General features: G+C 54.9%; 1 protein-coding gene across 7 annotated transcripts; it reads left to right on the forward strand.

The window, feature by feature from the left end:
* Positions 1 to 6,611: 6,611 nt before the first annotated feature.
* Positions 6,612 to 51,374, forward strand: KCNJ12 (potassium inwardly rectifying channel subfamily J member 12). Of its 7 annotated transcripts, none has more exons than XM_027047818.2 (4): positions 6,612 to 7,166; positions 39,051 to 39,172; positions 43,698 to 43,982; positions 46,175 to 51,374. In XM_027047818.2, exons 3-4 carry the CDS (start codon positions 43,733 to 43,735, stop codon positions 47,533 to 47,535), a joined length of 1,611 nt encoding a protein of 536 aa, XP_026903619.1. In that variant the 5' UTR covers positions 6,612 to 7,166; positions 39,051 to 39,172; positions 43,698 to 43,732; the 3' UTR covers positions 47,536 to 51,374. The 7 variants fall into 7 exon arrangements, with proteins under 7 accessions (XP_026903619.1, XP_026903622.1, XP_026903621.1 ...); XM_027047819.2 differs by lacking the exon at positions 6,612 to 7,166 and adding an exon at positions 9,295 to 9,628; XM_027047821.2 differs by lacking the exon at positions 43,698 to 43,982 and having other exon boundaries at positions 39,051 to 39,183.
* The last annotated feature ends 18,708 nt before the right edge of the window (positions 51,375 to 70,082 follow it).

The following is a 70,082-nucleotide window of genomic DNA, read 5'->3' on the forward strand; positions in this document are numbered from 1 at the left end:
GCCCAGGAGGCTGTGGATGCCTGGAGGAGGTGTGGGACCTGGTTTAAGAGGGTGGGGCATCCAGGGAGCAGGTCTCTTCATGAGCATCTGCTGTGTGTCTGTTGCTGTGCTGGATGCTTTTGGGGAGCTGTCCCCCTGGAGATCTGCATCGTCCATCACTTATCCAATGAATAACTGGGGGCCTCCTAGGCGCTGGGCACGTGACTAGGCGAGTGTCATGCCCATTGTGCAGCTGAGGACACCAAGGCTTGGAGGGAGAAGCCAAGAGCTGAGGCTCCAGGAATCCAGTCTCCCCACCACTCCCTCCATCCCTGAGAACGGCCCAGGATGTGGGTGCTCTTCAAATAGGAACTTCTGGCCCCGGTTGACTCCTGGGAATGGACCTCAGGATCCTGGGAAGCCTTGTCCATCCTGTTGCTGGGTTGTCAGGCTTTATTACACTGACAAGATAATTTAACTTAAAAAAAAAATCGTTGAAGCAATAAATGCTTTCTATACAAAATTCCAACAAAACAGCCCTGCCGAGGTACCATGAGCCCTTGTGTCCCACACTTGTAAACTACTGTCTTTCCTCAGAACAGAGGCTGAGCTCCTGCTGTGGGGAGGGACCCCCCCCCCCCCACCCAGGTGGGTCTGAGTCCAGAGCACTCAGGAAGCCGGTGTAGACATTTGCCTCCCCACAAAAGTGAATGCGGAAAAAGGCCCCCCTCCTAGGACACACCAGCAGCAGTTTCATTTCCAAGGTTTCAGATTTTTTTTTTTTTTTTGCTTTGCAGATGCAAAAATATCTGTAGTTTTTCTTAACATAAATAGGATCATGTAATAGACCCTATTCTGCCTCTTGGTTCTTTTTGTGGCAGGGTGGGAGGGGACACTTGGCCAATAAACTCTCCATTGTCAGGCCTTACAGATCTCTTTCTGTTTCAGAGTCAGGCCCAATTCAGAGAAGAGGAAACTGAGTCGGAGGCCTCAAGCCGGGCTCCCTTGCTGAGGGCAAGGGGGGCTGGTCATGGGGGCAGGGAGAGATGGCCCCACGTGGTGACCGCAATGGGGGGGGGTGCACAGAGAGGAGGCTGGCAGTGCCCACCAGGGTGGAGGGGGCCTGGGTAATTGGCCGGATTATCCCAGCAGGGAGGCCTCCTTGGGGGAAGCTATTTTTAACTCTGAGAGGCTGAAGCGACTTCCCTCCCTCCCTTTATTGCCCTTTATTCTTGTCATACTGGGGCCTGCAGGCCTTGTCGGCCTTCTGTCCCTTTAGGAGAGAGAGAAAACACCCTGGCCTGCACCTCAGGGTTTATGCCCCATGTGGCAGAGCTGTGGCTCTGAAGGACCCCATGTTAGAGAGGAGGAAAGAGCTTCAGAAAGTTTGAGGGACATTTTGGAGGCCTTGCTGGTCTTTCACCCACCATGTCCACAGTCAGCCCCTCCAGGGCAAGGAGAGGAGTATTAGGTTCCATCTCAAAAATCTCTTAAATCAGAAGAGGGATTATTCAGAACTCAAAAATCCAGGGGTGGATCTAAGAGCCTCAAAGAAGCCTGTCTGGAATCTTTTTTCCCTCAATAGATCAGCTCTGGTTTCCTCCGGGTGGGTCCCCTCTTAGGTGGCTCAGCCACATAGGGGCAAAGGGGTCGGTCCCCAGGGGCCCCAGGGAGCTAGAGCTCCTTTTCCAGATTATCCAGCCAAAGTCCTAGGGTCAGTTCTCATTGGCTGACTTCAATCACATGTCTCTCCTCAACCAATCACAGTAAAGCTCACAGCCAGGCCCTGGGTGGCTTGCTCACCTCGGGCCCTGGGGATGGTCCCAGCCTCCGAGAAGAAGCACGTGGCAGAGAGGTGGGGGTTTGGGTGGGCGGGTCCCCCAAGAGAAAGGTCCCCAGAAGAGGGGCCCCAACCACGGGAGGACGTGGACCACCGATGCCTCTAAAGTCTGGTAGCCGGGACAGAAACGGCCCGATGCCCAGAAGACGCCGGAGGAGCGTGGCCCAGAGTCACGGGCTCTACCTCCCTGGCCTCCATTAGCGCGTTCTCCTGCCGGCTGCAGCTCCATGGAAGGCAGAGAGGAGGGGCCGGGGTGACCAGGGCGAGTGTCAGAGCCTGTGCAAGAGGGGAATAAGTCAGCCAGGCTGAGCGGATCAATGCCTGCTTCCTGACGGGTGGGAGGGACTCAGTGTCCTGTTTGCAGGGCCGCCGCCCGTTGCTGAAGTTCTGCTTTCCTCAAATCAATGCTGCAGGGTCAGCCGGGGGCCTGACCGGCGTGTGGCTGCGAGGGCGCAGGGTAGTCACTTCCTTGACCTCCCTGGCAGGCATCACCACCCCTCCCTAGCGCCCCAGAGGAAGGGCCACCTGTCTTGGCTTGCACACCTCTGCACACGAGCAGCTCACAACCACCCCAGGCGATCCCTTCCTTTGACCTGTCTGGGCATCATGTCTTCCTCTGCCAACGGGAGTGGCATCTATCTGTTTAGAAACTGGAGTAATAACACCATGGTCCTTCGTAATAAGTTCACGCAGGTGGGCATTTAACCCAAAGCATAGCACAGGCCAAATGTATAGTCAGTGGCAGCCATTGTTACCATCATTGTTATTGTCATTTTGTCTTGGGGACTAAAGGCACTGAGGGAGGAGACTGAGCTGAAGGTAGGACTCCCAGGTCCAGGCTCTGCTCTGCTGCTCACTGCCCAGGTGGTCGGGGCTCTCTCCTCCCTTGGCCCCAGCAGAATGCCATCCTGTGCCTCTTGACTTCCAGTCAAGGGCTTTATGCATCCCACAAGAAATGCATATCCTGGATCAGCTAGGCACAGGTCTCTCTCCCTTCGCAGGGGTTGCAGTGAGAGGCAGGGTGAGCCCTGGACCCTGGCCACCTGCCTGGAGGAGGAGGCAAGGCTTCTGCTGAGAGCCAACCTGTGATTGTCTGGGTCTTTCCATCCTGTGTCCATTCATTCTCATTTTGCAGGCACTTACTGCACACCCACCGTGTGCCAGGCCCTGGGCCGTGAACGCTCCGGGCAGACATAGTCCCTGCCCTCGTGAACTGACAAGCCTCGGAGGAGACCAGTGGTAAACAAGAAGTCTCAGAGAGCGGCCAGACACGAGGAAGGTAAAACGGGGGATGGTGGTAAACAGGAGATGGGAGACTCTGGTGGGCCTCCCCCGAGCTGCCTCTGAAGGAAGAGCGGCTTGGGGAAGGGAGCCTAGGGACAGAATCAAGCTGGTGGGTGGCATCCAAGAGCCCGGCTGGCTGGCTGGTGTGTCTGGAACCGGGAAGCCGTGGAGCGTAGGTGAGGTGCGGGTGGCAGGTCGTGGGCCTCTGGGGCTTTGGTTCTCACACCTGCCCTGGGCAGGGTTAAACGAGGCAGGCTGTGAGCCCATTTTATGTTTCAAGAGTCTCCTGACGTGGGGCTTGGGGCTGGGCCGAGGTCTAGGTGTGGCAGGAGAAAGCTGGGCAGGCTCCTGGGAGGAGGCAGCCCCCAGGAGGATTCTGGGGAGCCCTGGTGCAGCTGTACTGGTGAGGGACAGTCTGTTTTTCACATCTCAACCAATGATCAATTTATGCCTGACGCAAATGCATCGGCGTTGGTATATGAAGACGTGAATATTAAAAGAAATGGCAGTTCTGCGCCTGCTGCCCACCCCGACCAGCAAACCCCAGCCTGGGGGGGTGCCTCCCGCTCTCGTCACCCCCTTCCATGGCTTTGTGGCCTTGGAATCGACCTCACCTCTCTGGGTCTCACTTTCCTTAAATGAAGGAGTGATTCCAGATGGGCCGGGAGGCTCTTTGGCCTCCTGGCTGTGGCTCTGAGGATGCTGAGATGAGCAAATATTAGTTGAACAGCTATTACGTGCCACGCCCCAGGTGGGGAGGGACTGCCCCACTCCTCAGAAAGAAAACACTTCAGATTGAGGGAAAGCCGGGAACACTCAAAGCGTGTTACCTATGTTGCTAAAACTCCTACTGTGTGCAGGGCACTGAACTCCCGTTCATCTCGTTGGCTTCTCTCACGGCCGTGTGACAGGGGCTTATTTTACAGAGACCTCAGCAAGGGCTGTGTCCACATCTCTATGCAGCCCTGCTTGGCCCCCTTCAACCCTAGAGGGAGGCATGATCCCCACCCCCTACGGGCAGTGCCCTTGTAGGGCCCCGGGACGCTCTGCCTACAGACCAGGAAGCCTTGGAGCCAGGTATGTGAGCTGGTTAGAGCAAGACCCCCACATGTCCCTGTCCCTCTGTGCCTTGGTCCCTGCATCTGGAACATGGTTGTGTTCACCAAAGGGAGGCTGGTGCCCCAAACTGCCCAGCAAATGCCTGGGTGTCAGGGTGCTAACAGCCGCTTCTAGGATATGATTAAGAACTGAATTCCATTCCAGCAGGTAGGGGGGTGGGATAGGGGAGCCTAAAAGCGGTGGCCTGGGGAGTCGGGCTTTCACCTTTGCTGGATATTCTTTGCCTTGCCGGAAGTCCTGGGGCAAAAGACACCTGCTGTCTCTGTGAAATGGGTCTGATAATGGCTCTGGGGGAGGCCTGGGGCCCAGGGATAAGACCTGGCTTGGTGAGGATCTAGGCGGGGACTCTGTGTAGGGAACATTCTAGGGTTGCAGATACCTTGGGAGTTACCCTTGTCCCAGGAACTGTCAGAATCCTAGGCACAGAGGTGCCCCAAGGTGTTCCTGTCCATTCCCCAGCTATGACCTTTGGATGGAACTATCTCCCAGCTGAGGGGCATCCGGGGTCCTCTGGGGACCCGCGGCGGAGCCTGGGAGGAGTGCCTTGGGGCCGGTTCCTCCTGGGGCGGGACTGTGGCCTCTCTGTCTTCCGGGAAACTGGGCGGGGGACGGTGGGGAGCTGAATCAATTCCCTCCTGGGTCGCTTGGAGGGAGAAGGAGGAAAAGTTTCCTGAGAGCTTTTGGTCCTCTGGGAGGCTGGTCTCCGAGGAGGAGGAGAAAACCAGGACACGGTGTACCAGTTAGGGGCAGAGTGGGGCATGGGGCTGGACTCTCTTGGGGTGGCCCTTCTCTCCACTGCAGCCCTTAGCAGCTGTCAAGGCAAGGGGGCAGGGGCTCTTGTTCTGGGGACATATCGGGCCCTGAGTCCTGGTACTACCTTCAACAGCCCCGTGACAGACAATGGGCCTCCCTGTGCCTCGACTCCTTTACTTGTAAAATAGGGCCAGTGAGTATATTTACCCTGTTGCAGTGACAGCAAAATAATTCCAGCCAGGTCTTTAGCACAGAGCCTCACACGTCTTGAGTGCTCACTCAGTGTTAGCTGTTTCACCCAGCCAGGAGCCGTATCGACTGTTGAGGTATATTTTACACGCATTTAATCCTCACTGCGGCTCCATGAGGCAGGAATGGTTACTCTCCCCACTTGATGACAGGGATAGTGAGGCACGGAGAGATGAAATGACTTGCCTCCACAGCTGGTCAATAGAGTTGGCGGAATCCAAACCCTGGACAGCCTGAGGTCGGTGAGTTCTCTGGGTGGGTTGGGCCTGGTGGTACCTACCAGCTGCCAGCGGCCTGGAGCCTGGGGCTGGTGGGGCCTGCAGACCGCTCTGTCTCAGCCGCCAGCAATCTGGGCGGTGGCCAGAGAGCCATCCTCCTTGGTTAGAATCCTGCAGCCAGTCTCCCTGCTGTGCAGACACATAATTATATTTCACATTAAAGGGGAAGCTGGAAGCCAAGGGGGCCAGGAAGCCCTTTGAGGCTTGTGCTCCGGGCACAGACCTGCCTCCTTGGCCCAATTCTGTGGCCCCAAGGCTGAACAAGGGGTCAGACTGGTGATAAAATGGGGTCTTCCTGGGCCAAGGCCCAGTCGGGCAGGTCTGTCTGCCAGGATGAAAGGCCTGGGCCCGGCGGGAGGCTGAGAGATCTGAGGCCCAGACAATAGGCCCCAGGAGGCTGGGAGGGTAGGGCGAGTGGGGACAGGCTGGGAAGAGAGCCTGAGCCTTGCTGGGGTGGCAAGAGAAGAGGGTCACATGGGGGTCAAGTCAGCAGAGAGAGAGAGAGAGAGAGAGAGAGAGAGGGAGTAGGGGGGAGGAGCACGGAGGAGAAAGGAGATGGGAGAAGCCAAACAGAGCACAAGATGGGGAGGAGAGAGATGCTATTAAAGAGGGGGAAATGATGTATGTATATGAGTGTGCATAGAGTGTATGCCTGGTGTGCAAAAAGAAAGGATTCCATGGGAATGATGTACAAGCTAGGATCTGTGTGCACGTATGCACACGTGCAGATACCCCCCTGCATGCACACGTGTGAGTGTGTATGCACCTGTGCACTTGGAACCATCACGCATGTCAGGACATGCATTTTGCATGCTTGTATGCTGGCACCTGAGCTGTGTACCAGGCTGTGTGGACGCGTGTGTGCAAGATTCCCTTGCCTGTCTGTGCGCTGGCCATGCACCTGTGTGTGCGCGTGTCCCTGGAGGACATGCCTCTGTGTGTGTGTGTGTGTGTCTGTGTGTGCGCGCGCGCGCCCCATTGCGCAAGTGGCTGGCGGTGTGTGTGTGGGGGGCGGCCCGGGGCTGGGGGCGCTCTGGGCCAGGCTAGGGCCCGGGTGGGCGGGGGCAGCGGCGGCGCGGCGCGGGGCGGGCGTGCTCTCGGCGGAGAGTTAGAGGAGTTGCCGAGCCCGGTTCTGGTGGCAGCGGGGCGCGGAGCTGGGTGCGCGCCGAGCCTCTGCCTCCCGCCGCCTCCTCGCCCTCCATTCCGCTCTCCCCGCCTTCCCCGGGCCTTGCCGCTGCCATCGCCTCCCTGGGAACGGTAGCCGGGGGCGAGGGGCTGGCGCGGCCGGAGCGGGCGGGGAGGCGCGGGGCGCCGGGGCGTAGAGGCGAGCGCGCCCGGCCCTGCCCGGGATCAGATAACAGCCGGCGGGGGAGGGGGTGGGCCGGCCGCGCTCCCAGCCGGACGGAGGGACGGACGCCAGCCGCGCCGGCCAGAGCGAGCGCCCCGCGGCCGGGGGCGCCGTCCAGGCGCGCGCCCCCGACCCGTGGCTGAACCGGGGAGATCGGCGCCCCTCACTGACGCGCCCCTTGGCATGGAGCGCCCCCGGGGGCTGCCCTGAGGCGGCGGCGGCGGCGATGCAGCCAGCGCGGCGGCTGCCGGGGCCAGGAACGGCCGCCCGGAGCTCGGAGGACGCGGAGCGCGCCGCGCCCGGGGCACTGACCGAGGTAAGTGCGCGGCCGCCCGGCGCCCGGCCCCCTGGGGGCCCGACTCCGGCATCCCGAAGGCCCCCTCCCCGGCCCGGAGCGAGCACGAGGTGGTGCTGCAACAGGGAAGGTGGGGCGGGAGGTTTTTTTCTTCCTCTCGTTTCTGTTTTTTTTCCTCCCTTGGTGAGCCATAGGAGGAAATGCTGACTGCGAGCTTTTCTTCCCCTGCCATGTCTCCGGCTACTGCCACCAGGGAACTTTGCTCCTTGCTAACCTTCGTCCTGGGGGCGCTCCGGGAAACTTTGAGGCGCCCTCGGCCCCCCTCTGGCCAACTCGCACATGGGGGCTCGGGAGGGAGCGTGGGGAGGCACTTTCGCGCGTGGCATCAATCCTATGCGTGACCTTCCCGGAGACCCCGGGATTAAAGTGGGGGTGCAGAGGGGGCGCAGTCTACCAGCGGCCCGAAAATGCCTCCTGGCCCTAGATCTGCGGGTCCTCGGAGTCCTTTCTCTCTCCCACCTCCCGTGCTTTAATGGAGTAAAAATATTCTGGAAATGGTGTTTTCCGCTAGCCAGCCGCCAACTCCAGCCGCACCTTTTTGCTTTTAGAAGTCGGCCTTGATCGCAGAGGCGATGACCCCTCAGCTGAGAAGCCCCCAGGGTTTCATGGCAGGAGTGGCTCCTAGGTGCTCACCTCTGCTCCTGATGCCCTGTGGGGAAGCGGCGTGGGGAACCAGGGGGCTCACTGGAGTGGCACCTGGGGTGGGGAGCTCCTGTGTGTGTGTGTGGGGGGGTGCTTCACATGGGAGTTGAGGCCCCAGCGCATGTCTCTGCTGCCGGTCCTGATTGAGTGTGCACTGGTCATGTGAATATTTTAAAACCTGTGTTTAGAATGGGAGGTCACAGGAAAGTGTTTCTTTAGAGGTGGTCTTCTGTTTTGGGAGGTTCTCCTGGCCCCTCACCCTGCTGCCCATTTCGTAGGGGGCGTACCCATCTGGGAGTGCTGCACTGCCTGTGATCTGTTCTACTTTATTCTTGGCTCCCTGTGCCCAGGTTGGAGCCCTGGGGTAAAGTGCTGGGGACCTCCTGCCCCTGCCCCCATACCCACCTCCCGGAACCCAGGTTCACAGGCTCTGTCTTCCAGGAGCACGGAGGTGCCCATATGCCGCTGAAATCAGTAGCCACCTCTGGAAGGTAGAACCTACAAGGCGTTAGCCTCGGGCTTTATCCCTGACCCCGTCCCTTAGGGGCCGAGTAAGGCCAGTCCAGCTGCCTCGCCGTGACCCCAGGCTCACTTTCTGCTAGGTTGTTCCTTTGTGGCCCCTCACCGGGGACTTCCTCCCTAAGGCCGCTGCCATATGGCCGGAGGGTTAGGGAGGAGGTCCCAGTCTTGGGCCCACTGGAGGCTTATGGTCTTTTTTTTTTGTGAAGTCCCCGCTCCTCTGTTCTCAGAAAATCACCCCACTCCTCGTGCTCAGAGCCCAAAGAGAATCTTCAGTAAAGTCTGCCATCAGCTTTCTGGGGGTCCCTTCTCTCCGGCCAGGGGACTGGAGGTTGGCAGCTCTAAGAAGGAGATGTTGGACTGGATCCCTTCAGGTGGGGTCAAGACTCCTTAGGGGCAATAGGGTGCAAGGAGGAGGGACTTGCTTGAGCATTCCCGGGGACAAGAACGGGCGCTCCAGTGTGCCAGATGACAGGGGTCCCCTCTTCTCCACTGGTGCGCTGCTGAATGCATATAGGTAGGGGGTGCTCTGTAAATGCTGGGTGTTGGCGCAGCTCTGGGTTTATTGGCCCGCCCCTGGACCTCTGTCCCCATCATGGCCACCTGCCCCGTTAGGCCCCCGTAGGGCTTCCAGGCTGCTCAGGAAGGGATGTGGTGGAGGCTGCTGCCCGATCCAGGGATGTTCAGTGAGCTGTGCTGTGCTGCGAGAAAGATATGCCCAGAGAGGGGCAAGGTCTTGCCCAAAGCCACACAGCGAGTCAGGGGGTTGAGCAGAATCATCTAGCTCTTCCCAGGCCAGGGGGCTGCCCCTGTCAAGCTTCTTGTCCCAGGGCCACAGTGTCCCTCCCCTCAAGTCTTCCTGAAGCAGAGCGAGGTCACATTGGTGGCCCTGCAGCAGTGAAATAATAGTGACAACAATGAAGATAGTAATAACAGTAACAATGACAGCAGTTCCCTGCAGTTATGCGGTACTGGGACGGGTTCTGCTTGTGAACAGTTCCCTCTGGTGCCCTGGGCCACAGTTGGCAGCACCGGGCATGGCACCCGGCGGCTTTGGCACACGTCTGGGGCAGAAGCAACTGCGTCGTCACTCCCGGCAACCCCTGCGGCCCTCGCCCAGCCCCAGGCTGAAGGCTGCTGGTGCTCCCTCAGAGCCCACCCGATGGCCACTCTTGGTCTCGCTGCCTCTTGGCTCTGGGCTGGGCCCTCCTTCCGACAGGTGCACCTGGTGTGCGGTGCTGGGCCCCCGCCAGGGCTTTGCTGTGAGTGACACATGGGCACACCTGCCCCTCCCCTGGGGCCTGCAGCTGGAGCCCTGCCATAGGCTGGCACAGAGAAGAGGCTGAGAGGGAGGCAGCTCGTGGGCAGCGGGAGGGTGGAGGCTGGGCCGGCCACTCCAAGGTGTGGTGGGTGTGGGCTCGGGCCCACAGGCTGGCTGTACCAGGGGAATTGGCTGCGTGATAGGAAGACAGCAAAGGCCGAAGATAAAAGAAAGAAAGCCGGCTTGAAACTGGGCCGCAGGCAGGGCAGGGAGGTTGGAGGCTTCAGAGGAGCCTTGGGGGTGGGGTGGGGGCGGGGCTGGACTGAGGCAGGCGGATTTTCCAGAGGAGCCGGGGCGCAGGCGGGACTGGAGCCCTCGCCGGGCACTGGCCGAGGGCCCAGCACTCTGCCACCTGATTTAATTTCCTAATGGTCTGCCAGTACCTAGGGTGGCATTAGCTCCATTGTACAGACAGGAGATCTGAGGCCCAAGGAGGCACCGGGAGGGACTGGAACCTGTGTCCCTCTGGTCCAGAGCCCTGGCGCTCTCCCGTGGACGGAGTTGCACCCTCCTCTATTCCCCAGACACCCGGCCCGGCTGCGTTTGTGTGCCAGGCTGGCTGCAGAGTGCCTGCTCGCCATCCCAGTGCCCAGGTGGCGGTATCCCTGGGACCTAGGGAAGGCCTGGCGTGCCCTGTAAATGTTTGGTGGGTCTGTGTCTAGGCTGCTTTCTCTGGCCGCAGAGGCCTCGCTGTGATGATGGGAGCTGTGGCAGGCCGTGAGCTCTAGTGGTGGAGACCCTGGCACCCTCAGCCGTGGTCCCGGTGTAGTGCCCGGCACACAGGAGATGCTTAATAAACTGGTGGTGAATGAACGGAGACCCAGCCCCTTCCCTCGAGAATCTCACTGTTTGGGAGGAGGCTTCAGGGCACACAGCCAAGGTGAGCGGGGCTGAGTCACTTCTCCTCGTGGTCTTCAGTTTATCATCTGTGAAGTGGGATCAAAGTCGCAGCTGGGGGGACCCCTGAGAACACCTGGGAGTGGGGGAGGAGAAATGTGAGCTTCTGTGTGTGCTTCTGGGCAGGGGGGATCTGAGCAGAAGTGGGGGTGTGGACAGGGAGCTGCACGAAGGAGGGGAACGTGGCACCAGAGCCTTGAGAATCTGTCATTCCAGTGCAGCCTGTCCTTGGACATGTGGGGAAACTGAGGCCCAGAGAGGCTAAGTGGTTTGCTGCAGCGGGAGAGGGCCTCAGACACAGGCCTCCTGCTCCTGCTGTGTGTCTTGTACCCCCTCCCCTTCTCCACCCCTTCTCTCCACCCACCCCCCCGACGTTCCATAGCGCAGGTCTTCCTGCCCAGCTGCTGAAGTGGCAGCTGCAGAGGCAGCGTGAGGCTGAGGGGACCTTGGGGACCCCTGGTCCAGCCCCCTAATTGGCCTTCGGCCCTGTAACATCAGACAGAGTTCCATTTGCACGGCCAGATAGGAGCGGGGGCCCCTTTCTCAGTGATCCCGGGGAGCAGGTCTACCCCGGCTGTGCATTGGTGCTGCCCCAGAGTCAGTGGGAGCAGCCTCCTGGATCCTGCCAGGGACCCGTCCCCCTTCAGCCAGCCTGGACTGAGCACTCCCACCACTTGGGCAACTGAAGCCTCCCCCTCCTTCCATCATCTGTGGTCTGGGTCTCTTTGGGGGACTCAGGCTTGGGGAAGGGCCAGGGAACAAAGATAAAGCCTTCAGAGTGGCCATGCTTGCTTGAGTACCTACTGTGTACTTGACACACTCTGGGTGCTGTCGTCTTGGTCTTGGGCTCAGGATCCTCCCGTGTCCCCCCGCCCCCCCATTTGCCCTCAACTCAGAATAAAAGCCACACTCCTCACTGTGGTCCACAGGGCCCTGCACAGTCTGGTACTACCCTCTCTGCCCCCCGCTGTCTCCCTCTCCTCAGGCCGCCCTGCCTTTCTCCTTGCTGTGCCTCCAACACCTGAGGCCTGCTCCTGCCCCAGGCCATTTGCACTTGCTGCTCCCTCTGCTTGAAACACTCTTCCCCAGATCCCCACAAAGCCTCCTCCTTCACCACCTTCAGGTCTTGTCCAAAGACCACCTCCTCCATGACGCCTCTCCTGGATGACACCATGGGCTCCCTTTGCCCACATTCCCTCTCTTGCTTTTTTCGACACGTCAAATTTAATGCCATCCACCATGTTATGTTTTATTTGCTTATCTTGTTTATTGTCTGTCTCCCCCACTGGGATATAAGTGCCTTAAGTGCAGAGGTTTGGGTCTTATTTGTTCCCAGCTACGTCCCCAGCACCTACAGCACTACCCTGTGTGTAGTAGATGCTCGATAAACATGTGGTGAATGAATGGGTTGGTTCCTCCATGTGCGGTGCTTGATAGATAGTGAGTGTGCTCAGTAGCAGTGGTAGCCACAATTATCATCCCATTCTGCAGATCAGAAAACCGAGCTTTGGAGAAGTGACATCACTGTCCCCAAACTGAGGAGCTTGTCGGGGGCAGAGCCAGCTTTCAGACCTCTCCTCTGAGCCCCTTGGCCTGCCATCTGTCTGTGAGGGGGAGAGAAGTGGCATTTATTTCAGGCCCCAACTCTGCGTTGAGCTCTTTCTGTCTGTGACCTTATCTGCTTCAAGCTCTGAACCTTGCCGTGTTCCTGGCCTTTGGCTTGCTTGCAGCTTAAGGCGTCCCCCATCCCCACCCTGTGAGGGGCAGAAACCACATTCCCGTTGCAGATCTAAGCAAACTGAGGTGCAGAGGGTCAGGGCCGCTCGGTCCTCAGCGCTTCTCTTCACGTTTATAAATCTTTGGGCCTTCAGTAGAATGTGTGGAGGCCGGCTGCAGGGGCTGGGGGTGGCAGAGGGGACAGTGTCTCCATTTCTTGCCCAATTAAGCACTTTCACATGCCCATCGGCCTTTTGTTTTGTGTCGGTGTGTTTTACCTCCTCTGCACAGTCTCTGTTTTTGAGCACCACACCCAGGTTGAAACATTTTATGTTTCAAGATTGGCCATTACCAACTTTAGCAGCTTTCCAGCTGTAAAAAGAACCTATAAGCCTTCTAGCTGGCAAAGCACAGCCCCTTGGCTCCCCCAGATCACCCCATCGCCTCTGCCAACCTAAGGCTTAACACTCCTTCTGTGGATGTGCAGACAGGTTCCCGAGGGGCCGGGCCTCGGCCAGGGCTGCTCAGCAACCCCAGGTGCCAAGCGGCCGTTTAGCCAGATGTGCCCCAGGGCAGGGCACTGTCTCCTGAGGCCCACCCTCCGGGCAGAAAAGGGATCAGGTCATAATGAAAACCAGAGCTATCTCCAGATTGCCTGTGACTGTCATCAGCCTCTGACCTGTGAGTGGGTGTCCTGGGGGAAGGGTGAATATGACATCCCAAGGTGGGAGTGGGCCGGCTGAGGCCAGAGAGGGACAGCCCCAGCCAGAGGTGGTGAAATGTCTCAGAAGCAAGGTGGGGGGTCGTGGTCGAGACTCTCTGCCCCCTAGAGCCTCCTTGCAGCTGTTCTGAGACTTACTTAGGAGAGCTGGGGCGGGGAAGAGGGAGCGTGTAGAGATAGGGAGGTCCTGAGCTCTGTGTGTGCGTGCGTGTGTGTGTGTGTGTGTGTGTGTGTGAGTGTGTGTGTGAGTGTGTGTGTGTGAGTGTGTGTGTGTGAGTGTGTGTGTGTGAGTGTGTGTGTGTGAGTGTGTGTGTGAGTGTGTGTGTGTGTGTGTGTGTGTGTGTGTGTGATGGAGACTCTGAGAGGCTGAGGGCAAGAGAGGTCAGGGAGGGGCTGTGCGGCCCCCACCTCCTGCCCACCTCCCTCTCCTTCCAGCTGCAGCCTGAGCCCCCTGAGCTGGCGGCTGCAGCCCTGCAATTCTCCAGCACTTAAAGCAAAAATAAATCACTGCCAGCAGCTGGCGTTCTGGGTGGTAGCAGCCGCCTGCCTCCTGCCCCCGACCCTATGCCTCTGGGCTCTTGGTTCCGGGCCAAGGCCAGGCCAGGCTTCTACTCGGGCCTGTGGGGGCCTGAGGAGGACTGGGGATGGCCGGGGGGAGCTGGCCCCATCCCTTCACGCCCCATTCCTTCACGGGACTAGAGCTTGGTAAGGCCCAGAGAGTGTGAGGCCTGTCTGGGTCACGTGGAGGGCAGAGGTGGATGCAGGGCGTGGGGATCTGGGGGCAGGTAGGGAGCTCAAAAGTGGGGTTTCCTAGCGGCCTTGACTGTGGCCTCGTGGAAGCAGGGTGTGACAGGACCTGGGAACCGGTGCCACCCCATCCTCAGGACCAGCCCCTGGCATCTCTTTTCTCCCAGGCCCCTCCCTTCCCTTCTCGGAGAGGTCTCACCGGTCAAGTATTAGTGTGCAGGCTCTGGGGATGTCAGGATTTCGGCGCCATTCATGCTTTCCACGATTAGCTCTTGAGCGAGGACGGTGAGCTGTGCCCTGTGCCTTGGGATCGCGGCTGATGTCTTGGTGAGTGGAAGAGGATAAAAGAAACAAGCGAACAAACACATAAGGAAGCATAGACTTTGTCATGCCTTTTTTTTTTTCCATGAATCATTATCGTTTTTAATTATTAGAGTGTTACATGCTCATGGTAAAGTATTAAACAAGTGTAGGGATAGAAAGTGAATCTCTCCTTCTCAGACTCTGTCTTCCGCCTCACCCCAGCCCAAAGCTTTATGTTCTTGAGGTGACCATTATTAGAGAACTTTCTGGATTGTCTGAGTGCTTACGCAAACATGTGAATGTAGTTATATAAACATGCCAACATCTATAGTTCCCTTTCCCCTTTCTTCCTTTCTTGCTTTCTGTTTTTTTTTTTCCCCCCGTGGGATCATTCCATACGCACTGTCCCTGCTGATGCCCCAGGGCTCCAGACCCAGGGACTTCATCCTTTCTCCTTTGATGGGCATTGGCTTGAGGGCTGAGTCACAGAGTCCAGATCATAGAGTCTTAGCTGTGGAGTCTTTGAATATCCAGAGCCACCCAAGCGTACAGGTCATGGATTCTTTGAGTTGGGAAGTTGTAACCTCTTTGAGACCGAGATTACAGAGTTGCAGAATTGGCGCATCTTAGCCGTGGGAGAGGTGCCGAATCCTGGACAGGGTACCTCCTTCCTCAGACCTCTCTGGGAGCATGCTCCATCCCCAGAGATTCTGGTTCGGAGGGTCTGGGGTAGAGCCTGGGAACCTGCACTTTTCAATCTTCCGAACCTCGGAGCCCCCAGCCCAGCCCCCTTCGGTCCCCATGCCACTGCGAAGCTCCCTGCTCCGGGGCGGATCCCACCCCCTCTGGGCCTTAGTGACCCACAGCTCATGCACCACGGGGAAGGTGCTCGCTGCCGTCGTTTACTTCTTCATGGTCTTCAGAGCTGCGGTGGGGGGAAGGGCCTCTGGGGAATCGGTCACCCCTGATTCATCTCTGAGCTTCTCCATCTCAGGTGTCTGCCACCTGCTTGGCGAGCCTATCATTCCCATAACCTGGTTTGAGCCTGAATCTGAAAGACACTGCCCGCCTCGGTCCACTGAGGGCCCCTGGTGGAGAGGATCTGCTAGCCTAAGTCCGAGAGGGGTGTGAATCACCCCCACTGCTCCTGTACCCCAAGTCTCAGTTTCCTCATTTACAAAATGGGTGTGGACACCAGGCCCACATCTGGGCACCCACTTTTTCATCCCTCTTGGCTTTGGCTCTGCGGTCAAGGCAGGGCAGGGCAGGGCAGGTCAGTTTCCTCTCTCTCTCTGCTCCCCCACCCTCTGCCATTCGGGCCGGAGGCTCAACCGTGCCCAAATTCTTGGCCTGCTGAGCTTCAAGCTGTCGGCAGCACCTGCCTGGCTGGGGCGGCCAGGCCCCCTCCTGGGCCCTGGGGAGCCTTCAGGACCACTGGAAGAGGTGCCCCCAGCAGACCCTGGGGCAGCTACAGAATGGTCCAGCCCCTCCCTGGGGGCTGCATAATGAGGAGCCCCTGGCTGCCTTCCTCCTTTCCTCTGTGGACCCTGCCAGCCGCAGCCTCACAGGCACCCCTAGGGCCTGGCCCTCATCCTGAAGCAGATGCCCTAGTTCTGAAGCTCCAGGGCCAGGTGACCAGGCTTTGGGCCCTGTCCCGACCCAGCTACCTTCCTGGTGGTTGCAGGACCAGCCGTGGCTCGGCAGGCTCCAGGGGTCCTCTGGACCAGCGATCCGAGCCAGTAGTATCAGTTTATTCATCTGTGAAATGGGAACACTAGGGAAAATGGGTTGAATGAACACATACACTTGAAATTGTGTCCGGGTGGTGGAAGGAGCACGGAGGCAGCAGTCCAGGGGGGACAATCAGCCAGGTCCCAGAAAGGAAAACAGACGCAGGGACAGTGGGGAGCAAACTGCACCCTGTATTAGTTTCCCGTGGCTGCCATAACAAATTACCACAAACAGAGTGGCTTAGAACGACACAGATTTATTATATCCCAATTCTGGGGGCCAGAAGTCTGAAATCAAGAGGTCGGCAGACTTGCTTCCTGCTGAGGCTCTGAGGGAGAATCATTCCATGCCTCTCTCCCAGCTTCTGTAGCTGACACCAATACTTGGTGTTCCTTGCCGTATAGACACATCCCTCCAATCTCTGCCCGTTTCTTCACCCAGCCTTCTTCTGTCTGTGTCTTGTTGTGTCCTGTCTGGTCTTCTCTTTTCTTCTCTTCTAAAGACACTTGTCATTGGATGGAGGGCCCATCCTAATCTAGAATGATCTCATCTCCAGATCCTTGGGTTAATTTTATTTGCAAATACCTTTTATCTAAATAATGTCACTTTCACAGGTTCTGGGTGGACATATCTTTTGCGGTGGCGGGGGGCTTTCATTCAACCCACTACACATGGTCAACCTGGATACGCTGTCCTTTCTTTTTTAAGAAACGTATTCTATTTTAGCGATGTATTTTGGAGACATACAGCATTGGGGTTACATGCCTGATCTTTGCTACTGTGCCAGCTGTGTGTCCTTGGACAAATTATTCAGCTGTTCTGTGTCTCAGTTTGCTCATTGGCAAAATGGGGCTATTAGGGTCCTTTGTCCATTAGGCTGTTGGGAGCAGTCAGATGAAACACGTAGCCCTGGGATGGGGTGTGTGTGACACCTTTTGTTAGTATACCAACCAGTGAAATGGTTTTAAAATCTAGCTGGCGTTTCCCATGCGAGGCTGAGTTTCCATTTAGTCAGCCCGCCTCATTCTGATACGCTTCTGTGTCTCCGCCCACCCCTGGGCTGTTCCTGCCCGGACTTAGGTCCCCATGCCTGGGTTGCCCAAGCCAAACGTTCCAGAAATGGCCCTGTGGGGTCAGAGGGCCTGTGCCTCTGTGACGTCGAGAGCCGTCACTGCCGTGCCCTCCTCCGGGTCATCCCGGCGACCTCACCTCTCGGCAGAGCCGAGCGAGCCTGCGCCCTCGCACCCACGGCCGCCAGTGTCGCTGGCCACCCAGCCCTTGCCAGTCCTGGCTGTGACGGTGGCCCTTGCACTTCCGGTGCTTGTTCTGGAGTCAGGTGGGGCAGCTCTTTACATCCAGACACCTTCCCATAGCTTTTCTGGCCGCAGCCAGCTCCTGCAAGGACCTTGTTTTCCTGACCTTCATCCTTCCCCCAGGCTCAGGTCACTGGGAGTCAGGTGGCATGCCCCTGCCCTTTCTCATTGCAGTGGGTCTTCGTGACTAACGCCAGGGACAGGAAGCGGCTGCCTCGTCTTGCGGCTGCCTCGTCTTGCGGATGCCCAAACGGAGTCTCAGAGAGGCCGCGCGCAGCCCATCGTGTCTCTCAACAGCCCAGTCTGCGCCCGGAGCCCAAGGGGTGGGCTCCTCAGGGGTCTGGGTTTCCCTGAGAGCTCGAAGTTGCCAGAGGGAGGGGGCTGGGTTTTATTCCCGCTGTCGCCCCCGCTTTGGACCACCACGGATGAGCCGCTGTGATGCCCTGGCCTGATGCCACGTGGCCAGGAGAGCCTGGGTGTCCTCAGCCCCTCCCTTGGCTTCCGGTGGCCGTCAGGACATTTTGGGGGCTTTAGCAAAATGCATGCCCTGGTGGTGAAATCAGCAGCCCGTGGTGGTACTGGGTGCCTTTATTTCTCAGGAAGTGACGTGACGTTTCGCTGAGACTTGGCACCCAAAAATAATAATGAAAATGACTGTTTACCCAGTGTCTTCTGGTGCCAGGTGCTGTACTCAGTGCTTTCCCGAACATTATCTCATTTAATTCTCAAAACGTCCTGGCCAGGCGGGGCGTAGGGCTTGAGAGAGGAGCCACTGAGGGACACAGGTGGCCAAAACAGCGTGTGAACCCAGATTGACAGGCCCTATGAGCGGGCCTCAGTTTCTCTCCAAAGGCATGAAAGCCACAGGCCCTGCCGTGTTCTCCCCCGAGGGGGCAGAGATGCCCTGGCCAAGGATCCGGGAAATGCGATGTTAGGCAGGAGCCAGGTCGGCCTGGATTACAATGGGGCTGTTGCCCTCTGCTAGCTGTGTGTCTTGAGGCAAGCAGCTTCACCTCTCTGAGCCTCACTCCCTTACTCTGAGAAATGGGGCTAAGTCTACACCCCGTTTAAACTGCGATCGTGTGTGCCAAGTGTTAGCACTATTACAGAGCTCTAGACGATGGAGGGCTCCCAGAGTTCCGTCCATTTTGCAGGGGGAGAAATTGAAGCCCCAAGAGGGAGGGACCGGCAGAGCTGATGCCCACATTGAATGACCTGCTGTCCTCTGTCCCCTGAGACCTCGGCCACCGAACACGGCGTCCGTCCAATCTCCCTCATTCTTACCGCCACAGGACTAGAGCAGAAAGGTCATCGCTTGAGCACCTACTGTGTGTTGGGAGGCTCATGCAGGGGAAAGATTTAGGTCGAGGTCTTGCTAAAGCTCTCAGGGTCGGGGTTCCTCCCCTTCATCCATTTCTCACGTCTGTTTATTGGTCCCACGTCCCTGGAGCCCCAACCCCACCCACAGCTGAGTTCTGTGGGTCTGTGGATATGGCGTGGGGGCACAGCACACTGCCTGTAGACCTGGCCACGAATGTTATTTGATGCCCCGGGACGTGATGGCAGCCGCTCTGGTGCCTGGGCAGACAGAGGAGCCGTTGATCACTTCTTCCTTCACTCACTGATTCCTTTAATTATGGACTTAAATTAACCCAATGCCTGAGGAGAAGTTTCTGCAGAGGACGGGGGGATGGCAGAGCAGAGAAGGCACCCTAAGGAGGTGTCTCTACACCAGTGCCTCCCAGGGTGAGTTTCCAGCCAGTGGAGACCTTAGAGAGTCCTTCAGACTCTCCTTCAGAGAGGCCATCCCTGGGGCCCTGGGAAGGGCCTGGGGCAGAGAGGCTTCTTGCCACCTGCCTCTTGGGCACACCCTGACCCTCCTAGACACCAGGGAGAAAGATGTAAGGGACACGAACCCCTGAGTCTGTTGCTTGGGGTGGCCAGTTAGCCCCACCTCACTCCAGGTGCTGCTTCTCGGCTTACACTGCTGATCCCAGGCCTGTCCCCTTCCTGCCTGCTCCAGAACCTTTTCCCTCAGTTCTGGGGTCCTGCCCTTCACTTCAAGGTCCTGGACCCTTAGCTGACAGTGTGGCCTCCTCTTTCACTGAGAAAATCAAAGAAGAGAACTTCTACTTGCTCCCACCACAGCCACCCATGTCCTGGCACCTGTGCCCCTCAGCGTGCCTTCTTCTCTTTCCTGCGGATGGAATGATCTCCTGCCTTGCCCACTGGGCCCCCATCCTTCGCACCTACCCAAGATCATCACTGTGGTGAGTCTCCCTGTCTCTGCTAGACACTTCTCTACACTCTGCACCTGTTTCTTCCAAAGGTGGGCATTAAGGGTTCACCGTAGGCCAGCACTTTCTGCAAGTACCAGGACTCTCCGGGGAACAAAACAAAGCCCTGACAACACCCATTCATTGTCAAAACTCCCAGCAAACTAGGACTAGAGGGGAACTTTCCTGCCTTGATAAAGACTATCTACAAAAAACCCTATAGCTAACATCATATTTAATGACGGGAGACTTTAAGCTTTCCCACTTAGATCAGGTACAAGGCAAGGATGTCCCCTCTCACCACTCCTTCTTAGCATTATACTGGAAGTCCTTGCTAATGCAATTAGGTGAGAAAAGGAAATAAAAGACATACAAACTGGGAAGAAAGTTAAAAGTGTCTTTGTTCACAGATGACATGATTGTCTATGTAGGAACGTCTGAAAGAATTGACAAAAAACAAATAAGCCCTGGAGCAAATAAGCAATTTTAGCAATGTTGCAGGATACAAGGTTAATATACAAAAGTCAATTGCTTTCTTATATACCAGCAACGAACAAATGGAATTTGAGATTAAAAACAATACCGTTGATATTAGCACTCCCTGGAATGAAGTGCTTAGGTTCAAGTCTAACAAGATATATGCAAGATCTTTAAGAGGGAAACTCCAACACTCTGATGAAGGAAATCAAAGAAGAACTAAATAAATGGAGAGATATTCCATGTTTATGGATAGGAAGACTCAATATTGCCGAGATGTTAGTTCTTCCCTGTCTGATCTATAGACTCAATGGAATCCCGATCAAAATACGAGTTAATTTATGAATATCAACAAACTGATTAAAGTCATATGGAGAGACAAAAGACTCAGATGAGCCCAACATACTATTGAAGAAGAACAAAGTCAGAGGACTGACACCACGTGACTTCAAGACTTGCTATAAAGCTACAGGTATCAAGACAGTGTGGTATTGACACAGGAATAGACAAATGGATCAAAGGAACAGAGTGGAGAACCCAGAAATGGACCCCTATAAGTATTGTCAACCAGCTCTGACAATGGAGCAAAGATAGTCTTTTCAACAAAAGGGGCTGGAAAAGCTGGACATTCATAAGAAAAAAAAAAAAAACCTAGACATAGACGTTGCACCCTTCATAAAAGTTAACTCATATTGGATCATAGATCTAAATGTAGAATGCAGAAGTATTAAACTCCTGGCAGATAACATAGAAGAAACCCTGGATGGCCTTGGATCTGGTGATGCCTTTTTAGCCACACCAAAGACACGATCCGTGAATGAAATGATTGACAAGCCGGACTTCATTAAAATTAAGAACTTCTGCTCTGGGAAAGGCAGTATTAAGACAATTAGAAGACAAGCCATGGACTTGGGGAAAATATTTGCAAAAGACACATTTGATAAAAGGCTGTTATCCAAAATATACAAAGAAGTCTTACAACTCAACAATAGGAAGCAAGCAAGCTAATTGGAAAATGGGTCGAAGACCTGAATGGACGCGTCAGCAAAGAAGATACACGGATGGCAGGCAACATAGGAAAAGACACTCCACGTTATATGTCATCGGGGAAATGCAAATTAAAACAACGAGATGCCACTGCACACCTATTAGAATGGCCCGAAGCCAGGATACTGTTGACACCAAATGTAGGCGAGGACACAGAGCAAGAGGAATTGTAATTGCTGGCGGGAATGCAAAATGGTGCAGCCTCTTTGGAAGACGTTTGGTTCTTAAAAACTGAACATCCTATTACCGTATGATCCAGGAGTCATACTTCTTGGTATTTACCTAACAAAGTCGAGAACTTACATCCACACAGAAACTGCACGCAGATGTTTATAGCAGCTTTAGTCACGATTGCCCAAACTTGGAAGCAACCAAGATGTTCTTCAATAGGTGAATGGATAAATGGTGCATCCAGACAATGGAACCTTATTCAGCAAAAAAAAAAAAAAAAAAAAAAAAAAAAAAAAGAGAGAGAGAGAGAGAGAGAGATCAAGCCATGAAAAGATACGGAGGACTTTAAGTGCAGATTTACTAAGTGAAAGAAGCCAGTCTGGAAAAGCTATATGCTGTAGGATTCCAACTATGTAACATTCTGGAAAAGGCAAAACCACGGAGACAATAAAAAGGTCAGTGGTTGTCGGGCGTGGAGAAGGAGAGATGAATAGGTAGAGCACAGAGGGTTTTTAGACAGTGAGACTATTCTGTATGATGCCGTAATGATGGATACAAGTCATTACACATTTGTCCAAAACCATAGAAAGTACAATGCCAGAGGTTAGCCTTAAGGTAAACTGTGGACTTTGGGTGATTATGATGTGTCAGTTTAAGTTCACCAATTGTAACAAATGTACCACTTTAGTGAGTGATGTTGACAGTGGGGGAGGCTGTGCATGTGTAGACTCAGGGGGTATATGAGAAATCTCTGTACCTTCCCCTCAGTTTTGGTGTAAACCTAGAACACCTCTACAAAATAGTCTTGGAAAACGAGTAGTCTTGGATGCCAACCCCCTGCCCTCACATGTCAAGGGGCAACTGAGCATAGATTTCTGAATAAGTGACCGTAGAATACACAGGAGGGAAGGGGACATCTGATCGGAGACCTTCATGGAGTCAGGGAGGAGCCAGGAGCATATCGGAGGGAAGCGGGCCCGGGGAGAGGCCAAAGGTAGGTGGTGTTCCCCCATCGGGGTCAGGGACTGGTGTGGAGAACAGACATCATGGCTGGAGCAGCGTGAGTAAGGAGGGGGCCTTGCAGGTGGCCCGGAGGCCATGCAGTGCTCTGCTATTGTTTCCTTCTTTCTTGCAACAGCAAGCGTTTCTTTCCCACTCTCTGGGCGGAGGCCGTGGCCCCGCTGAGTGGGTGTGAGGAGTTAGCCTTGCATCTGTCAGGCTTTAGTTGGGTTCAAATCCCTTTCATGTGACTCCTCAAAAAAAAATATTTTTTGAGGCGAAATTCACATGACATAAAATTAACCATTGAGAGCGAGCCATTCGGTGGCATCTAATACATTCACAATGGTGTGCAAATGTACCTCTCATCCTGTTCCAAAACGTTTTCATCACAAGACAAAACCCTGTACGCATTAAATAATCACCCCCCCCCCCTCAAACCCACACTCTCCATGCCCCCATCCCCTGGCAGCCACTGCTTTCTGCGTCTGTGTATTTACCGATTCTGGACATTCACATACGTGGAATCATCCAACTTGTGGCCTTTTGTGTCTGGCTGCTTTCGCTTGGCAGAGTGTTTCTGAGGCTCATCCAGACTTCAGTGTGGCTCAGTACTTGATGGTTTTTAGGGCTGAATGATAGTCCATGGGTGAATGTACCACATTTTGGTCGTCCTTGGGCAGTTGATGGGTGTCGGGGCAGTTTCCGCCTTTGGCTCTTGTGAGTCGTGCTGCTGGGAACAGTCATGTACATGGTCATGTGTGAACATTGGTTTTCAGTTCTCTTGGGTCCATACTTAGGAGTGAACTGCTGGGTCATATGGCAACCCTGTGTTTAAGTTTCTGAGGATATATTATCTTCCGCCACTAAAAGCACGCTCTCTTGACCGCCCCCTCCCCTTTGGCTTCTGCTCATTTCTCTGCTCCCTGTAACTACAGAACTCCTCACTGCGTGTGTCCCCAGTCGCTTTCCCCAATTTCTCCTCTTGGCCTTTGCCCCTGATCTTTGTACCTATGGTGGCAGTACAAACTGCTCAGGTCCAGGTCACCTGGGTCCCCCTTGGTCACCTCCAGAGTTCATCTGGCTCACCGTCAGCACCGTCTGGGCCCGGGACCCTGGCTCCCCCTGGGAAGGTCTGCGTGGCTCGACATCCGCCCCAGCGCCTTGAGGTGCACTCACTGGGGTGCCCTCTCCTCCCCGCCAACCCCGGGCCTCAGCCAGCTCTCGGTCTCATCTCTCATCCAGGCCTGCCCTCCACTTCCAGGCTCAGCCCCCTCCCTGCCCAGCAGCATCTCCCCTGCGAGCTCTTACCTTCCCCTGATCCTCTGCCCCCTCCCCGGGTGGCAGGCGACCTCCCACGACTCCCAGCAGGGCTTCAGGTGGCCAGCGGGTTGGGGGAACTGAGCCACGGCTTGGCCTTCTGGCAGGACTTCTTCCTGGCTCCGCCGCTGTGGCCTGGACTCCTCATCTGAACGGTGGATGCAGGCATCCAGCTGTCCACCTCCTAGGACTGTCCTTACGGTGAAGCAAGACAATCAGTGGAGGGTGCCCGGTGTGTGGCCTGCATGGGGGTGGGGTGGGCTTTCTGAAGCGGCTTCCTATCCTGTCTTTCTTCCTGAGCTGCAGCAACTTCTACAGGAAGCGGTCCAGGCATGCCACAGAGCTTTGTTGACCCTCAGTTTCCCCATGTGTAAAGTGGGAATAATAAGCTACCCACTAGAGGTCCTAGCAGGGCTCTGTGTCTAGGAGTTCCCACAAGTTCGGCACACAGTGGGCGCTCAACCTGTGCCTGCTTGGGGGTCACGGACGAGTGTGCTCAGCAGTGCCCAGCCTGGCAGGCAGGGCTCCTCAGGGAAGGGGGGCCCTGCCTGCTACAGTGGGGATGGAAAGGCAGGAAGGGGACAGATGCCACCTCCTGATAGGACCCCCCTCTACCCCTCCCTCCCGAGACTGCAGCTGCTTGAGGCGGAGGCACAGACCCAGCTGATCCCCCACCCCCTCATCAGCCTGTCAGCACCGAGGATCCGGCAGGAGTCCCCCACCGGGGCTGTGCCTGGCGGTTGGATTTGGAGGGTGTCCAAGCCACCTGGCTCCCCTTGGCCTGGGGATGCTGGTGCTGTTGCGAGTGGAGGGTTTCATGGTCCCCTGCCCTCCTCTCTGTTTCCCGTCCTCACAACCCAGGAGTCCAGGCACATGGGGTCAATGTGAACTAGCCGTGTTCACAGGGCCAGGCCCGTGGTGATGAGTCCCATTTGGGGACAGTGTAGACGGATGTGGACTGTAGAGACAGGTGGAAAGCCATTGGAGATGGGGGTGCGTGGCTCCGTGTGTGTGGTTGTCGTGCAGGGGCCCTGACCGTGGAGAGGGCGTGCGCCTGAGTTCTGTGAGCGGGTGGGAGAGATGTGTGTGTCAGGGCCAGTGAAGTGGATGTGGCCCGACGGCACAGGTGGGGAGGGCGGCACGGGCAGGCGTGGGGAGTATACATGGGTTGGTCCCCCCGCCTCCCCTTTCCCTGACCCTCGGTACCTTCTGCCCCTCTTGCCCAGCCCACCGCTCTCTGGGGAGGGGCTGAGGCTGCTTCTAGGCCGGGGCTGGATTTGTAAGTCATTATTGTGTCCCTTGACATCACTCTAACACCCCGTTCCCTGCACCAAGGTGCCTGTGTCTCCCCAGTTCCCAGGTTCTCCGGCTCACCTGTCACCTGCCCTCCACCCGCAGCCGGAGGGAAAGTGCAGGCTCCTGGGTCTCTGGAAAGGACGTTTACTGGAGGCTTCTGCTGCTTCAGAGTTTTATGGGTGCTTTCACAAGATAACCGTGGAAATGCTGTCCTCTTGGTATCCCCAGTTACAAAGGAGGACGTGAGGCACAGAGAGGTTTGAGGGATTTTCTGGGCCCCCAGGTGCTCCTCTGAGCCCGGGTCCAGGGGTCTGGCTCTGGCTGATGGAGCAGCCCTCCGAAGCCCAGCTTCAGGGTCCCACACAGTCTGTCCTTATGTCACTGGCTGTTCCCGGGGCTGGCCCCGCCCCCTGCTGCCCTTCCCTGTGCACACAGAGCCCGTGCAGCATCTTGCCCTCGTGCAAGGCCTCGGGTGTTTTTGCTTTCTTGCTCACAGGGCCAGCACTCTCTGCAGGCCATCGATCTGGTGTTGGGGGCCTCTAATGTCCTTCTGGGGGCCTGGGGCCCCTGTCTGGGCTGAGCTGCCGCCACCACTAGGCAGAGGGAGGCCAGGGGATCCCAGGCTATGAGGGCCCCTCCACACTTTTCTTCAACAACTGATTGCCAAGTGCCCGGTCTGTGTCAGGCGCCAGGCTTGTCTCAGTGTCCCCACTTTACAGATGAGGCCCCAGAGGCCTGGAATGCACAGTTCAGCCCCCCAAGTGTGAAGCCAGCCCCTGTGCCCCTTCTGTCCTGCCCCCACACCGAGGGCCCTTCTTTGGCAGAAGGATCCTTCTTCAAGCTGGGGCTGGGGCACTGAGGGCGCTAATGGTCACCAGTGCGGGCCTGTCTTGCGGCCCCATGGGCTGGAGCAGAGAGAGGAGTCCAGATCTGGGCTGTGACTCACACGAAGTCTCCAGTGTTCTCAGGCCACCTCCCCAAGCCTCAGTTTCTCCCCTGTAAAATTACAATATCTACCTCGTAGGACTCTCGTATAGCTTAAACAAGGAAATCTTTGTCCTTGGGGACAAGGTGTGGTATATAGTGCATGCTTAGTAAACATAAAAGCTTAAATTGTAGATTGTTGTTGTTCTGAATGCAGACACGGAGCCCTTGTACTGTGCCCGGCCCCGTGCTGGGTGACCAGAAGGTCGGCTTGAGGCAGGGGTGGTAGGGGTGCCTGGTGTGGTCAGGGCTGTGACAGAGAAAAACCCAGGGGGCTGCAGAGGGTTAGGGGCGGCTCCAAACCCAGCCTGGGAGCCTGAAGAAGAAGCCACAGGTCAGCCAGGAGGTGGACACCCTGCGGGTTAGGGGGACAGCCTGGGCCAAGGCATGTAGGGGTACGGCCTGCTGGGAGTTCAGTGTGGCCAGAGATAAACTGTCAGATAAACTGTCAATTCATTTTCTTTCCAAAAACTCTTTCCTGGCCCTGCTGGGGTCATAGAAAAGGGGTGCCTGAAAGTGCTTGAGGACCCCCGGAGCTGGCAGGCCTGGACAGAGACCACGAACACACAGTGTGGTCAGCGCTGGGATCCGCGGGCCTCTTCCCTCCGTATCCCCGGGGCCTGGCACACAAATGCACCTGCTGCTGATCACGCTGACGTGTTAATAATATTTCTCTATGCCAGGCATGGTTCTTTTTTTTATGAACTCATTCATCATCACAGCAATCACGTCGTCTCACCCCTATGTTACAGATGGGGAAACCGAACACGGTTGAACACGGTTGAACAGTGCTCAGTTCAACAGTGCTTGAACACGGTTGGTGCTCAGGCAAGGATTTTGGACTGGTCCAGGGAGAGGAGAAGGGTGTTTTGGTTTTGGCTTAGGCAGGGTGAATCGGGGAGGGGGGCTCTCCTGGCTGGGTCCCCCCAACCCCCCACCCTGTCCCGTTGTGTGGTCCAGGTACAGCCTGCCCTTCTCTGGGCCCTGAGCCCCTGCAGCCAGTCTGGGACACCTTCTGCTCCCCAGCTGGGCCACAGTCCTCTTGTCCCTGGGTCCCTGCCAGGCCTGGCATGGCGGCCTCTCAGGGTCTCTAGAAGGCAGATACTGGCCGGGGGTTGCTCAGAGGTGCCTGCCACCCTGACCTTGGCGTTGAAATGCGAGTGGGGGGCTGGTTGGCTCTCAAGTGCTTGCTGAGGTCGGAGATCAGTGCTGTACATGCCTGGACGTAGTTTGTTCCCACAGTCTCACAGGGAAGGAGTGACATCCTCAGCTGACAGGCAGGGAAACGGAGGCTCAGAGTGGGGAAGCCAGGTGCCCGAGGTACACAACCAGGGAGTCACAGAGTCAGAATTTGAACCCAGAGCTGGCCCACTGCAAAGCTCGTGCAGTCTGTATTCAGGCAGGTGTGGTACCTCGGGCTTTGCAAATAACGTGAATGCACAGTGGCCACTTGCTGGGTGACCACTGCCTACCGGCCTCATGCTGGCTACCAAGTTCTCACATGTCCACCCCAGCCCTCGGAGGCACTGTCAGTTCCCATCTTATAGATGAAGACACTGAGGCTCAAAGAGGGGGCAGTCTGTCTGGCAGGATTTGGGATTCTAGCCAACTCCGCTCCCAGGGGTCTCAGGAAAATCCAGGGGTTATGGGAGCTCTGGGTTATCCAGAGCTCCCCAGCCCGATGTTGGTGAGGCCTGACCCGTCCGACTGTGTGAGGGTCCCTTCTCTGTGAGGGCGATGACAAGAGGGTAGCGCTGTGATTTGAGTGCCCTTCACGCTTGTCATTGTGTTGACAGCTGGAGCTATACCAGAGCCACCCACCCTGCGCCTCCACTTGGCTTCTGGGAGGCGGGGCTGGGCACTGAGGTAGGGCCACCCCCTGGCAGGTGAGGGGACCCTGCATGGCTGTGGCTTCAGGTAGCAGTGGAGACTGGCTGCCCCGAGCCATTCTCCTTCTCCTGGGGCTGCTCCCTGGGCACATCAGTGGGGTCTCCCGGGGCAAGGATTAGAGCACATTATCAGTCAAGGTCACCTGCCTGGCTTCCATTCCTGGCTATGTGGCCCTGAGCAAGTCATTGTACTTCTCTGAGCCTTGGTGTCCTTATCTGTAAGACAGGATACCTACGACCTCATAGCGCTGCCCTGGGGCTCCAGGAGGCCAGATGCTGGGATGTAAAGGTACAGGCTCTGGGGCTGCCTGCGGTTTACCTCCCAGCTCTGCCTCTTACAGGCAGTGTGGTTCAGGTTAGTGACTTCACCTCTCTGAACCTTCGTTCTTCGTCTGTTAAATGAGGATAATGGCAGAGTCTTTCCAGTGGGGCCTTCTCAGGACACAGTGAGGCAGTCAAGGTAAAGCCCCTGTCAATGTGAGCCGAGGTCCTGTGCCACAGGCTCTCAGCATGGGCCCACCGTGAAAGAGTGAAAGAAATCTGGACTTCTCCTGTCTGAGAGCCAGAGTTCCCTTCCCAGAGGCCACCCATGTGGGGCTTTCAGCTCCCGGCTGCCTGCGGGAGCAGATCACCAGCGGTTTCATCCCGTGCATTCGTCTGATGAAATATAAATAGCATGCAATGTTTTCGAGCGAGGCCAGGAAAGCGTCTGTGGGTCGTCCCTCCCGGCCTAGGCAGTGAGGCCGATGAGCTGGCCGTGGGGATGAGAAGGAGATAGGAGCTCGTGAATAAATCATCGCAGGATCTGGGCTAATGGCCCGGCTGTGGGGCGGTGCACGCAGTTTGTGCGTTAATTGTCCAGAGAGGGTGACTTCTGGGTGGGCACGGCCCAGGGTCCCCTGGTTTGCAAAGTGCCTCGTGTCTGGGGCGCCCTCTTCTGGGGTGCAGCGAATCTGGGAGAGGGCTCTCCCGGGGTATTTGGCAGTCGGGGTCTGTGGCACCCACCTCATCCCTTCTTGCTTTCCTCCTAGGTGAGCTCCCAGGACTCTAAAGGGATCTTACACAGGGGATGCTCCGAAAACTGGGCCTGATATGGGTCCTTGGACCTGTGTCTTGGCTCCTGGCAGCCGGCAGCCAGGGCAGGGACTGGGCCTCAGATCCAGTGGGGGTAGGAGATCTGTGAGCAGAAGCTGGGGGCTGGGGGCTGAGCCTCTCCCCATCCGGGCCCTCCACCTCCTTTTCTTTTCCCAGCCTCTTTGTGTTCAGTGGTTTGGTTTTTTTTTTTTTTTTTTTCCTTTGAACCAAGGCTGTCCCAGCTTAGCCAGCTCCTGCCCCGTTGCCAAGGTGACCAGACCATCTCTGCCATCCTATGGCCACTGCCAGGGTTGGGCGAGGGACTACAGTGCATGCACATGCACCCAGGCTGAGCACACATGCATGTGTGTGCCGCGCCTTGTAAAGCTTAAACGTATACCTACGTGTGTGCAAGGGCAGACACGTAGAGACCCACCCCATGGTGTCCAGCCCCAGCACAAATGTAGGCACAGATCTGTCCTCGTGAGGGCACAGGTCTGTGTCTGTGTGCACACACCGCAGATTGCACAGGCACCCACGTGTTCCTGCCGAAGAGCAGGAGCGCACATAGCCCCAGCCGTACGTGTACCCCCGAGTGTGAGACACCAGCTCTCGGGGCTGCCCGCTTCATACCTCCCACTTAGCTTCTGACCACACCCTAACTCTCTGCACAAGCCCCTCCTCTGGTCACCGGAGCTGCCTGCACGTGTGGCCGGGGTGGGGGGGGGATGAACATGTCCTCCCCGCACCGCCCCCACGCCCACCCCCACCCGGGGCCCTGTACCCATCAGTGGAGTGGACGTCAGGCCCCCCGCAACCCCCGCCTCCCCCAGCACCACTCGCCCCTTGCCCCTTGGGGGGATAACCGAGGCTCGAGTTCTGGGCACCAGCGGGCCGGAGCCTACGTGCCCTTGGCAGTGACTTGCTGCCGTCCTTCCCCTGTTTCTGTCTCCCGCTCCCAGGATCACCTCCCAAATAAACTTCCTGCTCCCGCATCCTTCACTCAAGGTCTTTTCTGGGGAAATGCAAAGTGGGGCCAAATGTCTACACTTCCCTGACACTCCTAGAAAAACATGCACCCATACCTCAGGCTGTAGGTCCATGCAAGGATGTGCCCACACATGAGCACCTATTGTGTGCTGGCCCCTGATCTGGGCACTTTGCATAAACTAACTCCACTAATTCCCCAAACAGCAGTACCAGGCAGGCAATATAATTGGCCCGCGTAACCGATGTGGAAATTGAGGCAAGGGTTAATCCTGTAATTATGTCTTAAAGGCGGAGGCAGGGCAAGCTGGAGCAGGCAAGGGCTGGGACCAAGTGTGGGAAGAATCCCCGGGCCCCTAACATCTTCCTCCTGCCGGCAGATGCTGGTGTGAGAATGGGGTCAGGAAGCAGCCTCATTCGTCCTCTGAGCTCTGGCCATTCACCCCAGCCACTAACACACACGAACTCTCCAGGCCTCCAGGCCTCCAGGCCTCGCCTGAGGAGGAGACGGCCCTCTGCGCGCTGACTGGCTTGTAGCTTTGAGGTGCTCGATTCCCTCTCTGAGCCTGTTTCTTCCTCTTGGGGGAGGACATCAGGCAGCGTCTCGTAGGGTTGTTCAGAGGAATATAGAAGAGGTGCTAAATGAAAGCTTCAGGCATGAGAAAGCTTTTCCTGGGGTTCTCAGTGGCTGCCCCACCTGCTCTTGGGGCAGAGACCTGCTGGTCACACCCCCAGGCCCTTGCCCCGCCAGCCCTGGGCTGTCAGCAGTGCCCCCCCCCCCCCCCGCGCTGTCCTGCCCCAGCATCAGTTAGCTTTCAGAAAGAGGCAGACAGCAGCGCACAGGGAGGCTCACTGCAGGAGGTGGTCCTGAGACATCTGGAGAGACTGGGTTCTCCTGGAGACATTAGGGCCAGGCTGGCGTAGTCCTGTCCAGGGTCTCTCTTCCCATGGCCCTGGAAGTCTTGGATTCCCATCCCCTCTGCTGTGGACCAGCTGTGTGGCTCTGGGCAAGGTGCTCACCCTCTCTGAGCCCGTCTCTGGCCTTTATCAAGAGGAACGATGCTGTGAACTGAAGCAGCATATGTCACGGTGTTGGGTGTGCCTGGTGCACGGTTGGTGCGCAGTTCCGGTTTGCTGGGGTTGGAGAAGCGTGTGCGGTGGGGGGAGTCGGGGTGAGACAGCTGTGAGGTCGCAGCATCACTGCCCTCTGGCTGTGGGTCCCTTCCCACCCTGAGCTTCAGCTCATTGTGACATTGGGCCAAGAAGATCCTGTACCTCACCCAGGACTAGACGAAGCAATGCCTGGAAGACGATGCTGTCAATACTCATCCCTGTGTTCCAGAGAATTCCTCAGGCTCATGTTCCTGGCCTGGGCCCCAGGACTCCCGAGTGACTTTGGGACCAGGGGCCAAGGGGCATCATAGGTGGGTCACAGGCCGAGGACCCGCCCGTGCCCGCTCGGACCTCATCTTGCCTGCCTCCCTCTTGCCAACCCTCTTCCTTCAGATAGCAACTCCTTCTTGCCTTTGGCCTGTGCGTTTGCCCTCCCTGCTTGAGCCCTGTGTCCTCTTGCAAGCCCTGGCTTCCCCCCAGGCAGCCGGACCACGCCTCCCCCCGTGGTCGTACAGCCTCCGGTGCAGCGTGAGTCTTCTCCATTCATTCACTTCCTTCTGAAGTGTCTGTCTCTTCCCCTACCTGTTAGAAACACCAAGGGGCACGGGCTTTTCACCCTGTTCCCACTACACCAATTCCAGAGATGGAGTTGGTGCTCGATGAAGACATGCTTGTGGGATGGACGGACAGACGGATGGATGACGGATGGATGAGTGAACGCGTGAATGAATGAACGAACGAATGAATGAACGAGACGGCCCAGGTGACTCCACCATTTCACGATGATGCCCCAGTCCCGACCTGCCTGGCTGTGGATGCCTTTGATGTGCACTTGCTCAGGATAATGTTCTTGAACGCGTGAGAGAACCCACATAGGACCACAAAGGAAACCAGAAACGTGAACTGTTTATCAAAACGTTATTTTAGAATGTGTGATACGGTAATTAGCACGCTGTTGCTTCAGAATGCCTTTGCTGGCAGCACCTAGAACAGGCCCCGGGACCAGCCGTACTGAGCGCCAGGCTGCTGGGCTCTGCTGCCTCCATTTGTCGCAGAGGGGATGGTACATTTTACAGAGAGAAAAGGGGAATTTCGGGTGTTTTTCCCATCAAGTTCAGAGAGCCCTGGGTTCCATTTTGGGGCCCCAGGGTAGGACCCCCTGGAACATGCGCCTGAGTGGCAGGGACCACATGCCCTGCCTCTGCCCCACGTGGTCCTCTGGACCTCCCTGCACCCCTCTCCCCTCACTCAGGCTCCCTTGCTTTGGTGTCCTTGAGCAGCCCTCGTGAGGGTTTGGGGACCAACACAGGCCATGGCAGGGAGAAAAGTTTAGCTGCACCCTCAGTGCCACCTACATGGCTGTTCTGGGTAGGCAGGCACTGGGATGTTTCCCAGCAGGGTCTTATTAGGGGTGGGAGGACCCTCCAACACCCTGAGGCTCGGCCTGGACCCCACCCCCGCCCCCCCGCTGACCTGGCAGAAAGTTGACATTTCCTGCTCCGTGGGCTTGCCCAGAGCTCAGAGGGGACTCTGATGATGACAGCCTTGCCCCTGCACCCTGCAGGGCTGCTCTGCTGTGAGCCGTTAATGGGGGAAGGAGGTGGGAGACTCCCCTTCCCCGGGCCACAGCCTTCTCCCTGAGGCAACATGAACAAACCCAGAAGAGCTTCTCGTTTGACAGATGGGGAAACTGAGGCCCAGACAGAGCAAGGTCCCATGGCAAGTTGAGACTGAAGTGGTCTTGGGATGGACGGCAGCCATGCCCGCTGCTTTGCAGTGCATGCCTCGAGGGTACTCCTGGGTCATAGTGGCACAATCATGAGGGGCCTTCTGAGGCTTAGTCTCCATTGCCCTCCTTAGCCTCTTCTAGAACCTGGACCGTGCTCAGGGCAGTCAGACCCAGGCCCTGGCCTTAGGGGGCCCCTGGCCTGGTAGGGAAAACTTGGAGGGATAGGTAAGTGCCACCCAGCATGGTCTGGTCAAAGATAGAGTGAAGCACAAGCGGTAGGGGCTTGGAAGGATGCATAAGAGTTTGAGGGAGAAAAAGGAAGAAAGGGCCTTGGGCAGAGGGTCTGGCATGTGGCAAGGCAAGGCGGTGGGAAGCATTTCCTCGGAGCACCATTTTTGGGACCTGGGTTATTACTACCACTGGCAGATGAGCAAGAAGCAGCTCAGGTGCTCCCATCTACCCAGCTGGCGGTGTGTCCCCAGCCAAGTCCTCTCTCTGAGCTGTTTCTGTCCCCTCTCACCTCCCCTCCTCTCCCTGGCGTACACAGCTCCAGCCCTGCTGCCCTCCCTCCAGTTCCTTAAACACATGGAGCAACCTTCTGGCCTCAGGGTCTTCGTTCTTGCTGTTCCTACTTCCAGGAACACTGTTCCCACATTTTCTCCCGTAGGTCTCAAGTCAAATATCCCAGTTTTCTGAAAGACCTCTGGAACAGTGCCCACGTTGCCTCTGGAATTGCTTCTTTTTTTTCCCCTCTAACATGTTCATTGTCCGTCTTGCCCCACTTGAATGTTGGCCCCAAGCACTGTATCTGTACGTTGTAGTCTCAGTAGATACCTGGTGAGTGAGTTAGTGAGTATTAAGTGTGATTCTGGTGAGGAGGTGAAGGCCCAAGCCCTTGGCGGTGCCCCCAGACCTGAACTGTAAAGAGGAGTCCTGGGGTGGAGTGATGAGCCTTCTAGAAAGCCCCCTCTATTTTCATGGACTCCTGATCTTAGAGCTCAGCCTCCTGTCCATGCCAGAAGGAACCCCGGGCCCCTCAGAGAGGTCTGGCAGGCTCTCCCAGTGCATTTTCTGTTCTCCAAATAAAAACAAATTTGCCAAATGAGGACAAAAAAAAGGGAAGCTAAGAAAACAACCATCCTTGTTTCCCCCTGCAGAACATCGGGGTCATTGGGGGACTGAGGCCAGGGGTTCAGGCCCCTATCCTGCCCTGCCTTGTCCCAGACAGGCCCCACATTGGGCCCAGCCTGATACGAAGAAATGCAGCTTCCAAGAGGGGGCCTTTTCCCCGATGGGGGCAAGGCAGGTCTGGAGGACTCACTAGGGAGGAGGTGGCTGGAGCACAGAGGGACCAGAGGCAGGATACCTGGGTGATAGACTCAGCTCACAGTCTGGTAACCTTGGACATGGCCATGATCCTTTCTCTGCCTTATTTATTCCTCTGTCAAAAATGGTCGTGCTATTCCACCTGGAACATTCTCTGATGCAATGCCAGGCACTCAGCTGAAGCCAGGCACTCAGTTCAAGGGGCCCGCGACATGTTGTGGGGACTCAGCAAGGAGTAACAGGGGACCCAGGGGAATCTTGGAAGGCTTTATGGAGGAGGCATCCTTTGAGCCTGAAGAATGCATTGAGTTCTGGAAGGCAGAGCAAGGCATTCCACTGTCAGGGGCCATCTCATGCTGGGCTCTGAGGTGTGGACATTCCTGAGTCATCACTTGCTGGGGATCACATGATACTCAGTGGGGAGCCCAGCTCTAGCACTGGGTTCATTTCTACTCTGTCTTTTTCTGTTGTTGATTCATAAGAACTCTTTATATATTTAAGCACTCCAGTCCTTTCTATAACATTTTCATTTACCTTTTTTGCTTATGATGGACTGTGATCAACAACATCATAAATATTTTTATGTTGGTAAATTTTCCTATCTTTTCTTTCACGGTCTTCCTTGTCTCAGGTTGTTTCTTGTAACTTTATTTCAGGTCTTTGCTCTCCTGTGCACATGCTGGATGCTTAGGAAATGTCTGAGACTCCAATTAAGTTGAAGCTTGAAGCATTACAGCTGTAAGAAATATAGAGGCCATGGTGCCTTTGCTCACTGTATTCCTCTTGCTGGAGTTCCTTCCCACTCTTCCCATCTGTTCATTCCTTCCTACTTGGAGTCAGGTCCAGTCCAGGCCCTCCAGGGGCCTATGCCCCTCTTCTAGAGTGAATCAGGGCCTCAGATATATGATGATGGGAACGGGTGGGGGACCAGGAAATTTCCGGCTAGGCAACCTCCATGTATTAACTTGCTGAAACCCCACGAGATAGATACCATTATTAATCCCATTTTACAGATGAGAAGATGGGCTCAGAGAGATGATATGACTTGCCTAAGGACACAGAGGAAGGGACAGAGATGGGACTTGAACCCAGGTCATATTGCCCCAGAGCTCATACTTTCAGATTTCCTTCTGACATCTCATAGCCCTTAGGATCAAGTCCAAGCTCCTTAATATGTTATCTGGCGCCTCTCAGGTTCTTGGTTTCTCCATCTGTTAATGTAATGCCTTGGCCCCAGCACCTGTGCATGCAGGCACTTCTCTGTTATTAGAGTGATAAAGTATGTCCCCGCCTGTCGCTCTACACCCTCCTCGGCCCCAGATCCCTTAGGATTCTGGAATGTTGGGCTTGGAAGGGCCAGCCCCTGGGATAGGAACAGGGAGGCTCCGAGGTGGGGAGAGCCTTGCCCAAGGCTCGGTGTGTGAGGAGCAGAGCCAGGTGGGGACCCTGATTCGTGAGGCTGTCAGTGCCCGTCACTGCACTGTGGCCAGTCTTGGGCTGGGCTTCCTCCTGCTGCTCCCTCCAGGAAGTCCCCCTGCACCCTGACTGGGTTAGACATCTCCCCTGGGCTCCGAGGGCTCTGACCGTGGCTCTGATCCAGCCTTGTTGTGATTGCTGGTAAACTCACTATCTCCCTTGCTTGGCAGGGTGCCCCATGCAGACAGGCACTTATTTGCTGGTCCATCCAAGTCACTGGTGCCCAGCTGAGCCTGGCAGGAGCAGGCCCTCAGGAAAGGTTGACTGCAAGAGGGAGGCCCAGAGAGGGACAGAGACCTGCCCCAGGTCGCACAGTGAGTCAGAGCGGAGCAGCAAGCCTGTGAAACCCCCAAGACCCTCTAGGTGTCATCTGCTCCTGGGACTCAGTGAAGCTTGGGGATGGCACAGTGTCTGTAATGGCCACTCTAGTGGAGGGTTCCCAGGGGCCTCTGTCCTCTGCTGCTCCCAGGGGCCTGGGGCCAAGGACACCCTGTCTCCCTCCTGTCCCCGCCCCCCTGTAGAAGGATGTTCTCAAGATAAAAATACCCTCAGAAACATTCCTTAGTGTCTGGCATGACCCGCCGTCCATCCTGGGGGCCAGAACCTCCTGCCCTGGCTTCACCTTGGGGCTCAGAAGGCAGATGTCTGCTTCTCCTGGCCACTTGGCGCAGCCTGTCCCTGGGATCGATGTGTCCAGCCCCTGTCATGGGCTGTGGAACACGAGGGGCCTGAGGGTTGCATGCCAGCCAGCACCGTCCAGGCACAGGGGAAGGAGGCAGCCAGGATTCTGTCTGTGCAAGGTCATGGCTCTCCTGCTTTGTTGCCTGTTGGGATGCACTCGGAGAGGATCACGCGGGGCTGTGTGGGAGGGTCAGGGATACATATGCCACCTTTCAGTCCTGTGGGGAGTCCCCACTTCTGCTGTCAGCTGCCGGTGCCGGTCAGAGCCGGAAACCCGCTCTCGGAGAACACGGAAGGGACTCGGCACTTGTCGTGGGTCTGCACCGGGACAGGGCCTCAGTTTACTCCTTCCACAGTCTCCTGAGATAGGCGGGGTCTACCTGTTTTGCAAATGAGGAGGCTGAGGCCCAGAAAGGGCCCTTCATGAGCTGGGGTCAGCCAGGCTTGAATTAGGGAATCGGGGATCACCGGCCCCCTCGGCCGCACCCCGCCCGGGAGGACTGTTGTGCACGTTGGTGACAGCTGCCTCCTCCCAGAGCCCTGCTGTCCCAGGCCCTGTGCCCAGAGCATACCTCCCTCACCACACTGAATTGCAAGGCACATCCGCTGGGCAGGCGTCATCAGCCCATTTTGTGGAGGAGGAAGCTGGGCCTCAGGAAGGGGAAGTGACTTGCACCACGTCCCTGGCGATGTCAGCCCAGTGTTGGCTGACAGGTTGGCACTGACGGGGAGGAGTAGGGAAGCCTCAGTGTCCATCCAGGTGCTGCCTTCACTTGCTGGGAGACTGAGGGCCGGTCTGGCCTGTGTGGGCTCGGGCCGCTCCAGGGTTATGTGCAAGCCATGCCCCCCCACCCAGCCTGTCCCATCTAGGACTGTGACCGTGACCCGTAGAAGCATTTGGGGGACTTCAGAAGTTTTGAGTTCACATCATGGGCTGCTGTGGCCACCACAGGGTGGCAGGGGGACCACTGGACAGGGTGTCCAGAGACCTGGGTTCTTGTCTCCAAGCTGCCTCTCATTCAGTGGCTTTCTGACCTTGGGAGAGTCACTTCTCTGCTCTGAGCCTCAGTTACCCTTAGAATGGAGCTAATTTTGCCCATTTGTGAGAAAAAATGTGTCTGGGTTTGTGGGTCTGAAGAAAGCCCCTTCCAGGAACTAGGGCACCAGGAACAAGGTTGAGAGAGCCTGGGGCAGGCCAAGTGACCAACAGGAAGTGGGGAGGGGCAGGCTGTCTCGCACCCTTCTCCCTAAACTTTGGCTCCCATTGCCCTGTGACATCTCCTCTTTCAGAGTTCCAGCTCCAGGTGACCCCGGAGCAAGTGACTTAGCCTCTCCCAGCCCCAATTTCCCAGTCTGTCCAGCTGGGGAGAACTATCTCTCCCTCAAGGTGGGGCTGTGAAGCTTGGAATAACTGAAGCCAAGAGCTGAACACTCAGGGCCAGACAAAGTGTAGGCCCCTTCAAGGGGAAGGACATAAGATCAGGGACTTGGACACAAGTCCTTGCCATGGAGTCTCCCAGCTGTGTGATATGGTCTATGATGGACTCTCCCTGAGCCTCAATTTCCCCATCAGTTTTGAGAGTGTAAGGGCTAAGGGAGGCACCCTGCAGACCCATGGCAGCTGCTCAGGGAATGATGAGGGACAAGAAAGCAGCGTGCTGAGGACTGGAAGTCTTGAGGTGAAAGCCTGGAAGGTGAAGAGGGACGAGCAAGACATTCCCTTATGGAGTGAGCAGAGGCCCAGAAGGGGGAAGTGAGTCACCCAAGGTCACACAGCTTGTGATGGGCAGAGCTGCGACTTGAACCCAGGCCTGTGAGCCTTTAAACCCACTGCTGTCACCTGCCCCAGGAGGCTTATGATGTGGGGGTGATTCACCCACAGTTCCCTTAATCCCAGCCAGAAAAGCCAGTGTGACAGTGGATTGCAGCCAGCCTCAGCCGCGAAAGGGTGGGGCCCGACGGGCTCAGTGGCTGGGAGGTGGGGAGAGGTGAGAAGGGCCTCTCAAGTCAGTTTGCCTCTGGAAATTCACAGAGCCCCTTCCCGCCACACTCTCCCCCGATCCACACGGTGTGCCGGAAAGAAAAGCAGGGGCCTCCTTTGACAGTGAGAAAATTGAGGCTTATGGAATGCTGGGACCACATAGGATATGTGTATGCCTAATACAAGTCTCTGACAAGTTACTGATGTGTACCCATCCATGTAGCCATTTATCCACCCATTCACTCACCTGTCTGTTCATCTATCCCACTCACCCAACCACTTCATCCATCCAGGCATTCATTCACCTGCTCATCTCCCCACCCATTCATCCATCTATCCATCACCCACCCACCCACCCATTCATCCATCAATCCAACTATCCCTCCATCTAACTAGCCATTCATCTAATTATCCATCCATTCATAATCCACCCATACACCCATCCACCCCTTCATAATCTACCTACTCACCCATCCATACACCCACTCACCCACCCATAATCCACCCACCCATTCATCCACCATCCATCCATCCACTCACACACCCACCTACATATCCATAATTCATCCATTTATTCATCATCCATCCATCCATCCATCCATCCCTCCATCCGTCCTTCTACCCATCTACACTTGAATCCTGTGGTTGGCACTGGGAAGGCTCTGTAGGTGGTGGCTAGGAGCATAGGTTAGGGATCTGAGTTCCTCTGTGAACTTAGGAAAATTACCACATTAGCTGCATCTCTGGAATGAGAACAGCAATGGTTTCAACCTTGTGGGGTAGTTGTGAGGATTCCGTGAGCTGATCTCTGTAAAACACCTACCACAGTGTCTGGCATGTGGTAGGCCCTCTATAATTATCAGTTGTTATTTTCTCTGGGGACCCATTTTGTTCTGCCCTTATTTGGTTCCGAAAGGTTTGATAGATAGCCTCACATTCTGCGAAGGTGTGAGGTAACAGAGGTGTGGGCTGGAGGCCTCTTCCACCTCCCGTGGGGCCCCAACAGAAGCAGCAGAAATGTGGGTTCGTGTAGAAATTTCAGACTTTTGAGCACTTGTGAGGAGAGCAGAACCACCGACAGTAACTTGGCTTTGTCCTATTAACTTTAGGGTCTTCTAGCAACTGATTCCTCTCCAGCTGGTGCCTGGGAAATGGCAACTGCTGCTAACACAGACCTGAAGACAGCCACTTGCCCCCTCAGCACCGTTACTTAGAAGATAGGATTCAAGAGGTAAGGTTAAGGTCAGCAATGTGCATCTATCCATCTAGTCATCCACTCAACCGAATACTCGTCTGTCTGTTTATCTGTTTGCTCCCCTATCCAACCACTTGTTTGACCTCTCATTAACCCATTACCCATCCACCAGCTCCACACATCCTTCCACCCATTTGCTTTCTTTCCATCTACCTATCCACTCACCTACCCAGCCCATCCAGCCATCTTTCCATCCACATATTCACCCATTTCCCAATCATTCACCCACCATCCCAGCCATTCATCCATGCACCCAAAATCCCATCTGTTTTTCCATCCACCCATTCATCCATCTAGTCATTCATCTATCTGTTTATCTGCCTGCCCACAAATCTATCCATCCATCCATCCATCCATCCATCCATCATCCATCCATCCGTCTCTTCATCGACCCACTAATCCATCCACCCAACCCACTGAATCATTTCCCATCCACCTAACCCATCCATCTTTCTGGTTACCACCCATCCGTCCATCCGTCTGTCCATCCGTCCATCCGTCCCATTTATTGATGCTTGTGCTCGACTACCCACCTGTGCATGTATCTGTCACCTCATTAATTGATCCATCCAGTTCCTCATCCGTCTGCTACCTGCTGCATATCCCCTCATCCTTTTGTTTGGTCAGTGGGCGTTTCCTGGGTGTCCCCTCTGTGCCAGGCCTGCACCATCCTCTCTGGACCTCTGAGGTTGGTCAGAGATGGGGCCTGGGGAAGGGCAACTCACACAACGAAGAAGGTAGCTTCTGGCCACAAGAGGAGAAGCCCGGAGTCAGAGAATCCAAAAGTGCTCCCTGGAAGTGGGGGCCTTTAGCTGATCCCTGACAGATGGGAGGATTTTAAACATTCACTTTAGCTGTGATCTGGGGGTCCGACCACATGGGGGGGAAGGTTGCCACAGCACAAGCCATTAGATGCTTGTTGGTGTGTCCGAACAGGAGTGGCCTGGACCGGAAGGAAGATGTGGGTGAGGAAATGGTGGACAACTTTGAGAATTCGGGAGGGAAAACTACACAGGACCTGGTGAGGCAGTGGATATAGGGGCTGAAGGAGAGAGAGGAGGCCAGGCAATTGGGGAAGTGGTCAGGCTACCAAATGACCCTATGAGGAGGGACAGGAGGAGGGGGATGGTGAGGAGGAGGTAAGGAGGAAGGGGGAGAGGGTGAGGGTCAGGAGGGTCAGGAGGAGGGGGAGGGAAGGAGGGAGAAGGAAGTAAAGAGGAAGAGGATGAGGAGGATGAAGAGGAGGGTGAGGAGGGACAGGAGGAGGGGGAGGAGTGGATGTGGGGGAGGGGAGGATGGGCGAGAAAAGCAAGGAGGAGGGGGAGGAGGGGGGAAGGGCACAGGAGGAGGGAGGAGCTTTGGGAGAAGAGGGGGAGCCATAGTTGGCCACATGGTCCTGTGGAGCATCCAGGAGGGGAGGCTCGGGTCTGGGGAGGCAGCAGAGAGCTGGCACCAGAGGAGGCTTGTCAGGGGCAGGGAGCTGCCCCTCAAGGAAGGCTGCCCTGGGGGCATTAGTTCCCTAGCCTGCCCGATGCGTGAGCAGAGCGCGTGCCTGTGGCCAGAGAGAGCTCGGGCAAAAAGACTAGCATTAGTGGTTGGAAATTGAGCAGGTGGGCCCTGCAGTGGTGAGGCCTGGGGGATGGACGGGGCACCAGTCATCTCCAGCATCGTACTGGGGTGTCATCACTGTTTCTCTCCTTGGGCCTGGCATGGGCTTGCCACAGAACACCTGCACTGTGTTGACCCTGAATGTTTGCGGGCCATGGTGTGCACTGGGGGCAACGGCTGTCTGTGCTTTGGCGGAGGGGAAGGGAGTTTGGCCTGGAAAGGTCAAAGGACACTGTCTTCTTCTTCCCCGTTGTGAGAATGGAAATGGTGCCCCCAACCCTCCATCTCCCCTCCATGCAAACTCTTGGCCCCCTCCAAGGTGACCTCGGCCTCCTCCCTGGCCCCTGAGTGTGCCAGCATGTTCTCCCTCTTGCTCCACAGTGCCCCCGACCCCCTGCCAGCAGTGCCCCGCCCCCTGCCTGTGCACTGCCAGCCCTGGGTGCGTTTCGCTGCTGAGGTGCTCTGCCTGGCTGGGGTGCACCCTCCAGGCCCGGCCCTGCCTCTCACTTCCTGTGTGACCGAGCAGGGGAGCCCCTCTTGGAGCCTACAAATCAGAGATTGGATTCTTCAAACCCTCTTTATTTTTTTTTAACATTTACTCATCTTTTGATAGAGAGCATGAGTGGAGGAGGGGCAGAGAGAGAGGGAGACACAGAATCCAAAGCAGGGTCCAGGCTCTGAGCTGTCAGCACAGAGCCTGACACAGGGCTTGAACTCACGAACTGTGAGATCATGACCTGAGCCAAAGTCGGACGCTCAACTGACTGAGCCACCCAGGCACCCCATTCAAACCCTCTTTCTAAGCCTGATGGATAGTTACTAGATTGAGAAAGATTCTGGGGCTGTGCCAGGACATGTGAGAAATAGTTCTCTGATGGATTAGTGATGTCTGCCATGGGTATGGGGTAGAGGAGGGGGTGCCAGCTGCTTGTAGGCCACACGCTGGCTTTCCCTGAACCAAGTGATCTCCAAGCATTTCTTAAGTGTAGGCTTTGGTCACGAGGTAATGAGTGCCCCATCCCTGGATGGTCCAAGCAAGGGCTGAGTGGCCATGGGTCAGGGGTGCTGGTGTGGGGCTTACCTCTGCTTTTGGTGCCAAGATTTGGGATTTGTATGTCTTCTCAGCACACGGCGTGACAAAGGCCTTGAGAACTGAGACAGGAATTCAGTGTCATGCCTGGAGTCTGGCCTCAGGGCCTGGTAGGATGGGTTGTTGGCTTCTCTCCTAACCCTGTAGACTGGGAACTTGCTGCTTAAAGGCAGTGTGACCCTGGGCGAGTGATTTAGTCTTTCTCAGCTTCCGTTTCTTCATCTGGAAAATGGGGATGATAGTTATAACGTTGTGGAGGGATTAAGTGAGATAATTTGAGCTCTTAGAACCCGCCCTGGCATATAGTGAGCACTCAGGATGCATTGATCAGTGTGCTCCCACCTCGGAAGGTGCTCTGGCCAGCTCAAAGCCCGAGAGGCAGGACCTTGAGCCCCTCCCACTCTGGGCTCCCTCCACTGGCTGTTGTAGTTAGCGCTTTCTCAATATCTGAGAATGTGGGCCCAGGCCCTGTCCTCTTCCCCTCCCGGATGTCACCGAAACCTGAGGTGCCCAGAGCCTCAGGGGACTGGGCATGGGGTGTCCTGCTGCATCCGGAGGCACCTCCCGGTGACTTTTGGGCCCCACCTTTGGGTCATGTGGTTGCTGCCTCTCTAAAAGCTCCCAGCCCGGGCCCTGTCACCTTCTGAACACACTGGGGGCCAGGAGTCTTGAGTCTGCAGACGCTGTGCCCGGCAAGGAAGTGGGCTCAAGAGACAACGGGGCTGGGACAGCTTCCCCGTCTCTCAGAGGTGTCTGGGTCTGTGCTGCCCACTGCTCCTTCTCTGCCTGCTGGACTTGCCTCGCTCCCGGCCTGCGGCATTGAAGTCACCTTGGCTCGCTCAGGTAGCACAGCCCTTGCCTCTCTCCTGCTCCCCTCCGGGCAATGCCTGGGATCCCCACTGGCCAACCTGGGCATCTGCCCACAGCGGTCCCAACTGTTGTCTTTACTGTCTCTTCCAAACCCACGAGTGGCTTTGTGACCTGGGACGAGTCTCAGCCTTAGCTCTTGAATCTGGGAGATGGGGAGCCGGCCTCTTTACTTGCTAAGGTCTCTTCCAGCAAAACAAATCTAATTCCATTTCTTATCTGATCTAACCATATGCATCCACTGAGCAAGAGCCAAACAGGCGTGCGTATCCTTGGTTGAGGATATTGTCCCACATTTCTTAAATCAAGTCTTTAAAGACCATAGAGCTGCGTAACCTTCTTGCCACACCTGTGTTTGTCTGTGTGGAGTGTCCTTGGGATGTTTGGCAAGTTTGTGGTGCTGGGTTTTCTACTCATGGGTCCTCTTCTGGGTCTTTCTTTGTGGTGCTGTATTCACCAAGAGCCTGGGAGGGGCTTCCCACACCCCTAGAATCACACACACACACACACACACACACACACACACGTGCATGTACCCACAGGCATATACACCCAGCAGAGGGGGGCCATGGGAAGCTAAGGACCGGACTGATGCCTGCAGCTCTAACTCTATCTCTGATCCTTACTTTCTGGGTGACTTTGCTCATAGTCTCAGTTTCTACCTGAGAAACAGGGGAGCAGGGTGTGAATGTGACCTTGTTGTGATTTTTCTCTGTGTGGTTTTAGGAGGAACACCAACAGAAGAGGGGTTCCCCAGCCTGTGTGACACACTGGGTGGGTCCCAAGTGCCCAGCCCGGGCACAGACACCAGGAGTCACTGCAGCAGCCTTCCCTGTCTGGGCGCTGCTGGCCAGGTGCGAGGCTGCCTGGCTGGTGGGAGCAGCGCGCCAGGCTGGGCTCTCCGGCCTTTGATTCTTCCGATTCTGTCCCTTGCAGGCCTCGAGCCGCTCAGAGCCCCAGTTGGAGCAGCCATGACCCGCTGGACATCCCTCCAGGCCTCCAGGCCACATAAACCTGCCCCCTGCGATCCGGTGGCCTCCCGCCGGCATCTAAGTACCCCGAGCCTGGCCACCTCTGCCTGGAGGGTCCAGGAACCCGGGGCTGAGCCATCTTCTCGGCGCAGTCTCCGGGGTCCCCACAATCGCCGGCTCCCTGCCTCCTGGGCTGGGCAGAAGCAGCATCCACCATTACAGCCTCAGGCCTCAGCTCCTCAGACCCATGGTGAGGTGGTCAGCTGGAGAAGCTGTGGGGGGAGGAGGGAAGTGTGAGAAGAGGCCCCCGTGGAGCCTAGAGTCCCCCATGGCATGAGACCTTGCATTAGACAGAGTGGTTTGAATTTCACCTCTCCTGCCTTGTGGCTGTGTGGCTGTGGAGAAGTCGCTTAACCTCTCTGAATCTCCAGTCAGAGGAGAAGTAATGCTAGTAGCCACCTCCTTGGGTTTCTGAGAAGATGACCTAAGACCAGCAAATGCTGATGAGTCTGGCCTGCTTTCTCTGCAGTTTGAGGCAATGAGAAACGAGAGTGTCACACATGTGCCACAGCCCCGGGGATCCAGAAGCACCTGGCAGCTGAGACACACCCTGGGACGGGTTTGCAGCCTGGGTGGTCATGTGAGCTTCTCCCGCACCTGTCTCCCAGGGGTTTGAAGCAGAGGTCAGATGTCACGCTCCCCCGGGGGCTCTGGCTGCCCCCGGTCACACAGATCTGGGCTGAATGCCAGTGTCGCCTCCCCCTGGCTGTGTCACTTCCTGTTTCCCGGTGTCTGGTGGGTGCCCAGCCACCTGCCTCTGCTTCTGGCCCGGCTACCGTGGGGGCCTTCTTATCTGGGGCCTCATTGTCTTCTGGGCATTCGAGGGCTCCCAGCCTTGTCTAGCACTGACCTTCTAGCGTGACCAGAGGAGGGGATCAGGGGTGAGTGGGGAGGAATACACCTGACTCCTCAGTGCCTCGGCCAGGCCAGCCGGCCAGGGTTCTCCCCCTCCTTCCAGCCCAGCCCCGCTGAGCCAGGCTGGGGGCCTGAGCACTTGCAGCCCCGATGCTAATGGCCAGATGGCCTCAGTGCCCACAGGGCCGGGCGGCACCGTGGCCTCCGGCGCGCAGATGCCTCAGCCTGGCACCAACAGGCCAGCCCGGAGCCAACGGGGCACTGGGGGAGGGGCGGCCACCAGCCTGTGTGTCTGGGGGCTGAATGTGTGCTACCGGCCACGAGAGCAGTGTTTGTCCAGCCACGGGTGCTGTGCAGCGGGGCACGCCCTGAGACTTGTTGGTGTGCTTGAGTGTATGTGTGCGTGTCTGTGGCAAGTCAACCACGTGCTCCCCTGCGTGGGCCCAGGACAGTGATGCTTCTGAGCGCTCCCTATGTGCTGTCACTCGGAGCTGAGAAAGGCAGGGATAGGGAAGGCCCCTGGGCCGGGGTCAGTCAGGGACCTCTCTGGGCACTGAACTCGTGGACCCCCTCCTAGCTACTGCTGGGGACTCAGAGGACGTGGAGAAGGGGTATTGGGAGTGGGTGCCCTGGGGCAGAGCCCGTGAGCATCAGGAGGGTGTCCTCGGGGCCAGGCTGTGTCCCAGACCCTGGGCATGAGACAGCAGCGAACAAAACAGCACACCCCCCGTGTTCCGGTGGCCAGGGATCTCATAGTGGGAACGGCAGCCAAGCCAACCCCGTGCATGTCATTGCTGTTATTACCACCATTATCAGGTCACCGGTCGGTGCTTTGGGGTTACAGTGAGGACCTGGGTGAGGTGGTGCGGTCTCCCAAGGGTGCAGGAAGACCTCTGGAGATGCTCCTGTGGCATTGAAGCCAAGGACCGAAGGAGGTGAGGTGTCAGGAGGATGTCTGGGAGGAACGTCCAGGACAGGCTTGAGGAACAACGTGGAGGCGGTGGGCTGTAGCCGAGTGAGCGAGGCAGAGGCGGGAGGTGGGTTCCGAGGGGTCCCGGGCTCCACTCACGCAGGCCTTGCAAGTGCCAGCAGGGACTCTGGCTTTGAGCGGAGGACAGACAGGCGCCCCCACCGCGGCTGCCTCTGGAGTGGGGTCGGGGCAGGAGCATCGGGGTTGGCGAGGTGGCTGCCATACTGGTCCGGGTGGGTGATGATGGGGACTCGGGCCACGGAGGCGGGAGAAGAGGCAGGATCCCAAATAGATTTTGAAGTCAGAGCCTTTGGGGTGGGACCAAGACGAGTTGAGGATGAATCCAAGGTTTTTGACCAGAGCTACTGGGAGGATGGAGTGTCACTGTTCCAAGCCGAGAGGGAGGATAAGGAGCCGGCTTAGGAGGGGAAATGGAGAGTCCGGTGATGGGTGAGTTAGGGCGAAATGTCCGCCCGCCAAGTCCGAGGGCTGGGTGGGGGCGGAAGCACGGGCCGGAGTGGCCTGCTCCGCCAGCCATGCTGTCTTCTCCATTACAGGAGACGCCCCACCCGGAGCCGGCCTGGGGGCGAGCCAGGGCCCCCCCACCCCCGGGATGACCTCGGCCGGCAGGGCCAACCCCTACAGTATCGTGTCATCAGAGGAGGACGGGCTGCACCTGGTCACCATGTCGGGCGCCAACGGCTTCGGCAACGGCAAGGTGCACACGCGGCGCAGGTGCCGAAACCGCTTCGTCAAGAAGAACGGCCAGTGCAACATTGAGTTCGCCAACATGGATGAGAAGTCGCAGCGCTACCTGGCCGACATGTTCACCACGTGCGTGGACATCCGCTGGCGCTACATGCTGCTCATCTTCTCGCTGGCCTTCCTCGCCTCCTGGCTGCTGTTCGGTGTCATCTTCTGGGTCATCGCTGTGGCCCACGGCGACCTGGAGCCGGCAGAGGGCCGCGGCCGCACGCCCTGCGTGATGCAGGTCCACGGCTTCATGGCGGCCTTCCTCTTCTCCATCGAGACGCAGACCACCATCGGCTACGGGCTGCGCTGTGTGACGGAGGAGTGCCCCGTGGCCGTCTTCATGGTGGTGGCGCAGTCCATCGTGGGCTGCATCATCGACTCCTTCATGATCGGCGCCATCATGGCCAAGATGGCTCGGCCCAAGAAGCGGGCACAGACGCTGCTGTTCAGTCACAATGCCGTGGTGGCCCTGCGCGACGGCAAGCTCTGCCTCATGTGGCGCGTGGGCAACCTGCGTAAGAGCCACATCGTGGAGGCCCACGTGCGGGCCCAGCTCATCAAGCCGAGGGTCACCGAGGAGGGCGAGTACATCCCACTGGACCAGATCGACATCGATGTCGGCTTTGACAAGGGCCTCGACCGCATCTTCCTCGTGTCACCCATCACCATCCTGCATGAGATCGACGAGGCCAGCCCGCTGTTTGGCATCAGCCGGCAGGACCTGGAGACAGATGACTTCGAGATCGTGGTCATCCTGGAGGGCATGGTGGAGGCCACGGCCATGACCACGCAGGCCCGCAGCTCCTACCTGGCCAACGAGATCCTGTGGGGCCACCGCTTTGAGCCTGTCCTCTTTGAGGAGAAGAACCAGTACAAGATCGACTACTCCCACTTCCACAAGACCTACGAGGTGCCCTCCACACCCCGCTGCAGCGCCAAGGACCTGGTGGAGAACAAATTCCTGCTTCCCAGTGCCAACTCCTTCTGTTACGAGAACGAGCTGGCCTTTCTGAGCCGTGATGAGGAGGACGAGGCAGATGGAGACCAGGATGGCCGCAGCCCCCAGGCCCGGCATGACTTTGATAGACCCCAGGCCGGTGGCGGCGGTGGCGGCGGCGGCGGCGGCCTCGAGCAGCGGCCCTACAGACGGGAGTCAGAGATCTGAGCCGCCATCGGCCAACGTGCAGCATCCGCCCCGCCAGGGAGAGGCCCGGCGTCCCTCAAGGGCCCCGGGTTTGAGCAGAACGGGCCAGGTGCCCCGGTTGCAGACTCAGTAGCGTTTTAGATGTTTTATGTTTCTTCACAGTGGCCTGGCAAGGTTGGCGGGAGAGTGGGCGGCCAGTGGGCTGCCCCTGGCCTCAGGGGCCAGAGCAGGTGCAGGGACAGGGAGGTGGCCTCTCGGGGTCCAGGCCAGGAGCCGGGGGCTTCTGCCTGAGGCTAGAACTGCAGCCTGCCTGGAAACGGCTCCACAGCCACCCAGCCTCTGTGGGCGAAGGCTGGCAGGCTGCAGTGCGCCTCGCTGGTTTTTAACTTGGGGAGAAACACCAGTTTTGGCTTTCTCAACCTTAGCTTGAGTAAGACTGTTTACAAAAAAAAAAAATAATAATAACACATGATTGAAAACAATTTACTTTGTGGGGGTTATAAGAAAGGACAGTTAGAATCCCACTAGTCTGCTGAGATGGAAGCAGTCAGATGGAGGCTCCACGAGGTTCCCTGAGGCCGAACAGGCCTCTCCTCTGCGAAGGCGGGTGTGTGCCAGGCGGCGCATCCGCAAGGGCGAGCGCGGTGCTCACCCGTGGTTCTTTGTGCTCACGGGCGTGTTAGATGACGCTTGCGATAGAAAACCAAGACCATGTGAATGATCGTAATAAAAGCTTTCCGGTAGAGGTGGGGGTAGGGGCTGGGAAAAAACCAGTCTGAGCTTTTTGAGTTTGACTTTTGTACCTTAGAGGTGCGTCTCAGGGCTGGATATGGGATCTGCCTGCCGTGGAGGGTCCGCTCTCCCCCCACCCGCCAGATTTTCCTGTTTTACTTTTCTCTCCTTTTCTGCCCAGTAGCCCCCACCCCTTCCACAGTGAGGGATACTTGGAAAACGTTGGAGGAGATGGCCCCGTGGGAAGGGAGGCCGGGTTCCCAGACTACAAGGAAGCAGATCAGCCCCGTTCCCACGGGACCCCAGTGAGTCGTGCCTTAGAGACCCGGGTGGGCCAGCTCCGGTTGTTTCTGTTCTTATCGGACTCGCCCCTCCTCCCAGCCGCCCCTGACTCCACCGTGAAGTCCCCACCAGCCTGTCTGCAGAGGCTGGGCCGTCCTGGTGCTCTCTGCACGCCTGGGGCAGCACGGGCTGTACTCTGATGCTGAACGGCAGAGGAATCATCTTAGAAAAGGTGTGGCATCGTCAGCAGAGATGACTGGGGGTGGCACATGCAACCGGGCACCCTTGTCAGGAAGGGGTTTGGGGCACTGGGCTCTGTTGGCCCAGAGCAGGCCCCTGGACCAGGAGCTGCCCAGTGTGGGCTTGCTCTTGGTGGAGGACACAGATGGCAGAGATGGAGCTGGGGCCCTTTCCAGGACAGCTGAGAATGTTGTCCTCCCAAATAACCAGGCCTGGAAGGAAGTCCTTAATTAGAAAGCCCATGTGTGTCTCCCCAGCCTGCCTGTCTAGGCCACTCCAATCCACGTCCCCCAAGACAGCCAGGCACCAAGGACTCTGGCCCAAGTGGGGAAACAGGTAGGGTGCAAGGTCACCCAGTGAGTGGGTGGGTCCTGGGAGGCAGGGAGAGGCCGGGGGGGGGGGTCTGGGCTGGGGGCCCTTGCCTTTTCTATCCTTCTCCAGCCCCCAGGGAAGCCGGAGACCTGGCCTGCAGTCAGAGGCCATGGAGGGTCTGTGCACGAGCTGTCAGTTCCCACCCATAGACATCCTGGGCCCGTGCCCTCAGGTGTGCCTGACTCCCAGCATCCTGCCCTAGCCTCAGGCCCCACCCTCATTTCTGGCTGGGATGATTCAGGCCGCGGAGGCAGCTCTTTCCTCTCAGGATCTGCTGGAGGGACCTCAGCTCCTTCTCAGCCCAGGGCCTGGCTTCCAGAGCTGGCTTTCTCCATTTGAGCCCTGGAGCTCGAGGGTGGAGTTGATGTGGGAGGGCTTACCTGCCCACCCCCGCCCAGGTTGTCAGGGAGCCAGGGAGGGACGAGGTGGTCCTGGTCACTTGGGGCTGACATAGGAGCCTGCATTCTGCTGTGCCCAGCAGCTGGAGATCTTTCCCGGGCCGGGTGTGTCCGGCTTCCGCTCCCACCCTCCGGAGCAGGGGCCAGGGACTCTGGGTTCCCCCCAGGCCCTAGCCACCTCGGCTTGGTGCGCCTCCTCTCAGGCCTGTCCCCCTCCCGGGCCCACACCGGATGGTTCAGCCCCAGACCCTGCGGGAGAGCAGCCCTGATCTGCCTTTCATCTCTTGCCAAAGGCAGATGCTGCGTTTTCAAACTCTTCTGCCCTCTTTTTTTTTCCTCCCCTGTATTTATTTATTTATTTATTGCTTGTGCTAAAGACCAAAATAGTCTCCCTCTTTAGTGCACTTGAAACGGGAGGGTGGATGGGAGGAGCCGTGTGTGTGCAGAGCAAGGATTACGTGGTCCCTGGGAGTGTGTGCCGCGTGTGTGTGTGTGCGTGTGTGCGTTTGCACGTGCGTGCGCACCCATGTTTGTGCACGTGTGTGTGGCATGTGGCGAGCACGTCAGTCCTCTGAGTGTGCCACATGCCGTGCGTGGTGTGTGTGCTGAGCACAGGTGAGTGGGGAGCATTTGTGCCCGTGTGTGTGGTCTGTGTGCCGTGCAGGTGTGCGTACCAATCCGGTCCCTCCCTTGCCTACCCCGGCACTGAGATCTCCAAGGGGTTTCTTGACGGTCTGAACTAGGAGGTGTGGGGGTTGCAGTTGGCCCAGAATGTGGCCTCTGACGCCCTCCTGCCTGAGACACTGAGCCGCTTGTGTGGGAAAGGGGCCGTGCTGGCAGTGTGCTCAGGAGCGTGAGTGTGCGAGCCCCGAGTGTGGGAACTGACGTGGATAATCATCCCATCTCATCTCTGTTCAAGCAGATGTGTGCAGTCACAGCTTTGCCTGAGTGCCCGGGTGTGCGGATTCACCCCGTCATGGGAGCGCTGTACAGGTGTGTGCGCACGGCGATCTCCACACGTGTGTGAATCTGGGCTGATGGCATCCATGCGGGATGTGTACGCGTGCGTACGCAGATACACGCAGAGACTCGTGTGTGCGTTTACCCGTAGGCGTGGTTGTGGGTGTGCGTTCCATACGTGGGCATTGGTTTAACTGTTAGCCAGGCTGGAAGGCTGGGGACACGCCGCCCAGGACGGATGCCGGCTCCGGACATGGGCACACAGCTGAACGCAGTAGTCCTGCTGACCCCCTGCCCTGATTGTGTCCGGAGGGGAATGTGTGGAATGTGCATGCCGGAGGCTCCGAGGCAGTGTCTTCGTGTGTGCGTGAGTACATGGCATCCAAGGATGGCCTATGTGTGTGTGCATTTGTCCCGGTGAACACGTATGCACGTGTGGAGCATTTGTGTGGCAGCTGGGCCAGGCTCTGTGAGCAGGGCTGGCGCCTGCCTGCTGGGGGCAGCGTGTATGGGCACGTGTGAGCATGTGCAGGTCCCAGGGGTGTGTGCACACGGATGTCAGTGGAAATGGTGTGTCTGTGCACGCTCGTGCGTGCTGCTAGGAACATGCTGGCCGCCCCCCCGTGCCCTGCTGGTGCTGTGCCGCCCTGTCCCCGCCTGCTGAGGGTCCCGGTGGGGGCCAGGGGGGCGGGAGCAGGGGCCTGGTGGGAAGGAGGCCCCTGCACAGGGGTGTCTGCCCTGCGTGAGGTCATAGAATGTCAAATCTATTTTAAATGGTGAAACTGGAGAATTTTCATGTTATTTTCAATACATAGCAGTATCTAAAGACATAGGCCACGAGACTAGACCACATTAAATGCATTTTGATCTCTTTGAGTGCCACCGTGTGGAGATATGTGTTTGAAAATCCCTGCCTGGCATTCCGATGCTCCCTCAGCCCCCTGTGTCCTGGGGCGATGGGGCTCCCCAGGGGCCTTGGGGGCGGGGGTGGGTGGGTCACGGTAGGAGCTCTGGGAGAGAGGACAGAACACAACCTGCTCGCAGCCCCCAGTGGGCTCTTCCAACTGGCACATAGACCCTCATTCTCCTGTGACCGCACACCCTGTCCCACACAGACCCCCGGGGGCACACCACCCACTCGGACCGGTTGTCACACTTCCCCAGCCACGTGACCTTGGGCCACCGCTTTGTCCTCCCTGGGCCCACACCTCCCCGCTTTGCGTTCCTTCTGCAGAGATTTGAGGAGCGCATCCACACGCACGCGTGTGCCGACTGCAGGGAAACAGTAGCTCTTTCCTGGGACTCGGGCGCGGAGGAGCCCCGGCTGGACAGCAGCCCCGGTTCTCACCACCGTAGGGGAGAGGAACCCCTACTGCAGCCTGGCACCGTGAGGTGACGGGGAGGACCTGGAGTGGTGTCCCCCCTAGGGAGGCTGGGCCGATGCGGGACAGAGGGAAGAGACAAGTGCGGCCAGAAGGGGGAGCAGGAAGGCCAGCAAGGCCCATTCTGGGGAAGGGAGAATTTTATCTGTAGGAGGGCTCAGTCTCTGGGATTTCAGTGGCTTTCTAGCAGAGGGCCCACAGGGAGAGAATTCTTTCCTTTGCCCAAACTAGTTCCGTGGCCGGAGAACCCCTCTGCATCAGTGAAGGACCCCAGGGGACCTTCATTCTGTAGGATTCAGATGATGATTCCAGACCACAAGGTAGGAAGCCTGGGTAGTGGTGACGTATGCACTGATGAAGGACAGGAGGTTGGGAGGTGTTGGGGGCAGGTCATGAAGGCTTCTTGGAGGTTGTTGTTCCCTGGGGTTGAACCTGGAGACAGGGAGAGCTGAGGGTGGTTACGGCTAAATCTGGGGGCGGGGTTGGAGCTCATCCTCTCCTAACCCTGGAGCCCTCCTTGGCACCGCAGTACCTGAATCTAAGCCAGTTGAGGCCAGGGAGCGATGGCCTCCCCCAGCCCCCTGAGTGCTAGTTCCCACAGACGGGTATGGGGCCCCAGTCAGCGTTTGATAAATATTTATTGTTCAAACTTCGTAGCACTGAAGCTCAGGAGCCTTGCGATACCCCCTGTCCTGGCTGTGACCCTCGGGCAGACCCCAGGCCACTCCTTTGCTTGGTGACCTATATTGAATTCCTTTTCTCCTGTGGCCTCGGTCTCCTGGTCTCTAAAGAAGGGGTGTCCATAATCGTTGCTAGCTCTCACACTTGTCAGAAAGAACAAGAAGGAGAAAGAGGACCTTTAATTAGCAGATGCCTTGCACACATGCTGCATATACAAGCCCACGAGGTGGGGCCGGTGCACGTGGAAGGAGCCCGAGGCTCGAGGTTGCAGCAACACCAGGTCTGTGTGTGGCTGAGACCATAGGCTCCCCCTGCACTTACCTGCCTCCCAAGGATGAGATGAGCCCAACTCAGAATCTGCTTTTTAAAAGGTAGAATGGCGTGGGGGGTGGGGTGATGATGAGTGTTTAGTGAGTGCTCACGAACTTGAAGTTTGAGGTCTCTAAGGTGCCGGGTTTACCTGCTTTAGAGGAAATCAGTCCATTAAGGGACTTTCAAGGGAGGTTATCTGAGCTGGGATCTGATCCAGGCCTTGGGTCCCCAAGCCCTCCTGCGGCCTTCATTTCACCCAGACGCCACTACCCTCCCAGGCACCAGACCACCCAGGACCTTTCCTCTGTCTACCAATGGCCGGTGCTGGGGTTAGATTCTCGGCCAGTGGAGGGATGATGGCCCAGCCAGGGGGCCTGCCTTGGACGCCGTTTATCCTTCCAATCATCTGTCTCCTGCAGTGAAGGGCCCCACTGGCTCAGGAAGGACTCACAAATGGGTTTCCCTTCAGTGTGGATGGTCGACATCATTGCTGTCCGTTTGCCCCTCAGGGATAGTGGGGGCTTCAGAGGACATACCCTATCCCACTACGGCCCACCAGCCATCCAGCACCAGAGTGACAGAATCAGGCCTTGTAACCCCACTTCCTGCAGCCCTCCCTGGCTTCCTGCTACACTGAAAATAAAATTCCAACTACTTCTCCGCCCCTGAAGCCCCATTCCATCTTGCCCTGACTTCAGCCAGCTCATCTCCCCCTTTCCCTGTGCCCCTCTGCTCCAGGCACCCGCCTCCTTCTACTGTTTTGAGAACACTATATTTTCATCTTCACCCCAGGACCTTTGCACGTGATACTCCCTCTGTCCGGAACACTTTCCCCTCAGATCTACCTCCTCCTTCCCGTCTAGGCCTTCCCTGACCCAGTGTCAGAGAGCTCCATGAAGGCAGGGATTGTCCTCTCTTTCATTCACTGCCGGGTCTCCGGTGCACGGCACAGTATGTGCCTCGTGTGAGTTTGCCTAATGGATGGTTGAGTGGAGGGGGGGCGGGTCCCTTGGGCCTCCCACCCCGAAAGGGGTCTGCAGGTCTCACCAGCCTACAATCTCCACCTCTTCCCATCGCCCCAGCTTGGACGGAGCCTACCGCACCAAGCAGTAACAATACGGAGTGATGCCTGAGTGGTAATGGGATGGACACAAGGTGCTGTGGGAAGAAAAGCAAAGGGAGGCCTGGTGAGAGAGGGACCAGGATGGGTCCCCCAAGGAAGTGACACTTCCTCTGAGATCTGAGGGATGAGTCAGGCTTTGCCGAGTATGTGAGGAGGAGTTCCCAGGCCCTGAGTGGGGAAAGAGCACAAGGAGAAGCAGAAGGAACCGACTCCGTTGGGGGAGGGGCAGGGAAGACCGTGAAGGGTCCCCATTCCCGGCACTCGGCCTCTCAGGCCTGTGCCACAGCCTCACGGCCTCGACCTCCCGGAAGGTCAGCCTCTGTAGGGCCGGGGAAGCCCTGTTCCACCTGCTTCACGACTGTGCCCAGTGCCCAGAGACGCAAGACCCGGCACCCGCTAGGTGCTCAGTCAGTTGAGTAGGTGCTCCATCTGGCTGCTCTCAAGCTGTGGAAGAGCCACCGAAGAAAAGGGCCAGTGGAGCTGCCTGTTGGCATTCTCCGCGCACGAGCAAATCTCCAGCCTCGGGTCGTAGGGAGCCGCTGCCCAGAGGCTTTGACGGTTTCCTGTGCTGGGGAGTCGAATTTGATAAAATAAAAATTTGAAATGTACCACGTAAAACACACAGGGTTGCATAGGAGACCCATTTCACTGGAATGCCGTCATCAAAGCGGGAACGAATTAACTTGTGGCATGTTAGCGGCTGTGTTTCCTCGCTAACCACCGATGGGCGAGCGCCCCCCCGGGCGGTGGCTCCGCTGCTGTCATCTCCCCAGTGAGGAGCACAGCCTCGCTGCCAGGGGGTCCCACAAAACTGAGGGGCGGGGTCATGACCCCCACGGTTGCCTCCATTATAAAAGGATGAGAATACTTAATTTGTGTTAGTGGTGAAACAACGTGGAGATATAGTCTTCGCACCCAGAGGCATGTGTCCTTCATTTTATAAATTTTTTTAACGTTTATTGATTTTTGAGAGAGACAGAGCATTGAGCGGGGGAGGGGCAGAGAGAGAGGGAGATACAGCATCCGAAGCAGGTTCCAGGCTCTGAGCTGTCAGCACAGAGCCCGATGCAGGGCTCAAACTCGTGAATGGCGAGATCATGACCTGAGCCGAAGTCGGACGCTCAACCGACTGAGCCACCCAGGCGCCCCATGTGTGTCCCTTTAAATGGGGGCCCTTGAAGGGCTGTGGGTCCGGGCTCAGGCCCCTGTGGTTTCAGTGGCTAGGGGACTGGCTTGCTGCTGGGAGGCAGGGCAGGCAAACTTTGTCTGCAAAGGACCTGATGGTAAATCTTTTAGACTTTGCAGTCGTGAGGCCTCTGTGGAAGCTGCCAGCTGTTGTCATACAAAAGCAGCCGTGGACAGTATATCCACTAATGGGTTCCAATAAAGTCCGTTAGTTGTTATAGGGGCCGTGTTCCAATGAAACCTCATTTATGGACACTGAAATTTGAATTTCATGTAATTTTCACATTACATGAAAAACTCTTCTTTTGATTCCTTCCCCCATCGTTAAGAAATGCAACAACGCTTCTTAGCTGGAAGGCCATACAGAAGCAGGCTGCGGGCTGCGTCAGAAACACCCAGAGAGCGTCTTCCAACTCCCATGGCTGGGCCTCACTTTGAGACTCAGCAGGTCTGGAGTCAGGCCTGAAGTGTGTATTTCTTTTTTATTTCTTCTTCTTCTTCTTCTTCTTCTTCTTCTTCTTCTTCTTTTTTAAACATTTACTTATTTTTGAAAGACAGAGAGAGAGAGCATGGGGAGGGGAGGGGCAGAGAGCGAGGGAGACACGGAATCCGAAGCAGGCTCCAGGCTCCGAGCTGTCCGCCCAGAGCCCGACGCGGGGCTCGAACCCACGAACCGTGAGATCCTGACCGGAGCCGAAGTCGGAAGCTTAACCGACTGAGCCAGCCAGGCGCCCTGAAACGTGCATTTCCGACAAGCTCCCCGAGGAGGCTATGCTGCGGTGGGGGCTTCACTTGCAGAGCTGCTGCTGCTTGTCCAGGGACACGTCCTGTAACGCCAGGCAGGACGGAGCCCCAGAGGTATGACTTAACCCCCTAGCCGAGGCTCTCATCGAATTCCGGGTGACCTGGCATCCCCCACAGAGGTGCCAGGCCGCGCAGCCCCTCTCTGGTGTAGGAGAGAGAACATTCTTCCTTATCTCCTCTTAGGTTCTCCACCTGGTGCCCTGCGAGTTAGATGGACAAAAGACAGAGTAACAAGAGAATACAGGCATTTATTAGCCCGAGCTTGGCACATACACAGGGAGAAGTCAGGCATGAGTAATTCCAATGGATGCTTACACAGCGCCTCGAAAGAGTTCTATGGATGAGGAAACTGAGGCTCAAGGAGCAGAGGAATGGGCCAGCAGCCTGTCTTGTGGCTCAAGCCAGATTTCTGATGCCCCTTTTCTCTCCTCACGCCCCCTCCTCTGGCGCAACATGCTGACCCTTTTAATCTCTAAAATTCGTTTGGAGCCTGACTGGATTTCTCCATGCCACTGCCGCTGGTCCAGGCCGCCATCGTTGCTTCTCAGATGACGGCCACTATTCCCTCTCTGGCCCACTGGGGCTTTCTTGCTCTCTTCTTGACCTGGGCAAATCTTTGGGGCCCCCTGGCTTTGGGACTGGGGGATCTGGGCTCTCTGACCCCCATGTCCCAGGGGCCTGGCAGGGATGGCGTCCTGGCAAGGCAGAGAGTTTAGCTGAACAAACCTGGGCCTGGTTCCAGCCTCCCCGACTCTGCCAGCTGTAGCTCCTCCCTGGGTCTCAGTTTCCCCATCTTCAATCTGACCTACCAGGAACGGTGCTTTCTCATGGCCCTGAGTGCTGGGCCAGCTCTGTGGGCCCAGGTGCTAGAGACCTTCTTCCCTTCCTGGATCAATGCTGGGGTCATTGCTGAGGCCTGGGACCATTTTTAAAAAAATGTTTATTTATTTTTGAGAGAAAGACAGAGAGTGAGCGGGGGAGGGGCAGAGAGAGAGAGAGAGAGACACACACACACACACAGAATTCGAAGCAGGCTCCGGGCTCCCAGCTGTCAGCACAGAGCCCGACGCGGGGCTCGGACCCATGAACTGTGAGATCATGACCTGAGCCAAGTGGGATCTTTAACTGGCTGAGCCACCCAGGTGCCCCTATTATTATTATTTTTTAAAGTTTATTTATTTTGGGAGAGACAGAGACAACACAAGTGGGGGAGGGGCAGAGAGAGAGGGAGACACAGAATCCCAAGCAGGCTTCAGGCTCTGAGCTGTCAGCACAGAGCCCGACGCGGGGCTCGAACTCACGAACCGCGAGATTGCCAAAGTCGGACACTTAACCAACTGAGCCACCAGGCACCCTGGCAGTTCCCAGCTGAGGCTTGGGATAGAGGTTGAGCTGGAACTCTGAGACCACAGCGTTGGACCAGGGCGGGGCTGCAGGCCGGGCTCTGGAGCGGTGCCGTTGCCCAGATGGTGTATTACACAAACCCAGGGGTGCCATTCACAGCCTATACAAACATGCAATCTCTGAGGCCTTTTTCCTGTCCTCACTGCCTCAGGGCTTCAGAGAGGAACTGCCCTGGATTCAACGTAGCGGGGGGGAGGGGACCCACAGCACACGTGGAACATGTGGCATGGGACGGCAGGGATGGGGGGCAGAGATGGGGGCTGCTTTTATAATCAGCTTTTATAAGTTGTTTTGTGAACTCACTGACTAGCTAGAAAATGTTTGAAAGGTGGTGCAGCCTTAATGCCAACACACAGACACACACACAAACACCCACACACCAACACATGCACACACCCCCAAAATGCACACAGCTACACGCACACACTGAGCACACACGCATATAAGCGTGTGTGAATATTAGTTACATGGTCACGGAGAAGATAGCCTCCCGCTGCGGGGAACAATGCGGCCAAACCTCACAGACACAATGTTGAATGAAAGGATCCAGACACAAGAGGGCACACGGTGGTGAGGTCCATCCACATGAAATTCTAGAACAGACATTAATCTGTGGTGATAGACATTGGGGCAGTGGTCGCCTATGGGAACAGGTGGTTCCTGTTGGAGCAGGGGGCTGGGTTTGGGCTCAGAGGACAGGCAGTGCCTGGATCGAGAGGAAGGGCCTGACAAGGGGAGGTCCTGTGTCCTTACGGCCTGCCCAGCAGAGAGTGGGTTTCACAGTTGAAGGTCGGAGGTGACTTATACCCAAGGTTGCACTGCGCTGCCCTCTCAGCTGGCCACCGCTGACAGCAGTCATCCTGGAGGCGGAGCCTGCAAGGGACAGGCAGACAGAGGCCAGGGGGCTGACGGGTGGGGTGGGCTGTGCCGGCTGAGGGTGAAGGAAGGTGAGCTGGCAGTCAGAGGGCGAGTTGGGAGGGACGTGGTGGGCGGTGAGCCCCTCACTGAGGCAGGTGTCAGCCGAGGGGCACACGACATTCAACACCCTCACTGCTCAGAGACACCGACAGGCTGCTTGACATGGGCTCTGGCCCTCCCAGGAATGGCTCAGCACAAACAAGGACCCCCACCCCCACCCCAGCCCCTCAGAATCAGGCCCCACTCGCCCTGTCCCCTCGGAAGAACAGCGGGGCTCCGCTGCTGGGGCCAGAAGGGCAGGTGATAGAAGGTGCATTAGTGAACTCTGCTAAACAGCCTTGTTTGGGGTGGGGAGTCGTGAGCCCCAGCTCCTCCCAGGGAGGAGCCCCTGGGTCCCAGTTCTGAGACGAGGACCCCCCCAAGTGACCATGAGGCCCCAGGTCCTGGGGTTCCGATCATAGAGGGTGGACTGGGCTGGGGTCATTTCTTGAGCCTTCTGCTACTTCAGAGACAGAGCGTCCCTCCGTCCACCCAGCCAGGTGGCCACAAAGGGGGAGCACTAGGAAAGTTCAGGCGGCTGTGACGTCTCCCCAGGACCCGCTCAGCAGTGGAGACAGTGAAGTGTGACTTTCATTCATTCAGTAGATGGGTACTCCTTCCATGCCTGGCCTAGGATGTGATAAATGCCAATGATGCTCAAACTAATTGGCTGGCAGAGAAAAAGGGCAGTCAGAAGGACCCTTGGAAAGGTGACCTTCACAGTGGCCCTGAAACCACTGGGAGAGTGTGAACGTGCTCTGAAGTCCAACACCCTGGCTGTGAACCTATCTTCGCCTCTCCCTAATTCTGTGCCCCCAGCCCAGTGAGCTAGTTTCTTTGTGCCTCAGTTCTCACCTCTGTACAATGGGGCTGATAATCACGAAGAAGCATGGGGATTAAATGAATAAGAAATAGCAACACACAAAGGGGCCGTGTAAGTATGGGCACTGTCTCTCATCGCCATTATCTGGGGATGTGCACCCAAGGTGGGGGCAACCTTGGGCTGGTGCTCCATGGGCTGGGGGAGCAGAAGGAAGGCAAGGGTGGCTGGAGTAGTTAGAGCCAGGGACAGAGCTTGGACAAGAAGAGGGATGGGCTGGGGATGGGGTCTGCTGACCGGGTCCAAGGTGTCCACGGTGGGAGCAAGAAAGCCCTGTGAGATGGTTGGCGTCTTAAGCAGATCCCACCAGCTGCCGTGCAAGAAGTGGACAGTGAGGCTAGTGTGCTGTCTGGGAAGAGAGGAGGAGACCGGGCTGCGTTTAGGAGTCTGCATGGCCGCTGGGCTGAGGGGGGCTCATGGGGCCACTGAGGCATCTGGCTGGCCCTATTGATTTTGATGTGGGCCGCCAGGTGGGTGGGGAGGAGCGAGCTTCGCCCAGACGGATGGCATCTCTGGGCATTTTAAGATGCCACCAAATGACACAGCCACTTTGGAAGGCAGTCTGGCAGTTTCTTATGAAATTAAACATACACTCAGTGGACGATCCAGCCATTCCCCTTCTGTATGCTGCTCAAGAGAAATGAAAACTCATTTTCACACAAAAACCTGTAAGTGGATGTTTATAACAGATTTATTTGTAATCGCCAAGACCAGGAAGAGACCCAGGTGTCTCTCACCTGTAAGTGGGTGAGCAGACTGTGGCCTGTCCCCACAACGGAATCCTCCTGAGCAGGGAGAAGGAACAGATGTTGATGCATGGTGTGACAGGATGCGTCCCAAAGGCATGATGCCGAGTGACAGAAGCCAGACTCAGGAGTCTCCTATTTATGTGACATTCTGGAAGATCCCAAATGATATGGATGGAGAACACATCCGTGGTCAACAGGGCCTGGGCGGGGGGTGGGGGGTGGGGTGGGGGTTGGTCAGGGAGGCAGGGTTACAAAGGGATGGGAGGGAGGGCTATGAAAAATGCTGTATATCCTGACTGTAATGACGGTCACACAGCTAGGTGCAATTTGTCAAGACTCGCAGGACTCCACACAACGAAGGATAAATGTAGGTCAGTTTTACTGAACAAAATAAAGGGGAAGAAAAAGCAGTTGCCAGCAAAACCCGTGTGCAGAGACATCAGTGTGCTGGGTTTTGGAGAAGAGAGCAGGCTGAAGGTCAAGACCGGGGACTCACTGGCGTGTGGATGGAACCGAACGGTCGCGAGATGGTGGAGACACAGGTGATGCAGCAGGACGTGGTGGGAGGGAGGGAGGGAGGCACCGAGGATGACTGGGGCTTCTGCTGTGCTGATGAGGCATCAGAATGACGCCATCTCCTCCTGCCACATCGTCCCGCTGGGGCGCGCGGACACCCCCACCCTCTCACCCTCAAGAGACTGGGACACGAGCATGAGGGGAGAGGTGATTCACATCACCTCCGCTCAGGGCTTGGTCCAGCCTCGGTGGTCCGTCTGCAGATGGGGTTGTTGGATCAAAGAGCTCAGAGGCCCCCACAGGCTTGAGGTTTCAAAAGGAAGACTTTTTAAGGTGCCGTCACCTACAGGCCACATGCACCCAGGTGAGGGGCTCACACACGTACCTCTGCACACGGCATCTCACACGCTTGAGTCTCTCACACGCATCACTGAACGCAGTGCCACACGCATGTCAGTGAACACAGTTCGCCACACTCACACCGGTGACCCAACTCTGTCTCTCTGTCTCATACACACACTGGCACCAGTAAACGTGGCATCTCAAGCAAATACATCACGAGACATAGCTCCTCACAGACACAATGTTAAGCTGATAAACCGAAAGACGTTTGGAGAGATAGGTACACATATCTACAGAAGACAGACAGATATTCAGATAGAGACAAAAAGGCTGACAGACAAATTTTATATATATGTATACACAGAGATATACTGAGAAAAAAATATAGTCAGAGAGACGGAACAGACAGAGGGGCGCCTGGGGGGCTCAGTCGGTTAAGCGGCTGACTTCGGCTCAGGTCATGATCTCACGGTCCGTGAGTTCGAGCCCCGCATCGGGCTCTGTGCTGACAGTTCAGGACCCGGAGCCTGCTTCGGATTCCGCGTCTCCCTCTCTGCCCCTCCTCTGCTCACACTCTATCACTCTCTTTCAAAAATAAATAAACATTAAAAAAATAAAAAATAATAAAAACAGACACAGAGACAAGATAGAGAGTGTGATAGATGGCCTGAAAGACATAGCCTGACAGGTGGACAAATAGATGCAATCAGAAAGACGGACATGTTAACAGACAGACACAGATGGACAATACATAGGACGAGAGGAACACGAATAGAGAGATACATGTAGACAGACAACTACAGAGACAGACGGAAAAATAGGTAGACATACAGACACACACATGCACATAAGACTCAGACAGAGATAGAAAGTAGAAAGAGACTGATGCACAGCCATTCAAAATGACAGATGTCTACTATCTACCTATCTATCTATCGGGACAGAGGGAGATAACCAGACATATAGATATATGGATAGAGAGGCAGACTGACAAATAGAAAGATAAGGGGACATACAGAAAAAGATTCAGATGGACAGATGGAAAGACAGACTGGGAGTCATACAGCTAGGGAGGTAGACAGAGGTAGATAGATTTACAGGAAGAGGGTCAGATAAACAGACTGAGAGATAGATTGATAGATGGACAGATAAAGATACAATCAGAAATATAAAAGGAAAAACAGAAAGGAGGTGAAAAATAGGCAAGTAGATGGATGGATGGATGGATGGATGGACGGATGAACAGGGAGATAGAAAGATAGGCAGATAGACAGACTGACAAATGGATAGGTAAAAAGATAGCTTGAGAGACAGATGGACAACATGTGGACAAATATATAAAAAGAGATAGATTGGGGCGCCTGGGTGGCTCAGTCGGTTGGGCGTCTGGCTTCGGCTCGGGTCATGATCTCGCGGTCTGTGAGTTCGAGCCCCGCGTCGGGCTCTGTGCTGACAGCTCGGAGCCTGGGGCCTGCTTGGGATTCTGTGTCTCCCTCTCTCTCTGCCCCTCCCCTGCTCATGCTCTGTCTCTCCCTGTCTCAAAAATAAATAAAAACATTTTAAAAAATTTAAAAAAAAGAGATAGATTGAAAGATTGAGAGGCATACAGACAAATATTTATACAAAGACAGATACATGGATAGACAGAGAGTGAGACAGACAGAAAGACACTATCTGTCTACAGACAGGTAGAAAGAGAGAGAGAGAGAAACAGACTGATGGAAAATGGACAGTCACATATACAGAAAGAGCAGCAGACAGGCATACAGACAGCTAGATGAACAAATGGATAGGCAGAGAGCTGGATAGAGAAATAGATCACTAATTAAGAGATAGAAAGGCATACAGACACAAGGGTAGACATGCAAATAGATATACACATATCTCTAGAGGTAAGTAGTTATACAGATAGACCGGTAGAAGGATAGACAAATATACATATAGAAAGATACATAAAAACCCAAAGAGACAGACAAACAGAAAGGCTGTTAGAGAGACAAGTAGATTTATAATATAGATAGATCAACAGAAAGGCAGACAAACGGATATTATATAGGCATTCAGACAGGTAGAAAGATGGTCAAATAGATAACTGACAGAAAGATTGGCAGACAGGCAAAGACATGGCCAGATGAACATAAAGACAGGCAGAGAAAGTTATCAGAAAGACAGAAAGGCAGACAGACAGACATGCACAGAGCTAGAATGACATACTGACAGATATGCAGACAAAAATTCAGGCAGACAGAACGGCAAATAGAGAAACTAATTGAGCAACAGGTTGACAGACAGACGTAAAGAGAGGAAGGTAGATAGAGAACAAGATAGACAGCTCATCAGCAGACATAGAGGCAGGCAGACAGAGGCACGGGACAGACAAGCAGTCAGGGGACAGACGAGTAAAGAATGCATGAAAGCAAGTCCTGACTTGCTGAGAGACAGTGGGGAACACAGAGTCAAGGTCACCTTGATTGTTCAGGTGAAAACAAGAAACTCTGTTTGGGCCATGTGTGAGTCCTGAGAGAGTTTGGGCTATCTGGGTTACCTACCAGGAGCTTCTGTATCATCTTGTGAGTGTGTGTATGTGTGTGTGCTCTTGTGCATGTCCCCCTGTGCGTGTGTGTTTGCCTGAACCAGGTGGAAGTTCTCTGGTTCCAGTGGTGAAAATCTTGGTGCCTACATGAATAAGATGACATAAAAAGCATTTGGAATGTTAAGACTTTGTCAGCTTGACTTATGTTTAGATGTGTCGCACATGGCTTTTTTTTTTTTTCTTCCTGTCTTTGAGAAAAGTTACTCTATTAGGATTTGCAGCTGAGACAGTCTGTTCAGCAAATGGCCCGGGGAAACCACTCCCACGAAACGAGTCACTATTGACCTCTACTATTAACTGAGAATCTCACGTTCTGGGTAAAATGTTGCAGAGTTTTGATTAAGTTCAAATGGCACCAAGAGCCAAATAATGTAGATTGGAAATATTCTTTGGGATCAGAATACTTTTGCCTTTTTAAATATTTGACTAAGTGTATATACATCAAGGATTTCATATTTTTATTTATTTTATTTTTGTTGGTTTTGTGTGTAGGTAAACTTCTATAAAAATTCTACCATAAAGCTGTTTTCTTGGAATGTATCTAAACAAGGGCTTCCAACTGGAACCAGCAGAGGGCAGCAAAAGACCAGTCACTAGACAGTCGCTTGGTCTGGGGATAGGAAATGTCAGGTATTCTTGCCTCTTTAGTTCTTGCGCATTTGTGTGGAAACATAATCCACTCAAAACTGATTTTATGAAAGATCCAGTGAAGTCAGATTGAATAGTATAAATAAGAATACAGAATGAGGGGTGCCCGGGTCGCTCAATCGGTTAAACGTCCGAATTTTTATTTAGGCTCAGGTTATGATCTCATGCTTCCTGAGATGGAGCCCCGTGTCCAGCTCTGCTCTGGCAGGTGGGAGCTTGCTTGGGATTCTCTCTCCCTCTCTCTATGCCCCTCTCCCGCTTACTCTCTCTCTCTCAAATAAATAAATAAACATTAAAAAAAGAATACAGAATGAATACCTTACTGAGATTTCCAATTTTAAACTTATTCTTTTTCCTTAATATGGCACTATTTACTAAATTCTGTACTCAAAAAAAAATACTGTGTTCAGAGAGAATGATGTTTGGAAGATAAGCAATCAAATGTGCCTGAAGTAGTTACAATAACAATGCCACCAGGAACATGGCTTCTTCATCCAACTGCTGGCAACAATTGGACATCTATTTATCAGCATTTAACGTGCAAAAATAAAACTGCCATCTCAAATATAATTTGAGATAGTTATAAATACATCTTTAAAATTTTAAGACTCCAGAATAAGTAGGAATAGATTGACCCATATGTAAGAGGGTGTTTTCCTTTAAACGGGGAAATTACAAAGCAGAAGTATGTCCTTTAAAATTAGCTAAGGGGCAACAGTGTCTGTTTCCATCCATGTTATTTGCTATTGTGCTGGAGTATTGGTGAAAGCAAAGTTAGGAAACAAACAGGAGCAATCAAAGCTAGAAAAGTGATGAAAACATACATTAGGTACTTTTCTTATTCTAGCTTGTTCACTCAAGGTCATGTCTGTGAACTTCATCCATATTATTTCATGTAGCAATAGTTGATTTCCTCATTGCTATGCACTACTGTTGTTCGAATATATCAAAATATGCGTATCTCCTCTATGATTGATGTAAAATTGCTTTGTGTCTGACTTTTCTAGCTTTTGCCTACTTCCACGTCTTTCGGTGGGCATTAGCAATAATCACTGTCAGGCTGTGTCATAGGAGGTGTGTTATGTATGTTTAGATTTATAGATACTGCCAAGCCATCTTCCAAAGTTGTTGAACTAATTTACACTCCCATTAGCAACACTTGTTTTACTAGTCTTGTAAATTTTTGACTTAGTCTTTTTTTTTTTTTTTAAAGAGAGAGTGTGTGTGAGCAGGGGAGGGGATGACAGAGAGAGAGAGAGAGAGAGAGAGAGAGAGAAACTTAAGCAGGCTCCACGCTCAGCAGAGAGCTCAACTTGGGGCTCAATCCCACGACCCTGGGATCATGACCTGAGCTGAAATCATGAGTTGGGCCCTTAACTGATTGAGCCACCCACACACCCCTTGGCTGTTGTTTTTTACTCAAAGTTCTTAATCTTAATGAAGTCTGATTTAACAATCTTTTATTTTTATTTTTTTTAAAGATTCTTTACTTGTTTTGTTTTGTTTTGTTTTGTTTTTTAAGTAAATCTATACCTAATGTGGGGCTGGAACTCACGACCCTGAGATCAAGAGCCAGATGCTCTACTGACTGAGCCAGCCAGGCATCCCTAACAAACTTTTCTTTTATGGCTATTGTGTTTTAGGGGTCCCATTTAAGAAAGCACTTCTTATACCAAATTCATAAATACCACAACATAAAGAAGACACGCTCCTATGTCTTCTAGAAAGTTTATTGTTCTACTTTTCGTCAAGACCTTCTTCCGGAGGTCTGGGTCCAGCTCAGAATAGTGCTCTGCCTGCCCGCCCCAGAGGTATCTCCATGGCCAGGGGGTGGCCCCTCCTCAGAAGTCTAGCCCTGCCTCCATGTGGCCCCATCTTTTAAGAATGTGGATTCTGAAAACAGGTATGGGGACATTTGCGCAAATACATGTGTGATAAGAATATTGATTTTAGCATTACTTACATTAAAACAAAAAAATGAGGAAAACAATAGCCACTCATTAAGAGGGGAGGGGTTAAATAAATTCCAGCATATCCATAAATCCAATACTATAAATTTGTGGGGTTTTTAAAAATTAAGTAAATGTTCATGATGAACAGTCAAATGAAAAAAAAAGCAAGCTGTAGAAATTTCTTTGGTGTTACAAAATGTACACGTTTACCTTAAAAATATTTCTACAAATAGGCAAAGAAACTAGGACTGCAGAAATTTGGAAAACCAAGAATAAAGTTGCCCCTAATTTAACACTTGTTACAGAGCTGACAGAAGCTGGATGATGTTGGCAGGTGGAGAGACATGTTGATCAATGGGATGGAACAGAGACTCAAACAAATATGCCCAAGCTCAACTGATTTTTGGCAGATGTGCAAAAGCCATTGAAGGGAGGAAAGATGTGGCCTCTCCATCAAACAGGAGCAGGGCAATTGGACATCCCCAGGCAAAACATGCAAGCCAGCACACAAAAATTTCTTAACCTAAACAGCTACACTTCACAGCTCATACAAACATGAACTCATACTTCCATGTAAAACATAAAACTAGAACACGCTTTGGCGGGGGGAATTCCGGAAGAATTTATGATCTAAGGCTAGGCAAAGAGATTTTAGATTGACACCAAAAGCGTGGTCCCTAGAAAGAATTGGATAAATTAGAATTCTGCAAAATTAAGAGCTTATGCTCTGTGTAACACCCTTAAAAGAGGAGGGACTGACAAAATACAGATGGGGGGAAATATTTGCCAACCATATAGCCAACCAAGGGCTGGTATTGGAATGTATAAGAAACCCTCAACATTCTAGGATGATCGATTGGACCAGGGTCTCTCTGCCTGGCCTCCCAGCCTATTGGAGCAGTTCTCAGCCTCCCAGGCCCTCCCACACACTTAGAAATGCTTCAGGGTCCACAAAATGGCCTTCCATGTGCATGAGAGGCATGGCAATTCAAACCTGAAAAAGACACTGTCCTAATGGAGTCAGGCAACCCGCCTAATGGCGTCACGGCTCATCGCATGAAGCACGCCACCAGCCACCGCCCACTAGCAGCGGGAAGACCGCAGGGACAAGAGCAACGTGTTACACTGGGTCAGGGTAGGGCGACAGAGTGCCAACCATACAGCTTAGGGGGTGGCCTCCTGGGGGACACGGTGTGTGAGCTGAGGTTGCAGAAATGGAATTTCAGGAGTGAAGGGAGGGGCGATGTTAGGGAATGTGATCAAGGACAGAGTCTTGAGATGGTGACGTGGTGTTGAAAACACCTGCACGCTTTATGTATGTGACTGAGCCCAGTTAGCGCCTCTCTGCAAACCTTTTAATAGCTGGAGGGTGGGGGCAGGGATCCTTCATCTTTCTGCTGCCCAAGACAAGCCTCGTATGTAAGTTCCCTTTGCTGTGATTACAATTGCCACCTACCGATCTGGAGTGGCCTGCCTTTTCCGTCAGTCTCTCCCTGCCCTCTGAATATAGGTGCCAGATTCCGGTTTCATCTCGGAGGCTCCAGGGAGGGTGTCGAACCAACAGATAGATTTCCAGGGAAGTAGAAGTGCGGGCAATGCCTTCCTCACTCTCCCTTCTGGTCCTTGGGCTTTTCCTCCTCACTCCTCACTCTCACAGGGGTTGAATCCTTGGATTCCTCACATTTCACCGCTGCCAGAGGAATCAGTGGCTAGTCCTGACCACCTCTCCAGAAGGTTCCTTCCCTCCCTGGCCGCATCTATGTCTTGGAAACTTCTTTCCACCTAGATACTCCTCCCACCCCAGCCCTGAACTGAGCACTGACTGGTGGTTAGAACCGTGCAGCCACCAGCCCTGAAGTTTGACTCAGGAAGCCGAGACTTTACTGGGACATCAGCCAGAGGGGATCCGGAGGAATGTAGCTCAGTCCGTGACCCAAGAAAGAAAATTCATCTAGGGTCTAAGGACCAAATTAAACCCTGTTTATAGAAACTTATTCCAGGAGGATTTAGAGGAGGAAATGAGTTAAATCCCGGCTGCTGGAGCAGGAAGGAGGCAGAGAAGGAGGAAACTGATCTTTGAGGATCATGAAGAGAGGTCTGGGCAAGTGGAATTCTGGAAGACAGGGACAGTGGATAGAAGGCAGGAGTGCTTTAAGTATGTGCGATAGTGCGTGGCCTGGCTCAGCAGGGTCCTAGGGGTTCCACGTCAGCTCACAGTGAGGCCCCAAATAACACGTCTCTGCAGACAGTAGGGAGGCACTGCAGATGTGGGAGCAAGGGAGGGGGCAAAGTGAAGACTGTGTTTCCAGTGGTTTGGTGGGAAACGTGATTTCTTCCCCCTTAGGGTGGGTGTGAGCAGCCCCTGCTCACAGACCCCAGTGAAGTCGGGTCTGTGTCTTGCTCCTTACGCAAGAATACACTGCATATTGACCAGAGATATAAATGGAGACACTGAGACCATTTAAGAACTGGAAGAAACAATCTGGGTAATTCCATTGTCACCTGTGCATGGAAAAGGCTTTCATAAGTACGCTCCAGAAATTCTGATTCAATAAAAGAACAGACTGATAGGTTAATGCGTAAGTGCTAAGAAAAAAAAAAAAAAAAAAAAAAAAACTCTGGCATGGGCAAAAAGCACCATAAGCTAAGCCAATATACAAATAAAATTGAAAGAATATTTACAACATGTCCTTCCAAAAGGTTAATCTACTTAATGGAAAAGAGCTCTTAAAATTGACAGAAAAAAAGAACAGTGAATGAAAATGGCTCATATGATACACTAAAGATTTTTAATTCACTTATTATATAAATGCAAAAGAAAAGCTATATAAAATCTCACTTCTCACCTCTCAGATTGGCAAAAATTCCCAGACCTCAACTACACCCTCTGTAAGTGTGGGGTATGGATACAGTGTAGCAGCCGTGGGGGGAAATCTGACACTATCTATCTAACAAAACCACAAATGCATTTACCTTTTGACCCAGCAACTGCACTTCTAGGAGAAAGCTTGAAACTACACCTCAAAGGATAACCAGCACCCCCCCAACAAAACACAAAAACCAGGGCACATAAGCTTGTTGATGGCTGTATTGTTTGCAACAGCAAAATATTGAAACAGCCTAAACGTCCATGCTGAGAAGCCTTGTTGAATAAAATACGCTACATCTAAAACAAATTGCAAAACATGCATCTGTGAAAACTAATGAAAGCCATCTGCTTAACTGCTATGGAGTGATTTCAAGGATATACTGTTAAGTGAAAAAAGCAGTTTACAAAGTGTATGTGCATTTTGAAGAAAGAAGGAGAGTAAGTATAGATATAGATGCATATGTCTTTGTTTCTTCTTTCAAAAAGAAACCCAAGAGGAATGAACAAGAAATTAATGAAAATACTTTGCTCTCAGGGTTAGATGAATAGTATGGACAGGATAGGGATTGGAAGGCAATTTCTCCGGGTACACTTTCAAAAATATAATTTTGACTTTCTAACCGTGTCAACATTTTGCCAATTTGCAAATCAAGCTAAATATAAAGTTGCATAAAAAACAAAATACAAAAATCAAATACAAACAGGAGAACACAAACCTGTGCAGCAAATTGATAACACAACTGAGCACATTAAAAATAAATAATAAAATGATAAATAATAAATAAACAATTCAAGTGACTTTCAAAAACAACACTTCGAATATATACTCTTCCCTAGTGGGATGTACTCTAAGAACCAAAAGATCAATAAGGAAATCTTCAACTTTGCTTGACAGTTTTGTTTTTGATGTTACAACAGGCATGGGAGCACTGAAACTATTTTGGGGGGTTATAGGATTGAGGAAATGCATACGTTTCCTAATGTTGTGGGGTAACCAGGGCTGTCCCCATGGGAGAAAGGGAATACAAACCGGGAATGGGGAAAAATAGAGAGGAACCTGCTGGTGTTTGATTTAAATTGGAGGATTAGTATAAACCTATGATTTTAAAAAATTACAGGCACACACTCACACCTACTGCCCTAACTAGTTCATCAAAAGGTCCTAAAAGCAGTGGCATCCTGGGAGC

The sequence above is a fragment of the Acinonyx jubatus genome, chromosome E1, assembly GCF_027475565.1.
Source record: "Acinonyx jubatus isolate Ajub_Pintada_27869175 chromosome E1, VMU_Ajub_asm_v1.0, whole genome shotgun sequence".
NCBI lineage: Eukaryota > Metazoa > Chordata > Mammalia > Carnivora > Felidae > Acinonyx > Acinonyx jubatus.

Excerpts from the sequence above, each read along its gene's own strand:
- KCNJ12 (XM_027047818.2), top strand. The coding sequence starts at position 43,733 with ATGACCCGCTGGACATCCCTCCAGGCCTCCAGGCCACATAAACCTGCC. Across the intron at positions 43,983-46,174 it reads CTCAGCTCCTCAGACCCATG|GAGACGCCCCACCCGGAGCC; the intron begins GTGAGGTGGTCA and ends TCTCCATTACAG.